We start from the raw sequence: 71,656 nt of genomic DNA on the forward strand, positions 1-71,656 counted from the left end.
AGTCGCGACGGATAAAATGGGCGAAAAGGAAGAATGTTCCAGTAGCTAAATCCCGACCGGGGTGAAATAGGTCGCGGCCGGGATATACTTGTCGCGGCCGAGATGCTGGGCGCGGAGTTTTTGACACTGCCAGCTTCAAATAAGCATAACTACTTCGTTTCTTGTACAAATAAGGCGTGTTACTACTCGTTGGAAAGCTCTTGGAATAAGATTTCATCTCCAACTTGAATTGCATGAAAATTTTAAGTATAAAATAGTTATGATTATTTTAGTTTGAATGTTATGCACAAGTCTTCCAAAACTCTTCCAAATTGCTTTATTTTGCTTCGTTATACCCTTCCATGTTTTGTGTATGGCACATTCAAAGTGCAAACCTACAACATTAAACACAAGGGAGCAGTACCAAATCCTAGAAAAGTGAAAAATTTACTAAAATTTACAAATGAACAACAACTACAACAATTATCCAAAACTAAGCAAAATAAGCTAGAAAATGCACAATGAGGATGGAAAAGGGATAAAAATGGGAAACTACCACTTATCAACATCGTAGCAACAGGTCTTTTAGGGCTCCTCTTTCTCCCGGCCTCCTCTTCCTCCGCAGGAGGGGTAGGGGAGAATGAGGAGGTTCCTAAGGAGCCACTTTGGGAGGGTCCCATGGAGTTCAATGGGCAGGACCTCCACTGTGATTTAGAGCACGACGTCGTATCCCATTTCAGGGCCGGTGTGGCTGATTTTGACGACTATTTCCAATTCTACGGGGGTTTGACATTCTCTTGCGCGCTCAACTCTTTGGACTGCGATACCCTGGGAGAGGTGATGCCCAACTCCTTGTATCCCGTAGTACTTACCATGCGGGAGGTGATGCGTCTGAACGTATCACGACAGTTTCTGCGCAGTATTCTAGAGTGGTAATGGGACAACACTGACACTTTATATTTTCCCTGGGGCGAGATGACGACCATCCCAGAAGACTTCACTACCTTGATCGTTACTCCCTCCGTCCCGGAATACTCGACCCGGTTTGACCGGCACAGAGTTTAAGGGACTTGAATTGACTTATTTAATTTAATAGGTAGTAGTTGATAGTGGGGTATTATTTTAATGTAGTTAGTGGGAAATGTGTAAAGGGGTGGGGTTGGGGAGAGTAGGGGTTGAATTTTTAATTATTTTTTGTATGGAGTAGGGGGTATGTGGGTTAATAGGGGTGGAGTGAGAAATAATATAATATTGTTAGAATATTTCCATTTTTAGAAATAGGTCAAGTATTAAGGGACGACCCGATAAGGAAAACAGGTCAAGTATTCCGGGACAGAGGGAGTATTTCTTTTTCCTAAACTCGGGTCTCTCTTCCTAGAGATGGTTCGACGCCTTCGGTGGAGATGGTGGCGAGTCTTGTTGGCCCGTGGCTGGGTAGACGATGTTGGGTATAGGAGATCCCCTACTCTACTTTTTCCTATGTTTTGTCATTGGACATCGATTCTGAGGATCCTCAGTCGGCGGCCAGGCGTGCCCGCATCTTCTACTTGCATTTCTTGGTTTATAAACTTTTGTCGAACCGATCTGAGAGGTTCGATCCATGGTTGATCACCTTATTCACCAATGTGCCCCCTCTAGGTTAGTACTGCTAGGGTGAGCCAGCCTACACGAACCTAATCGGGCATTTGAGCCGAGCCTTGAGGGTGACGGATGACCCGAGTAGGAGGAGGATGATTCCTATCTTGATGAGCGGCGTGCCGCGACTTATTGAGGTATGTGCCTCTTCATTTTTTTTGAGAGTGCTGATTTTATAAGCTTTAATTTTTTTTCCTTGATTGACTATGTGTATATTAATAATTGTGGGCTTTTGAGCATCTGCACTTCCTTTCCCTTGTTGTTGGGAGGCAGAACTTGGGCTACCCCGTGGGTAATTGCAGGGGTGAAACAAGAGATTTAAGCGGGCGTCCGCGGTGCGGGACCTCATTAGGATGGCGATCCCCACTTCGCTAAGTAGTGCTTGCTTACTTGGTTCATCTCGTTATGCGAGAGTTTTGACCGTATGTTTTGTGTGTAAACATGTGATTTGGTCTCCTTGGGACCTTTCCAGAGAGACCATTGACGAGCTACATGTGACCCATTCGAGAAGCTGCATGTGGATCCTGTTTTGCGGTCTAAGGGATCCAACGTGGTATCTCGCAGATCGAGTGACCATGCAGACTCTGGGGATTTTCTTGGTGCCGATGGAGCCTACGGCGACTACTCTGCGTACGCGAAGTATTGCTAGTTGGGGGGAGGAGGCACGTTGCGGTATATATATTGAGGCTTTGGTGTTGGTTGGTGTCAATTATAGGGAGTTCATGAGCCGCCACATATGGCTGCTGTCGGTGCCCGAGGTATGCGTTCTATTTTTATTTCAGATGCGCATTTTATGTATTGGTTGTTTTTGCTGATGTGTTTTTTTGTGTAGCCTGAGCCGACTTATCCCGGCGGTTGGGTGACACCTGATGACATGATTTCATATATAGGCGAGAATGGCTCGAGGATGTTTGAGGTCGTGCCCGATGTGCCGAAGGGGGAGGAGATCCATGTCCTGTATCCGGCGGATGCTCACCTAGTATGTTGCTTATCCCTTTTAGTAGTCATATGTTATATATAATTGTTTATTATGCGACTGACATTGTCTATCTGTTTTGTAGCCCCCAGTCAGCCTGGTTAACAGGTTAATCAAGGTAGTTAACCGGGTGAAGGCAGCACTAGTGAGGACACGGACGACTCTCTCGTGCCCTAACCCGGCCATGGTTCAGGTAACGTTAATGGACTTAGTTCTAGTTTCAGTTTTATTCATTGTGTGCTAATTTGTTTAATTCATATTTTGCAGACTGGGGCTAGGCTACCTCAGCCTCAGGAGCTCACTCGGACTACCCTGAGGGATCGCACAAATTTTGAGGAGGACGTTAATTGGTGGTATGGAGCCCCTTTAGCGTTGTCGGTCAGACGCTGAGACGAGCTGGAGATCCCCACAGCGGCGGATTTCGGCTAGACAGAGCCATGCAGATCGGTTGGCGGTTGGTGGGGGGCTCAGACAAGCGTCTCTCATCGGCAGCTCTTCGGCGAGGGATGGGCGCAGTCGCCGCTACATCCATAGCCTGGCAATCTGGCATGCTTCAGGGACGACCCCATAGATTTTCTCAGTTTGCAGGGCTCGGGGCATCGGATGGCTCTCAGGATCAGCGACACCTTGGCTCGGGTGACGATGGTTCGGTGCTCGATGGTGGCTTGGATTGGAGCATGTATATTCGGCCCCGCATGCCTTAGTTACACCCAGGGGGTGCAGTCTGTATATGCAGGACATTGTTTTTTCGTTTTTCGCGTTTATTCACTATACATGTACGTATGTAGTAGCTTACTTTACTTTTTCGTACTTTTATTGTAGTGTCCACAACTTTTACGAAAACTTTAGGCCTTTTATGTGGACCTTGAGTTGCCTTAGTTACATGGAGGCAATCCGACTTACTAGAAAAAGAAATGACTATAGAAAATAACAAGCACACATTTAAATTTTAAAGTCAACGATAATTTTATTAATTTAGGAAAGTGGTCGAAACACATTTCAAGAAACTAAAAAGGAGTCTGGATTCGGATATTGCATACAATCTGAATCTGTCCTAATTAGTTGCATTATATAAGGTTGAAATTCCTATGAATATTGTTGCTGTGAATTTCAGATTTATGCTTGGTAAAATTCTGGTGCTGGTGATGCGCAGAAATATCTTTGCATTATGATTTTGGCGCAGGAACTTTCTTACGCCTAGATTGGATCGCAAGGACTTTCTTGCGCAGCAATATTCTTGCGTTGGGATTCTGGTGCAACAATTTTCTTGCGTTGGGACTCTGGTGCAACAATTTTCTTGCGTTAGGATTCTAGAGCAATAATTATCTTGCGTTGGGACTCTGGCGCAGGGAATTCCTTGCGTCAGGTTCGGCTGTATAAGATATATCCCGCTATCTTTTCATTCTGATTGTTCCTTCCGATTTTGATAGTGTGTTGGAGGCTATGCGTGCCTTCCGAGTACTGGTGATGCTCCTATCTTAGTTCGTATATCCGTTTTGGTCTAGACGTCTTGGGTTGCAAGTTGCCCTTTGAGTAACGTCTGTGCTCATTTTTTACAATTGAATATACACACACACACACACACACACACACACACACATATATATATATATATATATATATATATATATATATATATATATATATATATATATATATATATATATATATATATATATATATATATATATATATATATATATATATATATATATATATATATATATATAATTATTTGCAAATTATTTGGACCGGACCCTGTTTTGGATTGCCTATGTACCAGCCTTAAGTAAACTTAATTTGGAATCAGGTCGTGCGTAGTTCTAGTTAAGAGAAAATATTTATGGGTGTGTCAAGTTTGAAGGAATAAGTTTAAATGAAACATTATTGTAAAAAGTTGGTTTAGCAAGCACAAAATATTTTGAATTAGCGTTTTTACCCCCCAAGTGAGGGGATTTTTCATGTGATGGTGCAACAGAAATTCTTAACACTTTGGTTTAATGCTTGATGATAGATATTGTGTGCTGCGCATTATTTGTTTTTGTGCTTTTAATTTGCAAAAGATGACTTAAAATCGTAATTTCTGAATAGTATTTAGAATGCTTTGCTTTGAATTTGATTTTATGGTGGATTAATTTTAAGTTCCTTAACTCCAGAATATGGTTAAATATAGTATTTCTTTAATTGATCCAAATTGCTGAGGTTTGTGAATTCTGTCCCATCAATATCAGCTAATTTGGTTGGTCCTATTGGGATGATGGTTTTTACAAGGTACGGTCGTGCCTAATTGGGCTGGAATTTTCCTCATGGGTCTGTGGTGGGTAGGGGTGTTCATGAGAGGTTAACCGTCCCGAAACTTGATTCGGTTCGGTAACCGAAAGTTTCGGTTTTGTATTTTCATGAACTGTAACCGTACCGTTTAAACCGGTTACCGTTTAAGCGGTTAACCGCGGTTTCAGTACGGTTATCTGGTTAACCGATTAACCAAAATCTAAAGTATCTTTTGTAAGGTGCTTAATCAAGTATGCAATTTTAAATGAGAATTCAGGAAGAATCCATGAAGGAGAGCACTGTCGGTTAGAAAAATAAGCATTGTCAATTTCGGTTTTGCCTTTTTGGTGGAATGCTCGAGTGCTCTCGACAACAAGTCAACAACAACAACAATTAAAGCCCCTAGATAAGATCATAAGATGGAAACATTCGAGTTTGGGTGGGCGAACTGACTAACAGGATAAGTAGTAAATAAAGGCCTACTGGGATGCCTAAAAACTAAGAAGTAAGTAAATTGATTGGGTTATGCCTGCTAACAATGTGGTAGACCGGTAGTAGCAGACTAGCAATGTAGCACATAATCAAAAAATAGTTTTATTTAATTGAAATTCTTTAGCTGCCAGTGTTAGGTATAATTTTGTTCTTTTTTTTTTAACTTCCAACTAAATTACATTAAATTATATATAAATTTTTTTTTAAAAATCGGTGTTTTTCGGTTAATCGTTTTATAAAACGTTGAAACCGTAACCTTGCACCCGAGGCTCTTAGTCTTCGCTCGCTAATAATGTGAGCTCATCGTATCTTGCGTGTACCCAATCAGCCTCGGGTAGTTTGCTTTCCAGAACGATGCAAAAGGAAGGGATTTCCAATTCAATGGGTTGTACTTCTTCCATTCCGTATACTAGGGAGTATGGGGTGACTCCAATAGAGGAGCAGATGGAGGTTCGATACCCCCATAAGGCTAAATAAATCTCATTGGGCTAATCTTTGTAATTTTCATCCATCTTTTCAGTTATGACCTTGAGCTTTTTATTGGCTGCCTCTACTGCACCCGTCATTTGCGGTCTGTATGGAGAGGAGCGATGGTGTTTGACATGGTATTTTTCGAGAAGATCGTGGACTTCGGCCCTGAAGTGGGAACTTTGGTCACTTATAATTTCATTTGGAACTCCGTATCTGCAGAAGATGTTCTTTTCGAGGAATTGAGCTACATGTTTGGATGTGAGTTTGGAGTATGAAAATGCCTCTACCCATTTAGTGAAGTAGTCAATTGCAACCAAAATATATTCATGTCCTCCTATGCCGGCGGGTGTAACCTTAGAAATGATGTTGAAGCCCCGTGTGGAGAAAGGCCATGGAGAAGTAAAGGTATACAATTCTAAAGGAGGTAGATGGTTGAGGTTCCTGAATATTTGACACTTTGGGCATGTTTTGACAAACTGGTTACAATCACTTTCCATTGTTGTCCAATAGTACCCTGTGAGGGGGTCGAAAAAGCACGAGGCTAATGCATGACCTCGTCCCTCGTGGGCGTGACGTCGTCAGATCAAGTGTAATTAGATTTCCTGTGAGTTTACACCCAATCGACTAGTAATATAGGAGTCGCAATTCAGTTTTTATAGACAATGAGAAAAACTGACAAAACCCGGTTATCGTGACATAAAGGGAGTGCAATTATGTTCTACCACGACGGCCATAGGTTCCCTTGTGATCCCTGGTGTGGGGATTGCTCAACGTACACCCGCAGGGCAGAGATTGAGAGTTCGGGGGACTGTAACTACCGAGAGGAGTGCTCATCGATAACTCCAGAGGTAGGTTATCCTTACTAGCTCAGCATAAATAATTGAAGGGACATGCGTTTAAACTATTAAACTATTCTGAATTGATTTTAGCAATATGCAACACATAATACTAAGTCGATCGTGATTATCTTATTTAGATTGATTTAAGGTACCTAGCATGATAATTCAATTGTCCAAGGTATTATCTTATTAGGCGTGATGGATCAATCAAGTTAATAGTTTGACAATTTTATAAAAGGGTGATGAAAGCGATTAAATCATATGAGGGACACATTACAACGCACCCTTGAGAGGTGCGTTACGGTTCTCAGAAAACTAGCCACTTGGCTTTGCTATTTCTCCTTTTATTTAACGAATCTCGGTTTTCTAAGCAATGTTCCAGTATTTGGGCTTAATTCATCAGCTACAAGGGACATGATGCGTTCTGTTCGACTTTTGGGTCGATTGCGACAGAACGCCAGATCAATTTCGCAGCGTGAGGCTGGGCTTAAGGCTAGAGTCAATACTCAGGTTATGAAATTGTGTGTTCTGTTGTGTTTTTCACGTCGGCTTTAGGGGTCTATTTATAGGAAAAATTGGCGTAGAAAGATAGATTTTCAGGAATATGAATACGAAACGGATTAGGAAAGAATCTGTCCCAGGTATTTTCGGCGCCCAACACTGGGCGTCAAAGATTTCGGCGCCCAGGGCTGGGCGTTGATAATAGGATCTGGGTAGAATTCTTTGTCAGATTGGACTCTAGAGTACGGAGTCCATTAAGAGACTTAATCCGAGTTATTTAGTGCATATCGATTTACGACGGAATGCGTCTGGGCCCTTTACGAACTCTAGGTTCGTTATGAGTTTAATTAATACGTTAACTCTTTTATCGAATCGCGATAGGAATAGAATTCCTTTTACAATTTCTATCTCTTTTAGGATTTATGTTGGAGTGCAACACCTAATTCTGACAGGTTTCTATCTTTTTATTCTTACTACTTTTAGCAATTACCTTTTACGGCAGCTACTATTTTTAGCAGGTTTCTATAAATGGAAGCTTTGGCTGAAATGAAAGGGTGATTTGAGATTCGTTATTTTATAGGAGATGCGTTGCCAAGTGGAAATTTATGTTCTCATCATCGAACCTTCCCTTTCGGGAATAGGGACAAAAGTAGGTATCTACAGTTAGCCCCCACTTTGACTGAGTCTTGGAGTAAGACGATGGTCAAAGTATTAGACGGAGTGCGTCATACAAGCCATGGTGTATGTGACCTGTTTTGCGAGGGTCTCACGAGCCCCCGAGTGATAACATTTGACTTAAGGGTCATCACTTGAAGTATAAACACATTCCTCACGTGTCATTGGAATTTGTTAAGTATAGAAACTCCCTCACTTTGTCATTGGAAGTACCTACAGATGTATAGAAACTCCCTCACTTTGTCATTGGAAGTATCTACAGATGTTTTCGAAATTAAAGCAATAAAATGTAATCAGGCCTGGCCAAGCCCAATCACGAGGTAAAAATGTTTTTAAAGATTCTCATTTTCAGGGTTAGCTAAACGAGAAAACCCCCTTGTTTTTATAGGACGTAAAAAGAAGGAAAATCCAGCACATCACTCTTTTTTGGAAAAGCGGAAAACCAACTTTTGATTTTTGAAAAGAGAAACGGTCCTTTGATTTTTGGAAAAGGGAAACCATCCTTTGATTTTTGGAAAAGGGAAACCATCCTTTGATTTTTGGAAAAGGGAAACCATCTTTTGATTTTTGGAAAAAGATAAACCATCCTTTGATTTTTGGAAAAAGATAAACCATCCTTTGATTTTTGGAAAAGGGAAACCATCTTTTGATTTTTGGAAAAAGATAAACCATCTTTTGATTATTGGAAAAAGATAAACCATCTTTTGATTTTTGGAAAAAGATAAACCAGGAAAAGTCATCACTGCAGCAACTAAGGACCTGCGTGGTTAGTGACGCAGACCCCGCCCGCTGAAGGGGGCAAGCCTGTTCGCTGAGGGTGGACGCCCCGTCCGATAGAAGTGGACGAATCTGTTTTGATGTTTTGAAAATAAGGACCTACGCGGTTTGTGACGTAGACCCCGCCGGCTAAAGATGGCGAGCCTGTTTTGTGTTTTTGAAGATTTCATTTTCGAAAACTGAGGACCTGCGCGGTTAGTGACGCAGACCCCGCCGGCTGAAGATGGCGAGCCTGTTTTTGTTTTTGAAGAATTTTATTTTCTTTCGAGGGATGCTCGAATTTAGTTGCAACCTGAATGTGGGTTGACAACGTGCTTAGACGGACCATTGTCTCGTGGTCATCATCTTTCATGGTTTTTAGCTAGTCTTTACGGCTCAATTTTGCCACTACCTGGGTCCTTGATTAGGGGACTATGTGTAAGTATCAACGGCGACCTTTGTCTTTGAGGTCGTAATCCGGTTTGATCTTTTGAGATTATCCAAACACGGGACTTCGTACAGCGTAGTCTGGGAATATTGTTTTAACTTTGCATACTCTCTTTTGAAATATATATTTTCTTTCGAGCCCCCAAGCATTCGTGCTTGACGGTCATTTCTTGTCAAAGAGGTTCCTTGGGGATACGCATTTTGTAATGTCCTTGATCGTGTTTGGGGATCGTGCTCGTAAGTGCGAGCGATCTTTGTAGTGGTATGCTACATTGATGAAGTCGTGGAGTGCGACTTTCAGTAAAGAAACCGGCAATTTTCGAGTCGAATGGATACGGCAGGACTCTATAAAAGTCAGTGCTTCTTTTGGGCCTGGGTTCATTTTCGGCGCCCAGGCCTGGGCGTTAGAAATAATTCACGCCCAGGTGGGGCGTTGAAAATATTGTTTGGGCTGGTCTTTTGATGACACATTTGGCCTCTTGTTCGTTCGTTTATTTTACTTGGAAATTCTACGTATTCTTTTCTCTTTTGTTTTTCTTTATTTTTGAAACGTAGAATAATGAGCTGAGCTGATTTTCAGCGCCTAGAGCTGGGCGTCGGAATATCTGGCGCCTGGTCCTGGGCGTTGAAAGTGCGTCCCAGGCAGGACTTTCTCGTGATAATTTCTCAAAAAGCCGTAGCCGATTGGTGGACTACGGTGTTTGTCGCTTTGGGGCGATTATTTAAAGGAACTGTTGCTCTTAAGGCGTACAGTTATTGCAATAGTCGGGCGAGTCCATATGGCCCGGGGAACATACTTTGAGGCGTAAGACTTTGATCGCTCTTGTTGTTATTTTGAACGTATATATTTTTTTTCTTTTGAACGTGTTCGTGAATGTTCGCTACTTAGAATGTACGTGCGAACGAGCGTTCATAGAATGGCCGTTGCGTGCGGTCATGGCTTGGTGCTATAATGCTTGGCACACGTTTTTATGCATTCATGGTGACATGGATCATGAATAGTTTGAACCAGACTCGTTTAGTGCGAGGTACGTTCGAGTAGTGATTTGCTACTTCTCTTGTAAATTTCGTATTGTGCGACATTGCCATGGTCAAGGTAGTCGCATGTTGAAGTGTGCCTTGACCAAAAGCTAGGTGCCTTTCTTTACCCATAATCATATTTAGAAATCTTTTTGACTCACTTGCAACATCGAGATAAACGCATACTTAGCTTAAACCAACGACACTTTATTATGTTCGAAGAAGTCTTTGAAAATTATTTGAAATCCGAGTCCTACTGTGTACAATCTGAGGTGTCCTAAGTAAGTTGACTTATAGAAGGGTTCGTACAGGATTACATGAGTGAATCAAAATACTGTTACGATTTTTGGGATGCTGTCTAAGGATTTGCTGGAAGCCAGGGTGCAGGCGTCAAGATATTACTTGTGCCCGTGTGGCACGTGCTTTAGGTTTTTAGGGTCCTCTTTTCCAGAATCGTGGGAGTATAAACCGTTTTCAAATTGACTTATATTTACTTGGTGTATGTCTGCACAAAAGGTCAAGGTATACTTAGTTCTTTCCCTAGCTCTTTCATTTCAATTTTTAGCCCCCAGTTGCTATCATGTCTTCTCATTGATGATGCTTTCAGATTTCGATTTTAGATGCCTGTGTCATATGTCTGAGTAGGGTGAGCCTTGGTTAAGTGTCAAGTCCTATTGACAATGTCTGATTTTTTTCAAAGGGATTTGCAAGCATTTGAATTACCATGAACGGGTGCCCTGAGTTCGAAGGAACGATGGGGCGATGCCGTAGAATCCTCTTTATTGCAAGCTTACGGCATTTACTACTTGTTGGCGATTATGACTGTGTCTAGTGGTGAAAGAAGGTCTTAAGTGAGTTACTTTGCTTTAGGGAGGGTCAAGTCGAGTACTTTAGAGGTCGTGGACGCTCGCGCTAGCCCCCTTTCAATTGAGGCAAAGCGATCTTTTGAGTATTGGCTAAGTGCTTAGGAGTGTGAGTGCTCCTTCTGGCAAGGGTACGTGCCTTTATTATTTTTCGATGTGTGCTCATTTTGGCATCTTGATGGCTTGGATTCTTCTTTTGACTTAAATTTTTCTTTCGATTTGGATTGCAAATAATTAAATTTCAATAAGGGACTCTATTTTTTATTCTTGTTATTCTATAGGCTTTTATGTTTTTGCAAATTGGTTTGACCGAATCATGGACTGCCTACGTATCCGCCTTAAATAGATTTAATTTGGAATCAGGTCTTGCGTAGTTCTTAGCAAGAAAATGGTTTCTTAGAATGCCGATTTTAAACAAGTACGTTCGAGTGGAATCGTAATGTTTGAAATAGGGTGAAATAAGTGTACGAAAATTTTGGAGCGCGCATATTTTGCGTGTTTTATATGATCTTCTACCCCCCAAGTGTTCGTTATTCTTCCGCATATATATAGGAAGATATACGAACACTTTTAGGAATTGGGAGTTGAAAAGTGATAAGCAAGAACGGCGCCCAGGGCTGTGCGTTAGTATTTTCGGCGCCCAGGCCTGGGCGTTGAAAACATGTTCTGGGCTGCCTTTTTGCGCTGCTCCTTTTCGTTTTGTGTCAAATATTTGTGAATCTTTTTTGTGCGCTAAATGCTTCTTTTTCTTTTTTAGACGAACCTTAAAGGCGCTTTGCAAAGTTTCTTTTTTGTTATTATTATTATTTTTATTTATTTTTTTATTCGTGACTCAAGACGGCTTGAAAGATGGGTTGAATGAGATAGGATAATTTGTATAGATATTAGTCAAGCATGAGGATTGGGTAGGGTAGAAGATCGTATAACTTTATGTAGTTTTTGTGGTATGATTTGGATTGGTTGACTCAACTCTTTTCCTTCGTTTACTTGGGTAAATTTCGCACTTTGGGAGGTACGGGCTAAGTATTTCACGGCTCGCTCTTTTAGGTTTCCCTTTTCTCTTTCTCTTTTTTCTTTTTTTTGCTTGGGATTTCCCCCCCTTTTTATTTGGGCTAAAAGGTAGATGGTTGTGGTCTTTGAGTCACGAGGCGAGACTGAGTGAGCCTCGTTTGGTAGGCCTATAGTGGACCTTTAATTTTAGTAGGCCTAGGGTGTGAAGGAAATAATGCCCTTGGTCCAAGTATGCATTCTATGTTAAGTCTAATAAATGCGGTTCAGTATTAATTAACAAGTTAATAATTCAGTGAGATCAAGTGAGCTGAATGCCTAGCTAGAGGCCGCTTCAGTTCAAGTGGAATTAATGATATTAATCCACAACTTACTCTTGACTGAACCCGTAGGGTCACACAAATAGTACGTAAACGGATCAAGTATTTAATGGCATTAAATACTCCATCTATGAATATTCGGAACCGACGGATCTTTGTTTCAGTGGGAGCTAAGATCGTCACAGGCAAGAAATGAATACTCCGGAAACGATGATATTGCCGGAAACGGAAATATGGATCGTATCGGAAATATGAATATTATCCAAGTCGTAGATGTTGCCGGAAACGGAAACATGGTACGTATCGGAAAATATTATTGGAAATGGAAATATTACCAGAATCGGAAATATCGCCGGAAACGGAAATATTGTCAGAATCGGAAATATTGCCGGAATCGGAAAATAATTCCGGAAACGGAAATATTAAATATTTGTTCGAAACGGAAATTAATTCCGGAATCGGAAATATTAAATATTGTTCGTATCGGAAATAGATTCCGGAAATGGAAATTTAATCGGAAGCGTATCGTACGAATTAGCATCGGACGAGGCTTGCCGGACGAAGGCCCAGCACGAAGCCGGGGCCATCGCCCAGCAAGCATGCGCGCCACAAGCCCAGCCAAGGCAGCGCCCAGGCCTACCGCAAGGCAGGCCCAGCGCGCGCCAAGGGCCACGGATGCGTGGGCCGTGCTGCGCGGGCTGCTGCTCGCACGCGCATGGGCAGCCCTTGTGGCTGCCGTGTGTGTGTGAGTTTGTGCTCATGCGTGATTCCTGAATCTACAAGAGTCAGTGTATGATTAAGTTTCTATTCCTAATTGGATAAATTAATTAAATAGAATTCATGTAGGATTCTAATTTCAATTAATTCGTATCCTACTAGGATTACGATTCCTTTTCCATAACTCTATAAATAAAGGCCTAGGGGTCATAATTTATACACAAGTTTCAAAGTATTCAAAAGTGAGTTTTTTGAGAAAAATTAAAACACATCTTGCTCAAAAAGTGCCGAAATTTTCTAGTGCCTTAAGGGCGATTCTAGTTGGTCAATCTTAAGGCGGATCCGGACGTGCTGTAGACTATCTACGGAGGGACGACACTTGGAGTCCTAAAAGACTTGTTCTTGTTCGGTTCGGGCGCAGCTAGGGAGGGCACGCAACAAAGAGTATGCATCTAAATTATGCTATATGATTATGTGTAAATAATATGTTGTCCTGGGTTAATGGTTGTTTCCGCATGATCCATGTAATGTCATATGTATCATAACCTAACAGGGTGGACCTTTAAATTGTCTTACTTTGCAAGCGTATTTAGTCGTTTCTCAAAATGTGAAAACAGCGTAGGTTCAAAATGTTGATTTTACTTTTTTGAATTTTAATGAAAGAATTACATCGAAAATAATTTTTTGCTTCTTTTCAGACTCCAGTTTCCGGGATTTAATTGGAAGTTATGATTTAGACTCGAACTTTCATTAATTTTTCTGATTATAACCCGTGTACACTATTACAAAAATGGGCTAAGGAACCACTAATAAGACACCATATATGTCACTTAATTGGTATCTTAGATAAACAAACCATAATACTCGGAAATATGGTTTCTTAGGGAATCAATTAAAGACCACACGACAAAGAAATCTAGTCTCTTACATATTAACTTACTCGAACTAAAACAAAGGAACCATATATTTATTAGAATTGGTTTCTTATATTTTCAAAAAAATGAAATTAAATGCCTTGTAAAATTTTAAATGAATTTCATTCTTTCACCCACTCTCCCCTCTAACCAATATCTAACCGCCACTTACCCCACTACTCCTACTTTTATCTTTTTTTCAATTTTATTTTTCATATGCATCTTCTTTTAATGGAGTATCTCATTTATATCATCCTGTATGGTTTCTTAGGGAATCAATTAAAGACCACACGACAAAGAAATCTAGTCTCTTACATATTAACTTACTCGAACTAAAACAAAGGAACCATATATTTATTAGAATTGGTTTCTTATATTTTCAAAAAAATAAAATTAAATGCCTTGTAAAATTTTAAATGAATTTCATTCTTTCACCCACTCTCCCCTCTAACCTATATCTAACCGCCACTTACCCCACTACTCCTACTTTTATCTTTTTTTCAATTTTATTTTTCATATGCATCTTCTTTTAATGGAGTATCTCATTTATATCATCCTGTCAAATAATCTCCGCAACTTAATGACCCCAATTATACTCCCTTATATATATCGCCAAACCAGCAAAGCCACCAACCTAATCAGCCGCCACACCCTCTTCTTTGTATCTGCCATCTACAAAACCAGTAAGACCACTACCACCATCAAACCACCATATTCAACTCATCAACCAACACCATTCAATTACAGCTATACCAAAAATATACAGTCTTCCAAAAATCACCATGAGAAAACAAATCAAAGAGAGGAAAAGAAAAGGGCTTAAAAATATAGTTTCAAAAAACAATTTGATATAGCTTTAAATGGTGTGCATTCTACATATCTAAAGCTCGTTTATATTAATTGTGACATTTGAGTAGTGACGAAATTTCATTTAAAGTTAGTAATATGAAAGCGTTGCATTGCGGCGGTGAAGTAGTGCAGGACGATTCTCTTTGGTCGGATGTCAAGGTTGGATAAGGTTTGATGTGTTTTAGATTATGAATGGTATATGCTTCAGTTGAGGAAGATGGTATTCAGTGTCCTACAGTGGCAGAGTCGGAGGGGATATGTTGTAGAAGACAAATAAATTGGCAAATTAACTTTTCGAAGAGACCATATTTGGTTAGGTGGTAGTGGAAGGTCATAGCGACGTACGGTGGTGGGGGAGGCGGTCGTGGTGGAGCCGGAGGTAACAACTACTCTTGTGGTGGTGATGGTCACTTTTCCATGGATTGTCCCGCTGCTTGTTGATCAATGCAATGTTGCTGATCTTTTATGTAAAGTATGCTTATTATTATAAATTGTGTCTGTTAGTTTTTGTTTGTTAGGGTTTATCATTGGAGATCCGGGTATGGGGTATGGGTTTGGGTAATGATAGAGAAAATGTTTTTAGGGGTGGGTTGATATTTTCTCTCTAGTAGTTGTCGCCTTGTCGGCTATGATGATTGATATTAGGGTATGATCGGGAGGGTAGTAGGAATCTTTTTTTCATTTTATTTATTTTGAAGAATCAAGGATGAAGAAATTATCGATATTTTAGATGAGATTGTGTAATATGTTTTCATAGTTAGAATCTCTGTTTAAAAATGTCTATATTAATGAATACACTTCCTTCCCTTAATGTTTGTTAGTTTATTATTTTAATTTTTTAAAATAAACACCTTTTTTGTATTTATTGGCTGTAAAAAAACTGTTATTTAAAAATATAAACGGTCAAAGAGACCATATTTGTTACAGGTAAGGTCTCCATTTTTCTATCAAAGAAACCTCATTTCTTATGAAAAATGGTCTTTTAATTTTTCCCTCTTAATTTGGGGACAAAATCGATATCTAAGACACCACATTTATGACAAGTATGATTTCTTTGCTAAACCTAACTAACCACACCAAAAATATGGTTTCTTATAATAAGAGACCACTGAGATATATACCACACCTTTTTTGGTCTCTTATATCAATTTGGTATGGTTTCTTAGCCACTTTTTCTAGTAGTGGTATGAATACAAGGAGGTGGCCTAGACTCAAAATGTGACGTGGCGTAAGCCTATAATACTTGACCAAGCGATTCTCAGACTTAGGCTAATTGGACCATAACTTTCGTTGGTTGACACTTTAGATTTTAACCCTTGGGTGTTCATTTGTCATGCGCCATTTTGCTTAATGTTGACAAGGTAGTTAGTTGGGGAGATCGAATTTTCATTTTTGCAAGATTAGAATCATTAGTGCGGCTTCCCTCTTAGTGTGTATTGCTTTACCCCGATGGTAGCCTTATGGCATGACGATTTGGGTATTTTCATGGTTCGTCATGTTGCATTCATGGAAAATCTTTTAGTCCGTACTTAGGAGTATTTCAAGGAGCGAGTGGCTCGAGGGGACTATGATAGTCGTGACCCAACGTGATCATAAGCCTTGAGGCCATTAATAATTCTTTTTTGCCAATGGTATTGAACACCTTAGGCTCACTTTGGGGGTTGTGCGACTATGGGGGAATGATTTTCAGAATGTGACTGTTTCCATTTTGCAAATACTATAATATATTATTTTTATTGGTGAGAGAGAGTATTGAGGCCGTAGATTCTTAGCAAGGGATGACAATTACATATGGGTGCTTATTGATTTAAATGTTAGGAAGGGAGACTCAATATGTTTTAACCTTTTAAATTGCAGAACGACACCAAGCATTAGGACCGATTCTATGTATAAGACAACTAAGACTTAGGATTTAGATTGTACTTTGGCATAGCCTAGTCTAGACTCGGATTTATTTATTTTTTTATTCGAACATTATTTTTTTCTTGAAAACTTTATTTGAACATCATTTTTTGAATACTTTGCCATGTGACATTCAAGGTCATTTAATCAGCGTGCTCGGTTTTGGTGCCGAACATTATCGTCATAGGAGGCCTAATGACGACGCAAGGAGTTATTTATTTTATAAGTCGTTCTTAGAATTGAGTGTCTTTTCCATACGTCCTCGTAGAAAATTTGTTACGAATTTTTTATTGCTACGTATACTTTGTGCGCGGGCACCAAGGCTGTTGTGCCTGACCAAAAGGGCCAGGCAGCAACTGCGGCACCCAGGCTGGGCGTGGAAATGATTGGCGCCCAGCCAGGGGCGCTGAAAATGCATCCCTAACTGGTACTCGTATTATGTTCGTCTATCCTTTTTCGTACGTACGACTTAATTTTGCGTGCTTGCCCAATAACGTCCTTTACGCATTATGCAGCGTTGTGGGATCCGTTACAGGTTGTCCTGGGCGTCGCTTATTTTTGTGGTGATCGCCCGGGGCTACGGAACACGTATTTTGGTATAACTCTTTGGCCAATTGGTGTTTATGAATGTTTGGGCAATTTTTAGGGTCGTTGGTTTTCTAGTATTATTTGTCACGTACAATCACATAATTCCCTACACGTAACTAACATTACAACATGAAGCAAAATAATATGTCACGTAGTTTATCATAGGCTTCTATGGGTAATATTTGCGCCGGCTTGGTAACGCTTCTATCGTAGATCCAACACATGCCCCGGTCGAGTTAGTGCATTCAACAGACGAATTTCGTCCCAAGAGGCCAATCACGATGTAAGCCAAGGGGGCATGCACCAATGAGAGGGACCTTAGTGGGCGAGCGATTGGGTTTGGGACGGGTGTACTACTAGCGAAAAATGCCGAGTGGACAAAATTCAAAGCGTATGCACCCCCCGGTTGGCGATGGGTATCCTTAGTCCCAACTCCCGAGATGAAGCATGCCAAGGGAGCCGAGATTCGTTATGCGGTTCTGTCCGTCCACATTAATATGCTGATTTTCAGGTCGTCCCAACTTGATAAGGAAATAAACGCGGAGTAGGATCGTTTCACCCTTCGGCTATTTTGATTACCTACGAGCACGAGTATTTCATTAACGTCCCCAGTGGAGTCGCCACTGTGAGGGGGTCGAAAAAGCACGAGGCTAATGCATGACCTCGTCCCTCGTGGGCGTGACGTCGTCAGATCAAGTGTAGTTAGATTTCCTGTGAGTTTACACTCAATCGACTAGTAATATAGGAGTCGTCATTCAGTTTTTAACGACAATGAGAAAAACTGACAAAACCAGGTTATCGTGACATAAAGGGAGTGCAATTATGTTCGACCACGAAGGCCATAGGTTCCCTTGTGATCCCTGGTGTGGGGATCGCTCAACGTACACCCGCAGGGCAGAGATTGAGAGTTTGGGGGACTGTAACTACTGAGAGGAGTGCTCATCGATAACTCCAGAGGCAGGTTATCCTTACTAGCTCAGCATAAATAATTGAAGGGACATGCGTTTAAACTATTAAACTATTCTGAATTGATTTTAGCAATATGCAACACATAATACTAAGTCGATCGTGATTATCTTATTTAGATTGATTTAAGGTACCTAGCATGATAATTCAATTGTCCAAGGTATTATCTTATTAGGCGTGATAGATCAATCAAGTCAATAGTTTCACAATTTTATAAAAGGGTGATGGAAGAGATTAAATCATATGAGGGACACATTACAACGCACCCTTGAGAGGTGCGTCACGGTTCTCAGAAAACTAACCACTTGGCTTTGCTATTTCTCCTTTTATTTAACGAATCTCGGTTTTCTAAGCAATGTTCCAGTATTTGGGATTAATTCATCAGATACAAGGGACAGGATGCGTTCTGTTCGACTTTTGGGTCGATTGCGACAGAACGCCAGATCAATTTCGCAGCGTGAGGCTGGGCTTAAGGCTAGAGTCAATACTCAGGTTATGAAATTGTGTGTTCTGTTTTGTTTTTCACGTCGGCTTTAGGGGTCTATTTATAGGAAAAAGTGGCGTAGAAAGATAGATTTTCAGGAATATGAATACGAAACGGATTAGGGAAAGAATCCGTCCCAGGTATTTTCGGCGCCCAGCACTGGGCGTCAAAGATTTTGGCGCCCAGGGCTGGGCGTTGAAAATAGGATCTGGGTAGAATTCTTTGTCAGATTGGACTCTAGAGTACGGAGTCCATTAAGAGACTTAATCCGAGTTATTTGGTGCGTATCGATTTACGACGGAATGCGTCTGGGCCCTTTACGAACTCTAGGTTCGTTATGAGTTTAATTAATACGTTAACTCTTTTATCGAATTGCGATAGGAATAGAATTCCTTTTACAATTTCTATCTCTTTTAGGATTTATGTTGGAGTGCAACACCTAATTCTGACAGGTTTCTATCTTTTTATTCTTACTACTTTTAGCAATTACCTTTTACGGCAGCTACTATTTTTAGCAGGTTTCTATAAATGGAAGCTTTGGCTGAAATGAAAGGGTGATTTGAGATTCGTTATTTTATAGGAGATGCGTTGCCAAGTGGAGATTTATGTTCTCCTCATCGAACCTTCCCTTTCGGGAATGGGGACAAAATTAGGTGTCTATGGTTACAATCACTTTCCATTGTTGTCCAATAGTACCCTGAGCGTGATATTTTCCTGGCTAGCATTTTCCCGTTCATATGGGGTCCCAAACACCGTTATGGTAATCTTCCATTAGTCTTTTAGCTCGGTTTTGGTGAACGCAAAGCAATTTGACTTTAATCGGTGCGTATTTGTACAACTTTCCAAGGTCGAGATCATACTGCGACGCGAGGACACGTAGAGCCCTCTGGGCTCGCGGCGAAATGTTCGGCGGGTATTCTTCACTTGTTTTGTAGCGAAGGATATATGTATACCACGATTATTCTTCCGTTGTTTAAAGAATTTAGTTTGTTCGATATTTGTTAACGAACATGCTTTTTGCATTTCGAGTTTGATAAAATAAACGAGCCATAAGTTGCCTTAAAAAAGTATATATCATCAAATTCATGGATAACCATTGAATATGATGGCCAAATGCATAATAATTATTTATCGAAGATAGAATAAGTAGATATTGAGGTTTTGTTTATGAGTATATATTACCTTGAGTTGGTTAGACAGTGTCCCACATGGAAAGAAGAAAGTACAGACTACTATGTAAAACATATAAAACCAATTTTATTGATTTGAACAACTCATACCTTTCTCGGCATTTTGGCTAAGATCAAGTGTAGTATCTGTTCTTATCAGTTTATTATCTGATACGTGGTCCAATGGCCCACAACGATATTAAATTTATTTTTTAAGGGGAAAGACCCATCACAATAGCTTGCTATTGGGGTCTTTGCCTGTCGCCCATGCGTTGCACTGCTGCACGGGCCTAGCGTACCCCACTATTTCTCAAACCAATATTATGTATTCGCCAATGAAACAATCATAAATTGGTGTGTTCCAACTAGGGCTAGGGCTGCAAATGAGTTGAGTCGAATCGAGCTTTAAACTGTTTGGGTTTAGATTTATAAAGATTATTAGTGTTCGAGCTAAATCAAGCTTGAGGAAGCTTTTAAAAACTCTTGTTGTAAGAATTTGGTTTGTTCGATATTTGTTAACGAACAAACTTGTTTGCATTTCGAGTTTGACCTTGAGTTTGATAAAATAAACGAGTCCTAAGTCGCCTTGAAAAAAAATCATCAAATGCAAGGATAATCATTGAATATGGTGACCAAATGCATTAGAATTATTTATCGAAGATAGGATAAGAAGCTATTGAGGTTTTGTTTATGAGTATATATTACCTTGAGTTTGTTGGATAGTGTCCCACATGGAAAGAATAAAGTACAAGCTACTATGTAAAACATATAAAACTAATTTTATTGATTTGAACAACTCATACCTTTCTCGGCCTTTTGGCTATGATCAAGTGTAGTATCTGTTCTTATCAGTTTATTATCTGATACGTGGTCCAATGGCCCACAGCGATATTAAATTTATTTTTTAAGGGAAAAGACCCATCACAATAGCTTGCTATTGTGGTCTTTACACGTCGCCCATGCGTTGCACTGCTGCACGGGCCTAGCGTACCCCACTATTTCTCAAACCAAAATTATGTATTTGCCGATGAAACAATCATAAATTTGTGTGTTCCAACTAGGGCTAGGGTTGCAAATGAGTTGAGTCGAATCGAGCTTTAAACTGTTTGGGTTTAGATTTATAAAGATTATTAGTGTTCGAGCTAAATCAAGCTTGAGGAAGCTTTTAAAAACTCTTGTTGTAAGAATTTGGTTTGTTCGATATTTGTTAACGAACAAACTTGTTTGCATTTCGAGTTTGACCTTGAGTTTGATAAAATAAACGAGTCCTAAGTCGCCTTAAAAAAAAATCATCAAATGCAAGGATAATCATTGAATATGGTGACCAAATGCATTAGAATTATTTATCGAAGATAGGATAAGAAGCTATTGAGGTTTTGTTTATGAGTATATATTACCTTGAGTTTGTTAGATAGTGTCCCACATGGAAAGAATAAAGTACAAGCTACTATGTAAAACATATAAAACTAATTTTATTGATTTGAACAACTCATACCTTTCTCGGCCTTTTGGCTAAGATCAAGTGTAGTATCTGTTCTTATCAGTTTATTATCTGATACGTGGTCCAACGGCCCACAGCGATATTAAATTTATTTTTTAAGGGAAAAGACCCATCACAATAGCTTGCTATTGTGGCCTTTACACGTCGCCCATGTGTTGCACTGCTGCACGGGCCTGGCATACCCCACTATTTCTCAAACCAATATTATGTATTTGCCGATGAAACAATCATAAATTGGTGTGTTCCAACTAGGGCTAGGGCTGCAAATGAGTTGAGTCGAATTGAGCTTTAAACTGTTTGGGTTTAGATTTATAAAGATTATTAGTGTTCGAGCTAAATCAAGCTTGAGGAAGCTTTTAAAAACTCTTGTTGTAAGAATTTGGTTTGTTAGATATTTGTTAACGAACAAGCTTGTTTGCATTTCGAGTTTGACCTCGAGTTTGATAAAATAAACGAGCCCTAAGTTGCCTTAAAAAAATATCATCAGATGCAAGGATAATCATTGAATATGGTGACCAAATGCATTAGAAGTATTTATCGAAGATAGGATAAGAAGCTATTGAGGTTTTGTTTATGAGTATATATTACCTCGAATGGGAGAGTGATGGATAGCTCAGTTGGTTAGAGCTCTCATCCCGGTTCCAGGAGATCCTGGGATCGATTATCATCCCCGCCCTTGTGGCTCATTTGCACCCAAAAAAATATATTACCTTGATTTGGTTAGACAGTGTCCCACATGGAAAGAAGAAAGTACAGACTACTATGTAAAACATATAAAACCAATTTTATTGATTTGACCAACTCATACCTTTCTCGGCCTTTTGGCTAAGATCAAGTGTAGTATCTGTTCTTATCAGTTTAATATCTGATACGTGGGCCAATGGCCCACAGCGATATTAAATTTATTTTTTAAGGGAAAAGACCCATCACAATAGCTGGCTATTGGGGTCTTTACACGTCGCCCATGTGTTGCACTGCTGCACGGGCCTGGCGTACCCCACTATTTCTCAAACCAATATTATGTATTTGCCGATGAAACAATCATAAATTGATGTGTTCCAACTAGGGCTAGGGATGCAAATGAGTTGATTCGAATCGAGCTTTAAACTGTTTGGGTTTAGATTTATAAAGATTATTAGTGTTCGAGCTAAATCAAGCTTGAGGAAGCTTTTAAAAACTCTTGTTGTAAGAATTTGGTTTGTTCGATATTTGTCAACGAACAAGCTTGTTTGCATTTCGAGTTTGACCTCGAGTTTGATAAAATAAACGAGCCCTAAGTTGCCTTAAAAAAATATCAGCAGATGCAAGGATAATCATTGAATATGGTGACCAAATGCATTAGAAGTATTTATCGAAGATAGGATAAGAAGCTATTGAGGTTTTGTTTATGAGTATATATTACCTTGAGTGGGGGAGTGATGGATAGCTCAGTTGGTTAGAGCTCTCATCCCGGTTCTAGGAGATCCTGGGATCGATTATCATCCCCGCCCTTGTGGCTCATTTGCACCAAAAAAAATATATTACCTTGATTTTGTTAGACAGTGTCCCACATGGAAAGAAGAAAGTACAGACTACTATGTAAAACATATAAAACCAATTTTATTGATTTGACCAACTCATACCTTTCTCGGCCTTTTGGCTAAGATCAAGTGTAGTATCTGTTCTTATCAGTTTAATATCTGATACGTGGGCCAATGGCCCACAGCGATATTAAATTTATTTTTTAAGGGAAAAGACCCATCACAATAGCTTGCTATTGGGGTCTTTACACGTCGCCCATGTGTTGCACTGCTGCACGGGCCTGGCGTACCCCACTATTTCTCAATTCAATATTATGTATTCGCCGATGAAACAATCATAAATTGGTGTGTTCCAACTAGGGCTAGGGCTGCTAATGAGTTGAGTCGAATCGAGCTTTAAACTGTTTGGGTTTAGATTTATAAAGATTATTAGTGTTCGAGCTAAATCAAGCTTGAGGAAGCTTTTAAAAACTCTTGTTGTAAGAATTTGGTTTGTTCGATATTTGTTAACGAACAAGATTGTTTGCATTTCGAGTTTGACCTCGAGTTTGATAAAATAAACGAGCCCTAAGTTGCCTTAAAAAAATATCATCAGATGCAAGGATAATCATTGAATATGGTGACCAAATGCTTTAGAAGTATTTATCGAAGATAGGATAAGAAGCTATTGAGGTTTTGTTTATGAGTAGATATTAACTTGAGTGGGAGAGTGATTGATAGCTCAGTTGGTTAGAGCTCCCATCCCGGTTCCAAGAGATCCTGGGATCGATACTCATCCCCGCCCTTGTGGCTCATTTGCACCAAAAAAAAAATATATTACCTTGAGTTGGTTAGACAGTGTCCCACATGGAAAGAAGAAAGTACAGACTGCTATATAAAACATATAAAACCAATTTTATTGATTTGAACAACTCATACCTTTCTCGGCCTTTTGGCTAAGATCAAGTGTAGTATCTGTTCTTATCAGTTTAATATCTGATACGTGGGCCAATGGCCCACAACGATATTAAATTTATTTTTTAAGGGGAAAGACCCATCACAATAGCTTGCTTTTGGGGTCTTTGCATGTCGCCCATGCGTTGCACTGCTGCACGGGCCTAACGTACCCCACTATTTCTCAAACCAATATTATGTATTCGCCGATGAAACAATTATAAATTGGTGTGTTCCAACTAGGGCTAGGGCTGCAAATGAGTTGTGTCGAATCGAGCTTTAAACTGTTTGGGTTTAGATTTATAGAGATTATTAGTGTTCGAGCTAAATCAAGCTTGAGGAAGCTTTTAAAAACTCTTGTTGTTAGAATTTGGTTTGTTCGATATTTGTTAACGAACAAACTTATTTGCATTTCGAGTTTGACCTTGAGTTTGATAAAATAAACGAGTCCTAAGTGGCCTTGAAAAAAAATCATCAAATGCAAGGATAATCATTGAATATGGTGACCAAATGCATTAGAACTATTTATCGAAGATAGGATAAGAAGCTATTGAGGTTTTGTTTATGAGTATATATTACCTTGAGTTTGTTAGATAGTGTCCCACATGGAAAAAATAAAGTACAAGCTACTATGTAAAACATATAAAACTAATTTTATTGATTTGAACAACTCATACCTTTCTCGGCCTTTTGGCTAAGATCAAGTGTAGTATCTGTTCTTATCAGTTTATTATCTGATACGTGGTCCAATGGCCCACAGCGATATTAAATTTATTTTTTAAGGGAAAATACCCATCACAATAGCTTGCTATTGGGGTCTTTACACGTCGCCCATGTGTTGCACTGCTGCATGGGCCTGGCATACCCCACTATTTCTCAAACCAATATTATGTATTTGTCGTTGAAACAATCATAAATTGGTGTGTTCCAACTAGGGCTAGGGCTGCAAATGAGTTACGTCGAATCGAGCTTTAAACTGTTTGGGTTTAGATTTATAAAGATTATTAGTGTTCGAGCTAAATCAAGCTTGAGGAAGCTTTTAAAAAAAAACTCTTGTTGTAAGAATTTGGTTTTTTCGATATTTGTCAACGAACAAGCTTGTTTGCATTTCGAGTTTGACCTCGAGTTTGATAAAATAAACGAGCCCTAAGTTGCCTTAAAAAAATATCATCAGATGCAAGGATAATCATTGAATATGGTGACCAAATGCATTAGAAGTATTTATCGAAGATAGGATAGGAAGCTATTGAGGTTTTGTTTATGGGTATATATTACCTTGAGTGGGAGAGTGATGGATAGCTCAGTTGGTTAGAGCTCTCATCCCGGTTCCAGGAGATCCTGGATCGATTATCATCCCCGCCCTTGTGGCTCATTTGCACCAAAAAAATTATATTACCTTGATTTGGTTAGACAGTGTCCCACATGGAAAGAAGAAAGTACAGACTACTATGTAAAACATATAAAACCAATTTTATTGATTTGACCAACTCATACCTTTCTCGGCCTTTTGGCTAAGATCAAGTGTAGTATCTGTTCTTATCAGTTTAATATCTGATACGTGGGCCAATGGCCCACAGCGATATTAAATTTATTTTTTAAGGGAAAAGACCCATCACAATAGCTTGCTATTGGGGTCTTTACACGTCGCCCATGTGTTGCACTGCTGCACGGGCCTGGCGTACCCCACTATTTCTCAAACCAATATGATGTATTTGCCGATGAAACAATCATCAATTGGTGTGTTCCAACTAGGGCTAGGGCTTTAAATGAGTTGATTCGAATCGAGCTTTAAACTGTTTGGGTTTAGATTTATAAAGATTATTAGTGTTCGAGCTAAATCAAGCTTGAGGAAGCTTTTAAAAACTCTTGTTGTAAGAATTTGGTTTGTTCGATATTTGTCAACGAACAAGCTTGTTTGCATTTCGAGTTTGACCTCGAGTTTGATAAAATAAACGAGCCCTAAGTTGCCTTAAAAAAATATCATCAGATGCAAGGATAATCATTGAATATGGTGACCAAATGCATTAGAAGTATTTATCGAAGATAGGATAGGAAGCTATTGAGGTTTTGTTTATGGGTATATATTACCTTGAGTGGGAGAGTGATGGATAGCTCAGTTGGTTAGAGCTCTCATCCCGGTTCCAGGAGATCCTGGATCGATTATCATCCCCGCCCTTATGGCTCATTTGCACCAAAAAAATTATATTACCTTGATTTGGTTAGACAGTGTCCCACATGGAAAGAAGAAAGTACAGACTACTATGTAAAACATATAAAACCAATTTTATTGATTTGACCAACTCATACCTTTCTCGGCCTTTTGGCTAAGATCAAGTGTAGTATCTGTTCTTATCAGTTTAATATCTGATACGTGGGCCAATGGCCCACAGCGATATTAAATTTATTTTTTAAGGGAAAAGACCCATCACAATAGCTTGCTATTGGGGTCTTTACACGTCGCCCATGTGTCGCACTGCTGCACGGGCCTGGCGTACCCCACTATTTCTCAAACCAATATGATGTATTTGCCGATGAAACAATCATCAATTGGTGTGTTCCAACTAGGGCTAGGGCTGCTAATGAGTTGAGTCGAATCGAGCTTTAAACTGTTTGGGTTTAGATTTATAAAGATTATTAGTGTTCGAGCTAAATCAAGCTTGAGGAAGCTTTTAAAAACTCTTGTTGTAAGAATTTGGTTTGTTCGATATTTTTTAACGAACAAGCTTGTTTGCATTTCGAGTTTGACCTCGAGTTTGATAAAATAAACGAGCCCTAAGTTGCCTTAAAAAAATATCATCAGATGCAAGGATAATCATTGAATATGGTGACCAAATGCATTAGAAGTATTTATCGAAGATAGGATAAGAAGCTATTGAGGTTTTGTTTATGAGTAGATATTCCCTTGAGTGGGAGAGTGATTGATAGCTCAGTTGGTTAGAGCTCCCATCCCGGTTCCAGGAGATCCTGGGATCGATACTCATCCCCGCCCTTGTGGCTCATTTGCACCAAAAAAAAAAATATTACCTTGAGTTGGTTAGACAGTGTCCCACATGGAAAGAAGAAAGTACAGACTGCTATGTAAAACATATAAAACCAATTTTATTGATTTGACCAACTCATACCTTTCTCGGCCTTTTGGCTAAGATCAAGTGTAGTATCTGTTCTTATCAGTTTAATATCTGATACGTGGGCCAACGGCCCACAGCGATATTAAATTTATTTTTTAAGGGAAAAGACCCATCACAATAGCTTGCTATTGGGGTCTTTGCACGTTGCCCATGTGTTGCACTGCTGCACGGGCCTGGCGTACCCCACTATTTCTCAAACCAATATTATGTATTTGCCGATGAAACAATCATAAATTGGTGTGTTCCAACTAGGGCTAGGGCTGCAAATGAGTTGAGTCGAATCGAGCTTTAAACTGTTTGGGTTTAGATTTATAGAGATTATTAGTGTTTGAGCTAAATCAAGCTTGAGGAAGCTTTTAAAAACTCTTGTTGTAAGAATTTGGTTTGTTCGGTATTTGTTAACAAACAAACTTGTTTGCATTTCGAGTTTGACCTTGAGTTTGATAAAATAAACGAGTCCTAAGTCGCCTTGAAAAAAAATCATCAAATGCAAGGATAATCATTGAATATGGTGACCAAATGCATTAGAATTATTTATCGAAGATAGGATAAGAAGCTATTGAGGTTTTGTTTATGAGTATATATTACCTTGAGTTTGTTAGATAGTGTCCCACATGGAAAGAATAAAGTACAAGCTACTATGTAAAACATATAAATCTAATTTTATTGATTTGAACAACTCATACCTTTCTCGGCCTTTTGGCTAAGATCAAGTGTAGTATCTGTTCTTATCAGTTTAATATCTTGTACGTGGGTCAATGGTTAACAACTGTAACAGCCCACACTTTTGACCTGCTAATTAGAATTTTTTATTTCTTACTAATTATGCTTATAATTCAATTTACAAAACAAAACCTGAATTAACCTTTATAATCAACTATAAATACACAAGAGATCTTAACCTATCATAATCTTTGATGGCCTCATAACATTTCAGCGAAATTATTCCTTATTCAATCACATTTGTAATCCACATCCGAGCCTACGCAATACCTGCAAAATCACTAAAAAGGATTCTGCCCCCCCCCCCCCCCTCCCACCAGGACAGGTTCAAAGAACAAAGTCAGGGAAATTGAGTATACATTGCCCAACCTGAAATTCATTTTAGTGGCTTAAAACATAATTTCGTGAGTTATTTATTTCAAAGATAAAACCGATTCAATACGAATAAAATCATATTCAAATTAAGCCTCAGTAATCAAATTGCAATAATTTAAAGCACATGAAACATTGAACATAACTTTGATGTTCATATTGATAAATAAATCAAGCAAGGCTTTGGACTCAATCACCAGGTGTTTCCCAAAGATCGTAAGATTTATATTTTTAGAAGTATTCAAACCCCATCTTTCAACGTAACTAATCTCATATGCTTTGAAACTGAATCCATCACATATTCTCAACTCTTATCTTAGAGTCTACCTGAGCTCAAACAACTAACACAACTTAACTAAGACTAATTCTCCGCTTCTCGATATAACATGAAGAAAATATTGATGTTGAAGCTCACATCCAAATCACACATATACTTTCCTTTTGGAAACAATAAACGCAAATACGATATTCTCTTGATAATTTATTTTGGAAATAATATCAAATAGTAATATCAAAAATGTATTTCTTAGAAATCCTTGATAATCCAAAGCTTGCACAAAAGCACATATCTACGAGATATTTGCTTTTTCTAGCAAATCATTTACATTTCAAATCACACACATTGACAAGTTTCACAATATTTTCTACTTTTAGCATAATCAAACACATTTTATCTTTTAAACATATATATAAACCGAGGAAGAGAACACGAATAGAGACAGGTTGAAGAACCGCTGCCTCCAAGCTTTTAGGGGTCGTCACCCACCTTTTCACACATGCTTGTAAGACTTATATGACATGTCCCCACACAGATGTACAGATGTACATTTACACAGATGCACATATGTGTATTTACACAGATCACACACAAATACACAAATGTTGTTCATGGTTGTTGTTAACGGCTTCTTCCCCATAAAAACACATTTGAAAACTTACTAATAAATTTTGAAAATATACATAATCACACTTAATTAAAGTCTTGTATCACAACAAAACCTCATCTGAAATCTTAAACACAATTGAAAATCTTGGCACAAACCATACTTATACAAATTTCAAAATATTCGCTTGAAGATCAAAATGAAGTACTCATTACTTTTCACAAATTTCGTATATGTGATGCTTTGAAAAACAGTTTTAAACCTAGTATTATATAAATTTCTATTCTCTTAACCGCACCCGAGTACGGATTAAACTCCAGGGCAATTCAAATTTCTTAAGCTTATCACAAATCATACTCTTCAGCTCAAATGTCCAAACTCACTATAAATCCATAGAAGCCCTTAATTTGAAGTACACAATTGCTCAATCAATTTGGTTTATAACACAAAGATCACACCTCTAAACCATTAGCTTATAATCGCAATAACATAATAAGCTCATGTCCTTTTACTGCGTAATCTTCATAAAGTCTGATCACTTATAAGTAGTACTAAATGAATCTGGCTTTTCAATAAAATACTATACCCAAACAAGCTTAATAGCTCAATCCGTACTAGTCAAACTCAATCTCATGCTCAATCACACATGGTTACGTACAAAACTCTATCACATAGATCTTATAACTAATTCTCATTTGGGATAAAGTATAAAACATATATATAATTCCACAATTTAATCGTATTAAAATATCTATCATTTATATTATTTCAATTTAGTCAAGAACAATCTTAAACTTTTAAATTCAACATACTCTTTACAAAAACCATGTAAAGATCTCAAATGAAATAATTTAATAAACATTGAGCTTCACAACTCGATAAAGGATAACTTGGTAAATATAGGCCATAAATCAAAATTCGGAAAATTAAAATACATTATATATTGAGTAGCTTAAAACTGGATTTTTAGAAGATCAATTAGTTTATTTTTATGGTTACCCAATTCATAAAACTTATTTCAAAAAGCCATTTACGTTGTAACCAATCCTTATCGTCATATTCGAGTTAAAATTATACACTAACTAATATGTTGGTAAAACTACTGTTTAGTGATAACTCTAACTATAACATAAAGAAAATAATTATCTTATAGATCTTATTATAAAATTATATCGCTCAATTAATAGTTCAAGAAAAACAAAGGAATACAAAGGAATATACCTATCGCTTATGATTCAACCGATAGTCCCTGCTAAACCTTAATAATCCCAACATAGGTGAATATTTATGAGTCACACTCATAGTTCCCTAGTCATGTACTCCGTATCTTATCTCAAAATTTGTCATATCTATAGCTTGATTACCCATAATGATATTCAACTATATTTTCCGAAATGCACTAAATATAATGAAGCTAACATAAGCCGACTTAGAGTATGGAATTTCGATTACATTACAACCCATATCATTCTTAACAAATATATGTATCTTTATAAATCTCACATGGGTCACGTCCTCCAAATATGTAACCAAACCTTAATATATATCGCTACCAAATCTTCACAAATCTCACAATCGAATTAGCACAAGTCTCATGTTCAAATCTATCAAAATGTCTCACAATCAAAATTCCAAGTCTCAAAAATTGAGCTTTCACAATCCTCATGTTTAAATCATTTGAGATATATAAATTAAAAACACAAATATTAAAATCATTGAAATTCTATAAATGTTCATATTCACATCTTATTTAGGCTTTCCAAATCACAATAGTATAAGTAAAACTTAAATAGAAATTCATATTGTTAAACGTAAATCACATTCTTAAAATAAAGATAACACAAGCCATAAATTTTCATCAAGGTGGATGGCCAATGTGTACCTTTAATCGTCACACCTAACCTTCAAGAATCTCATTTCTCGATCACCATCGATCGCTTTAATCCGAATTCAATCTTCCAGGACACATCCCATACTTTAATCTCCAATGCTAACTCATAATCTTGACTATCAATTTTATCTTGACTTTTTCCTTTAGAAGCCAACAACACAACTGAGAAGTTGGGGAAGTGAGAAGTAACAAGGAAGAGGGGCAACAACAACAACACGTTGGCAGAAACAACTGTCAGATTCGGAAGATCGTATCTCCTAGCTTAGGGTTCCATTTTTAGTAATTCTTGAGCCTAAGTTCATTAGGTCGAAGAGATATACAATTCTTATTCAGAGAATAGAATCTAAAAATGATCAGAAGATTATTGAAATAAGAGAAACAAAAATCTGGTGCTGACATCACAACAACAACAGCAACACTTAGTTTCGGGAGGGATTATCTCCTAGAATACCGCTCCGAATTGAACTATTCTCGAGGCTAAACTGATTAACATTTCATGGGCTACAAATTTCATGAAAGAACTATTGACAAAACCTGAACGCATGTGGTAGGAATTGCACGAAACAGATCGAAGCAACATCAGAGAAGCCCTATGTTGGTGGCAATTCCCAAAAAAAAAATAGGAGGCGAAAGTGTTCCTATTTGTGGTTTGGCTTTATCAAAACAAATAAGGAATCAAAACATTCAAGCTTTGCAATGAAATATTCATATTATAGCTTTTCTTAATGTGGATTTTGATGAGAGCAACCATTCCCTTTTAATCAAAAGAATGGAAAACCGAAGGAAAATTTGGTATTATTAATCCAATCTTTGGCCGGTTTTTTTTTATTAATCCCGCCTACGACATATTTTTTTAATAATCCTTCCTTTACTACCCAACGACTTTTATTGAGCTTAAGTGACAGATAACCGGTGAAAAAATCATCGAGATGGTGATGAATTGATGATGATGACTGAATATATCGAGAGAGAGTACTTCCACGTAGGGACATATTACCGCCTACAATAGGTTTATGACGTGTTGGGCCCAATAAAAGTCGTTGGGTGGTAAATGTGAGATTATTAAAAAATATGTCGTAGGTGGGCTTAATAAACGAAAATCGGCCAAAGGTTGGATTAATATTACCAAATTTTCCAAAACCGAACAAGACTCGGAGAACCAAAGATACTTGACAACACTAAATGGTGCTGGCAGGTTCTACAAGTGTCACGAAGCAAAGATGAAGATGACTAATCCTTAATTATATAATAAGGGTAAAATTGTCTTACCACCTCATTTTGTAAACAAAAAAAATCAGATTATTGATAAGCTTAAAAAGAAATAATCAGTACTCGTCTTTTATTAAAAAAGTAATCAAGTTAATAAAATAACATTAGTTTGTAATTAAAAGCAACTTAAAAACTTGGCTATTACAACAACGATATTAAATTTATTTTTTAAGGGGAAAGACCCATCACAATAGCTTGCTATTGGGGTCTTTGCACGTCGCCCAAGCGTTGCACTGCTGCACGGGCCTGTCGTACCCTACTATTTCTCAAACCAATATTATGTATTCGCTGATGAAACAATCATAAATTGGTGTGTTCCAACTGGGGCTAGGGTTGCAAACGAGTTGATTCGAGCCGAGCTTTAGACTGTTTGGGTTGAGATTTATAAAGATTATTAGTGTTTGAGCTAAATCGAGCTTGAGGAAGCTTTTAAAAACTCTTGTTGTAAAAATTCGGTTTGTTCGATATTTGTTAACGAACAAGCTTGTTTTCATTTCGAGTTTGACCTCGAGTTTGATAAAATAAACGAGCCCTAAGTTGCCTTAAAAAAAATATCATCAGATGCAAGGATAATCATTGAATATGGTGACCAAATGCATTAGAAGTATTTATCGAATATAGGATAAGAAGCTATTGAGGTTTTGTTTATGAGTATATATTACCTTGAGTTGGTTAGACAGTGTCCCACAAGGAAAGAAGAAAGTACAGACTACTATGTAAAACATATAAAACCAATTTTATTGATTTGAACAACTCATACCTTTCTCGGCCTTTTGGCTAAGATCAAGTGTAGTATCTGTTCTTATCAGTTTAATATCTGATACGTGGGCCAATGGCCCACAACGATATTAAATTTATTTTTTAAGGGGAAAGACCCACCACAATAGCTTGCTATTGGGGTCTTTTCACGTCGCCCATGCGTTGCACTGTTGCACGGGCCTGGCGTACCCCACTATTTCTCAAACCAATATTATGGCCCTGTTTGGTTAGGAGCTGTTAGCGGTTAGTTGTTTGCATTAGCTGATCTGGCTATCTGGTTGCATTAGCTGTTTGTGTAAAAGTGTTTGGTAAATTAGCTGATAGTTGTCAGCGGTTTAATATGTAAAATGACCATTAAGGACATTGACATACTTTGTTTCTTATTAATATTAGACAAATAGTTTATTGTGTTAAATTTTTACTCTTTATATTTTTCTAATAAACATTGACTAAATAAAATAAATATATTTTTTTAAAAAAAATTTATTCTTAATTTAAATTTATCAATTATATATATTTTTCAATTAGAGAGATATTACTAGTGATATTTTAAGCATGATTGCAATATACTTCAATTGCTTAAAAGTACTAATATAAAATTTATTACAACAAAAAACGAATCTAGTAAATGGGGTGAAATGAAAAAGAATGTGTGAGTAATGTTTTTAGGAGAAAAATATGTAGGGTACCAAGTTGATAGTGGTTGTAATTATATGCAATAGTAGGACAAAATAGTCATTTTCATCCACTTTCTCAAACCTCTAATTGCAAAAAGCTTCTATATTGAACTTTTTCTAAATTAGCTTTTTCACCCCAAAACTCTCTTCCAATCCTCTCCTAACCAAACACTCCCAATTAGCTTTTTCTAAAGGTCAAACCTCTAATTCACCCCAAAAAGATCTTTTTCCCTCAAACCTCTCCTAACCAAACACCCCCTACGTATTCGCCGATGAAACAATCATAAATTGGTGTGTTCCAACTAGGGCTAGGGCTGCAAACGAGTTGAGTCGAACCGGGCTTTAGACTGTTTGGGTTGAGATTTATAAACACTATTAGTGTTCGAGCTAAATCGAGCTTGAGGAAGCTTTTAAAAACTCTTGTTGTAAGAATTTGGTTTGTTCGATATTTGTTAACGAACAAGATTTTTGCATTTCGAGTTTGACCTCGAGTTTGATAAAATAAACGAGCCCTAAGTTGCCTTTGAAAAAAAAATATAATCAAATGCATGGATAATCATTGAATATGGTGACCAAATGCATTAGAAGTATTTATCGAAGATAGGATAAGAATCTGCTGAGGTTTTGTTTATGAGTATATATTACCTTGAGTTGGTTATACAGTGTTCCACATGGAAAGAAGAAAGTACAGGCTACTATGTAGAACATATAAACCAATTTTATTGTTTTGAACAACTCATACCTTTCTCGACCTTTTGGCTAAGATAAAGTGCAGTATTTGTTCTTATCAGTTTAATATCTAATATGTGGGCCAATGGCCCACAACGATATTAAATTTATTTTTTAAGGTGAAAGACCCATCACAATAGCTTGTTATTGGGGTGTTGTCACGTCGCCCATGCGTTGCATTGTTGCACAAGCCTGGCGTACCCCACTAATTCCCAAATCAATCCTATATAGTGTACGATGAATCAATCTTAAATTGGCGCTCTTTTGTTCTATTTATGCTCAGGCTGCAAATGAGTTGGGTCGATCCGGATTTTTTACTGTTCGAGTTAAGCTTGATAAGGATTACTAGTATGTTCGAGCTAACTCGAGGTAACAAGCTTTTAAAAATTTCTTGTTCTAAGAATTTGGTTTGTTCGATATTTGTTAACCAACAAGTTTGTTTGCATTTCGAGTTTGACCTCGAGCTTGATAAATAAACTATACCTAAACCTTTAAAACAATTTACTCCCTTCGTCCCAGGTTAGTTATTACACTTTCTTTTTTCGTTCGTCCCAGATTAGTTGTTACATATTTAAATTATGAATGACCCCACAATTATTTATTGTCTCTTTCTTCCCACTAATTTCTTTTGTCCTCATACCCTCTCTCATTCAATTAAAAAAATACCCCACTAACTCCTATCATATCTAGTTTTTTAATATAATAATAATTGATAACCAAACAACCACTTATCACTTAAAACTTGGTGCAAAGGTAAGTGTAACGACTAAATTGGGACGGAGAGAGTATTTTATGTGATAGATTTTTTTAACTTTTTTCAAATCTTTCTACAATAAAAATGTCATAAGATATGATAAATAATTTATGACCAAATTTTATAGGTAACATAAATTTTGATTTCATTAAAAATAGATATACAATGTCATAATTTTTTTGAGATAGAACGAGCTTTAACGAGTTATACTCGAACATAATCACGTTTACAAAAGAACTTAAACGAGTTGTTCACTAACATTGACGGTCGAACATGAAGTTGTTCTAGCTTGACGCGTTTATTTAACGAGCTTCATTTTTTTTGTTAAAGTTTTTTTATTAACTTATCAAACGTGTTTTGACCGACCTTATTCGCGAGTAGTATAAAACAAAGCAATAATGTCATTATTGAGAATCTAACAATGGTATTTATGTCTTTATAATCAGAAGATCCATTTCTATATTTAATCTCACACCACCAGTTTGAATGTTGAAATCCTCACCTATTTGATGTATCATATTACCAATAGGATCACATGTTAACAACGGTGAATCCCTATTGTTCACGTGATTAATCAGTGTAAAGACGAGCTTGGTCGGTTTAGCCTTTGTTTGGTGGATCGTCTGGTTCACTATAAACAAACCTATATTTTGTAATGTAGCTTCTACAGTAGAGAAAGTTGTGATTCTTGTTAGAAATGCCTATCAAGATTGGTTAGTGACGCGATATGAATCCAGGGTGTTAATTTTAAGATTTTTGAGGTGAGTTATTGGTTTCAAGAGGTGATTAAGGACACGCACTTGTGCGTAACAAAGGTCACTCATGTTCGTCACTCACTTAGAGGTTTTGAAATTTTCGATACTGGTTTATTGTTAATCGGATGAGTTATGTTTATATTAGGAGTTAACATGTCTTCTTCCTTTATACTCCGTATAAAAAAAGTACGATTGTTGGGGGCTTGGAATGCATATGAATAGTAACTTCAATTCCCATAGTTGACTTTTTAATACAATCATCCCACATTGAAAAAGCATAATGTTTACGAAATGAAACTAGTATAAATCAGAAGAGTGAATAATGTAAAACTTACTTACCTGGACGAGGTCTATGGGCGATCAACAAGGCTCATGGCCTAGGCTGATGGCTTCCATTGCACTTAGGAAGGGCATCAGCCTAAGATCTCCCCAAGTGGGAGAGTCTACGTCATGATTTGTGATAGTGAGGGCCTGCGTTCGCGCGGCCCTTGTCTAATTCAATTCTTAAAGATTCTGTTAGTTTGGAAAAATTCAATTAAGATTCTGTTAGCGGTGAAAATGTCAAAACATATTATTGGAAACATTTCAAAATACGACTTTAGGAGAGGATTTATCTTTTTATATCGGTACAGTTTTGTATATATTGATGCGGTTCTTCATATTCAACTAGCTATATTTATGCATTGGTTGTAGTAAGAACATCTATGGTGGTTTCAGCTTCTATATATAACTGGTGCTTTTTTATGGATGAGGTTCTTCAGATTCGCGCGGCTCCTGTCCATTCCCTTTCCCTATATTTATGGCATTGGTTGGGCGACTGCATTTGCGTAGGTCCTTCCAACTTAATTCCCTATATTTTCAGAAGAGATCTAAGGACTAGCTAGCCTAATACATGGTACAAAACAAAATTCTCTGCTTCGGTTATCTTATACGGAATACTAATGTATGGTACAAAACAAAATTCTCTGCTTCGGTTATCTTATACGGAGTACTTTGATGGTATTTTATTGCGTTGTTTCCCGAAGATGCATCTTTTAGACAGAAACGTATTGGATACACATATACTCATCAGAAAGTTCAACAGTGCACAGCTACGGCCCAATCAACATTTCTGCTCAGCTCCACTTCAAAATCTTTTGTAAAGTCTTCTAGCTGGTAAACTATAAGCTTCTGTAATGTTTTCTTTCTTCCCGGCCTTGTTAGCTATAAGAAGATATGGTAAACACCATGTGTTTACTTTCCAGTTTATACAGCGAAGATCAAAAGATATATTAGTAAGCCGATCATGTCTTATACTCCCTTGATCAACCACTTCTTACATTTATCACAATACTTGCACTAAAAAATTATCAAAGTTCGATCGCAACTCTATCAAATTAGAAAATTCCAAAACCTAAAATTTCCTTTTGCACAAATACAAACAAAATTAAGAACATTGTTTTCCAGTTAAATGGTAGCTGTTAATTCATTCCACGGTTACTTGACAAGTGATACTGTATTAATGGAAGCTCCTAATGGAACTCCCTCCAAAAATAAACGTATGCCACTAAATGCAGCGAGCACACGGTATTCTTTAGTAAAAGGCGAAAGAATAGTTCGCTTTGGGCTTACTGCGTGGCTGCGTGAGTTTAACAAAAATTACGGGCACTTATTTATACCGCTATTCTAATCTTGTATCTTCTTCTTTTCCTATGTGGGAGCAATATGCTTATTTTTCTGAAGCCTAAAACTTTGTACAATATTTTAGCTCTGAAACAACGACAGATGAGCAGTTGTGTACAACCTAAATGGAAAAAATGTCAAATCTTTTGATTTCTAATTTATCTAATTTAAAACTGTATGCGCCTATATAATTTTCAGTAACGGTATTCCATAAATTTTAAGAATTTAAGGCTCGTTGATGGAGTCAAGAAAATTGAATGCAAAGAATCAATCATAGGCAGTGTTCCGGTATGAATTGGGAACGGTTGGAGAGGTCTTGCTGATCGTGTAGTGTTGTTATTCTGATGATATCCTGCGCAGATAACAAAGATGAACTAGCCTCGAGGGTGATTCGAGGATCCCCCCTCCGATGCTAAAGTCAGGTATGGTAAGTAATAAGTATTTTAGGTTTGGTGAAAATGATTGTAATTGCGTACCTTTTGTAATAAATGAAGCTCATATATATAGGCGCGGGTCGGGCGTACGGACAAATGGGTCCTACCCGATTGATAGCGACCCGTTGACTTCTTGATTGATCACGTGCCGCCTCCCTACCGGCTTTTAGGAGATGCTGGTAAGGAATAATAGCTGTCGTTAAGGATTATAGGCTATTATCCTTAACTGGTAGGGGATGCTACCAGCCAGCTGGTAGCACACCCGTACAACTAGCCCCCTCAGAGTGAGCATATCTGTCTTGGCTGATGTGCTTGCTCTGAAAATAGTGCTCTCTCTACAACTAGCCCACATGACTGCGCGTTTTTCGCGAAATGTGTTGGTGCGTTGATTATGTTTCAGATGCTGACTTGGCCCCCTGCATTTTTCGCGAAAAAATAAGCAGATCAATTAAAGAAAGAACCAGGTCCACCTTACCGATATGATCCTTAGGGTACTATCCCCTTTGGACTTTGGATGCTGACTAGCCCCCTTGGGATTTTGGATGCTGACTAGCCCCCTTGGGACTTTGGATGCCGACTAGCCCCCTTGGGACTTTGGATGCTGACTAGCCCCCTTGGGACTTTGGATGCCGATTAGCCCCCTTGGGACTTTGGATCTTTAGAATTTGGAAGGTTTTTTGAATTTGTACCGCTTAAATTTGTTCCACGTGTAATGCATCTGCATGCCATGCGACGCGTGTCGCTTTAATGTTTATTTCGACGGCTGCGATTTGACCTGTCTTTTCAACTTCTTTTAACCGTCAAATCGCCCATTTTTCGTCTTTTGACTATTTAACTTTTGCTTCCTAAATTGCCAAACTTTTTCATTCTTCCCTTAAAACTTTTCTCTCTCCTCTTCAAATTCTCTCCTTTGTTTTTGCGAGTTTTTCTCTGCTGCTGCTCTGCTTGCTGACTGTGGTATTTGTGGGAGTGCTTTTTCTCGGTTCTTTGGCTGCTAGATTCATGTTGTGCTAGAAGGTATAGTCTTTTTTCTTTTGTATTTCCCCCTTGCGCATAAATTTGTGTCTAGGTATAATGTCGAGTGAGCGAGATAGTGAGAATGAGTTGAGTGGGGCTGGGTATGATGATGCTGACCTTGCGTCCATTTCTGAGGACGTAAATTTTGAGGATGATGATAAACCGTCTACTTCTGACTACTTTGAACCGTCTTACGCGGATGCTGCCAAGGAATTACAGGCTCAAATGCTGCAGGGTCTGACAACTCTGCTGGTAGTGATGGGGAAGAAAATGAGGACATAGGGGATTCGATTTTGGAGTCTGACGATGATATTGGTAAGCTGTGGGATGATGGTGAAGATGTGACATCTCTCTGTGAGCAGGTTGTGAGGGAAGGAGATTTGGATGTGGAGCCAGACTCCGACACGGAGGAGATGAGATTTAGGGTTGAGTGTCCTCCTCCCACTGGTAGTGTCGTTGGCAAGGAAAAGATAGTCAAAACTTTTCGTGATAGGGCTATCAAAGACAACCATCCGCGTTGGGCCAAAGAATACTTGAAGCTGCCCAAAGGCTACCGTCTTGTGATTCCCGCTGAGGGGAGTGTGATTTTGGATTGTCCTTTTGGTCATATCGGCGTGTATGCCCACCATTTCGATTTTGGCCTCCGATTTCCCCTGCATCCCTTTATAGAGAAGGTATTTCGGGCTTGGAATGTGTGCTTGACGCAGGTAACGCCTCAGGTTGTGAGGAATGTGGTTGCTTTTACCTGGTTGCTGTCTTTCAAGCAATGGCCTCAAACTGTCAATTTATTCCGGAGGCTGATTGGGCTTAAGAAATACAAAAAGAAATCTGGCTAGTGGTCTTTTTACATCAAGGGAAGTAAGATGAATGTCAACCCCAAACTGTCTAGCTGCAAAGATTGGGAGAAGAAGTTCTATTGGTTAAGAGTGCCGTCTGACTTTCCGATCCGGACCCGTTTTCACTTGCCCCGTCCTCATATGAATCACTATCCTGGTCGGGAGCTGGGTTTTAGAGAAAAGAGGGCGTATCAGTTTGTGTCCTGTTTGCATGATGACACCGGTTTACAGAATCTGTGACCGTTCCTAGATATTGGTTGCCTCCTGCCAAGTATATTTTGGCAAATGGGCCGTTGTCTGCAGTCGGCTTGTGCCACACCCATACTCTTGGTATGGTCGTGGGGCTGATAGCTTATCCCCCTTCTATTTTGTTCAAGTATGCTTTCGTTGTTTTGTATGTACTTCTGCTGTCTGTGTTTGAATATTTACGTGTTTTTCTTACCAGGTCTGCATACTCTTGATTTTGGTATTCTGGGTTTGGGAAAAGACGGTCGTCCTACCACCAATAATCCTCCAAATCTGAAGGGCGTGTTTTCCACCTTATCAACCTACGCAACCAGGGCCAACAAGAAACGAGGTTTATCGCGGGAGGAACCTGTTAGTGAATCTCCTGCCAAGAAAACAAAGAAGCTGAGTTCCTTGCCAGCCCCCAAGCCCCTTACTATTCGTGATCCGTCTGCTCGTTCTATCGGCGGTTGGGCTGTTACTTTTATGGTATGCTTTGGTCTTTTTTTCTTTGTATCTTTGTTGTTTTTAAAGAATTATCTTTCATAGGCGTGCAACTCTGCAGTGGAGCTTGTGAAGCTGTATCTCTGCTACCAGGAGCAGAATGAGGCCCTCCAGAAGAGGCAGGCTGATTTGAACTGACAGGTGGGTGATACTAAACGTGATCTGGATCAGAAATCCTCTGAGTTGGAGAGGTTAAAACGGCGCAACAAAGAGCTGGAGAATGTTGCGAACAAGCTGGCTGCAGAGGAGATAAAAAACAAAGAGCTGTCTGAGAGGCTGCAGGAGGCAGATGAAAAGGCCAAGGTTGCCTACAAAACCGGTGCTCGAGATGGTGCCTTGCGTTTTACCCGCAGCCAGACTTATAGCAAGCGCATTACTGACAGTCATAACGACGGCTGGTTTGCGGCTCATCGCTGTGGTGTGCATGGCATTGGTCTGACAAAGGAGGATTGCCAGGATATTGAGTATGCCTTTCTGGTGGAGCAGAAGCATAAGGATCCTACTGGTTGGGAGACACAAATCGTTCCCGAAGAGATTATTCAGAATGCTGATCCTTTGACTCTCCCTCCAATTGAGCTGAAAGAAGAGGATTACCTGGATCCTGCCCTGCTGTCTTCCAGTACCAACCAGACGGATCATCCACAAGATTGAAGATGCGGGCAGTCATCACCGGTATCGTCTTGTGGTTCATCTGGCGTTGCTGCTTTTAAAGATTAGCTTATTTTTAAACGCACTTTTGGTATTAGCTGTTTGTGGCACTTTTTGCCTTGAAACATTTTACGCTTGTTTTTGTAAACTTTGATTTGGTAAAGGGTACTTTACCTTGTGCCGTTTCTAACAGCTAACGAATGTTTTGGTGTTGGCTGTCGAATTTATTTTATCAGATGGTGTTGCTTTTATGCTTATGTTATTGTGTTGTTTGAATCTGTTTTTTGCTTATACATCACCCCGAGTCAGCAAGCTGGTACTAGTCTTGCTGACTTAATTTAAGGGTTTGATTCGCATCACCCCGAGTCAGCAAGCTGGTACTAGCCTTGCTGACCTACTTTAAGGGTTTGAATCACAATTTTTGATTATACATCACCCCGAGTCAGCAAGCTGGTACTAGCCTTGCTGACCTACTTTAAGGGTTTGATTCGTATCACCCCGAGTCAGCAAGCTGGTAGTAGCCTTGCTGACCTACTTTAAGGGTTTGAATCACAATTTTTGATTATACATCACCCCGAGTCAGCAAGCTGGTACTAGCCTTGCTGACCTACTTTAAGGGTTTGATTCGTATCACCCCGAGTCAGCAAGCTGGTAGTAGCCTTGCTGACCTACTTTAAGGGTTTGAATCACGATTTTTGATTATACATCACCTCGAGTCAGCAAGCTGGTAGTAGCCTTGCTGACCTACTTTAAGGGTTTGAATCACGATTTTTGATTATACATCACCCCGAGTCAGCAAGCTGGTACTAGCCTTGTTGACCTACTTTAAGGGTTCGATTTTGTTTGTTTTGAATTCTTCGACTTCCTTTCATTTCATGGACCATAACAGGCCTGGCTCAACCGGCCTTTTGGGTTACTGATTACACATAAAACTTTCTAAGGACGCTGACGTTCCACGAGTTTTTCAATGCGACTCCCCCCATATCCATCAGCCTAAAAGCTCCTGGTACGATTTCTTCCCATATCTGATAGGGCCCTTCCCAGTTTAGGGTTAATTTTCCTTGAACCTTTGCCTTGCCCGTAGCTGCAGTTCTACGGAGCACCGGGTCTCCTACTTCCAGCTGCCTGTGTTTTACTCTTTTGTTGTAAGTGTTACTTATACGCTGTTTGTATGCTGCTGACCTGATTTCTGCTCTGAGTCTGATCTCTGGGAGGAAATCCAGCTCCTGCCTTAACAATTGGCCGTTCTTGTCTTCTTCATAATGCTGGATCCTGAATGTGGGTAACCCTACTTCTGCTGGTATCACTGCTTCTGATCCGAAACATAGGCGGAATGGGCTCTCTCCCGTTGCTTCCTTAACGGTGGTTCTATTTCCCCAGAGTATTTCAGGAACAATATCGGCCCAACCAGCCTTATAGTCATCCAGCTTCTTTCTCATTGCTGCCAGTATCTGCTTGTTGGCAGCTTCTGCCTGCCCATTGCTTTGAGGATGGCAAACAGAAGAGTAGGCAAATTTTACTTTGTACAGACTCAAGAAACTTTGTACTGGCGAGCAATCAAACTGTACCCCGTGGTCCATAACGATTGCCATTGGTAATCCAAACCTAGTGATTATATTTTTCCATATGAACTTTTTGACCTGATTTGCAGTTATCTTTGCCACTGGTTCTGCTTCTATCCATTTGGTGAAATAATCAACTGCCACTATCAGAAATTTTCTTCCACCAGATGCCGTTGTGAATGGTCCCAGAATGTCCATTCCCCACTGGGCGAACGGTATTGGATTTAGGATTGGCATGAGATCGTTTGCAGGACGATTGATGACTGTCGAGAAAACTTGACATTTTTCACATCTCTTGACGTACTCTTGTGCGTCTGTTAACATTGTCGGCCAGTAGTATCCTTGCCTTTGGCATACCAGTGCAAGGGTTTTTCCTCCCTGATGATTTCCACAAATTCCCTCATGCATTTCTTCTATCAGTCGTGCCGATTCATACGCTGATATGCATCGTAACAAAGGCAAGCTGAAACCCCGTTTATAGAGTTGACCTCTGATGATTATGAACCAGCATGAGTTTCTAATCAACCTTCTTGCCTCCGTTTTTTCTGTAGGCAGTGTTCCATCTCTCTTGTATGTCCACATAGTGTCATACCATTCAGGTTGGCTCGTGATTACCATGACCTCTTTCCCCACTATCTCCGTACTCCTTCGATGCATGACTTCCATCATTACTGATTTGATCATAACACTTGAGCTGGCCAGTTTTGACAGGGAGTCTGCCAACATGTTCTCTGATCGGGGCACTAATTCTATTTCAAAACTTTCCAACTGTGCCACTGACTGTTTAAGCTTTTCGGCATATCGTTTCATGGATTCTTCCTTCGTTTCATACTCTCCTGAGATCTGGTTTGCTACCAACTGTGAGTCGGTTGTGAGTATGAGCCTACGAGCACCAGCCGCCATGCAGATTTGTATGCCAGCAATTGCAGCTTCGTATTCTGCCTCGTTGTTTGATGCCTGGAAAGAGAACTTAATAGCATACTCGAACTGGTCTCCTTCTGGTGAAGTAATTATTACCCCTGCTCCTGCCCCTGACTTGGTAACAGAGCTGTCTACTGCTACTTCCCATTTTCCTTCCTCTATTTCCTCCTCCTGATATGATGCTTCGACTATGAAGTCAGACAGTGCTTGGGCTTTTATAGCTGTTCTAGGCCGATATTCCATGTGAAATTCTGACAGTTCAATCGCCCATTTTAGGAGTCTACCTGATGTGTCCATTTTTTGCATTGCTTTCTCCAGTGGGTAGTTTGTGAGGACTTTAATTCCGTGTGCATCAAAGTAGGGTCTCAGTTTTCTGGCTGCAATCAGCACTGCCAATCCCAACTTTTCTATCAAGGAGTATCTCGTTTCTGCTTCTTGCAAGATGTGGCTGACAAAGTACACCGGTATCTGTGCTTTATCCTTCTCTATGATCAGTACTGCTGCTACTGTGTGCTGAGAAGCGGATATGTATAGCTGCAGCGTGTCTCCCTCCTCTGGTCGGGCTATCGTGGGTAAGGCTTGCAGGTGCCGTTTTACAGCCTCAAAAGCTGCTTGTTCTGTTTCTCCCCACTTGAATTTCTTGTTTTGCTTTAATACGTTGAAGAAGGGCAACGACTTATCTGCTGATTTGCTAATGAATCGGGTCAATGCGGCCATTCTTCCTGTTAACTTTTGCACGTCTTTTATGCAACCGGGCTCTGGTAAGTTCATAATTGCTTCTACCTTATCTGGGTTGGCATCAATTCCCCTTTCGCTTACTAGGAAATCCAAGAACTTTCCTGATCGGACCCCGAATACACATTTCTTGGGGTTTAACTTCATCCTAAACTTCCTCAGTGTTTCGAAGGTTTCTCTCAAATCATCAATGTGGTCGCTGGCCAATCGGCTTTTAACTATTGAATCATCCACATATACTTCTATGTTTCTCCCTTTCTGAGAAGCAAATACCCTATCCACCAGCTTTTGGTAGGTTGCTCCTGCATTCTTCAACCCAAACGGCATAGCCTTGTAACTGTACACCCCTGTTTCTGTGATGAAGGCGACCTTCTTTCTATCGGCCTTACACAAACTGATTTGGTGATACCCTGACACTAGTGGAAAAAGGGTCATTTGCATCGCACTTTTAAGCACATTTGCATCGCACATTGTGCGTGGCAAAAGATCTCGATGCAAATGACTAAAAGTCATTTGCATCGCACAAAATTGCGATGCAAATGACCCTTATTTGCGTCGCACATTAAGCAAATGTGCGTGGCAAATGACTTTTCAGGCACCATGTTGAAAAGTCATTTGCCACGCACATTAGCTTAAAGTGCGTGGCAAATGACTTTCAGGCGCCAAAAAAAAGTCATTTGCCACGCACAATAGCTTAATGTGCGACGCAAATGACAATTTGAGCGCCAAAAAATTAAGTCATTTGCCTCGCACATTAAGCTAACGTGCGTGGCAAATGACTTATTTTTTGCTTTTTTTTAAATTGGTTTTTTAATATTTTATTGGAAATTCCGACATGATCGTCTTTGAAAGTAGACGCTTCCCAATACCGGGAATACATTTATAAATAATACCTGTCACAATAGTTTACAACGTAATTAACGTTCCCAATAAAAGGCAATTAAATTCGTCATAGATCAACCAACATGTTACAACAAACATAAAATTACTACAACAAAGGTATCTAGCTAGAGATCGAGTTCATATTACAAATTAAGCTAAAAGTCGACATTGTTCATGAAGTAATCTGCCCAAAAATCTTTCACCTCATTAATCTCCTCCGGTGAATAAGGCAATGTTCTTGAAAAATCCTGAAAAAGTGTAAATAATTCAATTTATCAACGATCGATCAATATAATAGTTTTGGGTACTTATTACACGTTTAATATGCATATTTACAACTTTCTAAGGCTCTTTACAATCTATTATTTCACATTTAAGGCTAATTGGGTCGTTCTAGGACATTTTTAGGCAAATATGACGTTTTCGAACCCAACTTTGAACTAAAGAACCAAAGAAATGTTTTCAAACTTATTACACGTTTAATATGCATATTTACAACTTTCTAAGGCTCTTTACAATCTATTATTTCACATTTAAGGCTAATTTGGTCGTTCTAAGTCATTTTTAGGCAAAAATGAAGTTTTCGAACCCAACTTTGAACTAAAGAACCTAAGGAATGTTTTCAAACTTATTACACGTTTAATATGCATATTTACAACTTTCTAAGGCTCTTTACAATCTATTATTTCACATTTAAGGCTAATTTGGTCGTTCTAAGTCATTTTTAGGCAAAAATTTAGGGATATCTTACAGGTTTACAGCTATAATAGATGCATAATAATCGAATGAAACAGAAAAGAACAAAAGGATGAGACGATGAGTTCTTACCGGTTGTGGAAAACTGGAGCCCAGAACCAACAGTTCATTGCTAGGACACCATAGATATGCCAAAGGACAGAATACTCATAGTACGTCTTTCGATTATCCGTCAAAGGCAGCTTGTAGTTGACAAGAATGAAGAAAGATATCCAACCATGAAATTGTATAGCAAGATTGAGTGCAGAAAAAGAAACAGAAACAGGTTCCTGGAGAAACAAGTCGAAAATATTTGAACTTGCTAATTGAAGGACAAATAAAGTTAATACTACTGCAAAATAATCTAACATATTGCAACAAACAGGAACACATAAGAACCTGAATTCCATAAACACGACGAAAAGGCCATCTTCCGTGATACTTGACAGGCTTCTCGCCGAGCTTTCTTCTTTCCTCCTCTCTTGCAAGCATACAATAGTAGCGGCAATCACTGTGGCAATCCCATTGTTTCCATTTCAGATAGAGAGGTTCTTGGAGGTACCACCGACCATCAGAAATGTTACCATCAGCGGTGAATATGCAATGCTGAAAGCATTGTTGACTTCCAACACAACCCGTCTCCTGAAAATTCTCCACACAACCCCTGGAGAGATGAAGATATAAACAGTTGAAGATTTCTACCCAGTCAAGCATTATTGGAGATAATGACAAGCAACAGAATGGTTGAAAAGTGCAAATAAAGTTCATCAAAGCAATGGAGTACACAGCATCAAACACGACTAATAATAACGCCAAAACATTCACTGGAATCATTTCTAACACCAGCACTTTACTCCACTGAATTTGCTGATAAGTTACACTTTTAAGATATATGCTAAGCCTAGGAGAACAATCCCTCAAGAACATATGGCAGAAAAAAAAGTCCATCAACGCAAAGAGACATAAATATATAAGCACATGAAAATTCCACATTGCTACAAGTCCAGTAATCCACTCCTATTACCAATTAATTTGCTCTTTCAAATGGGATGTCACTTGGATCGTAACTCGTAAGTGTTAATACTGACCATCATTGTCTGTTAACTCAATTTTCTCAATCTCATTCTGAAATCTTTCTTCTTCCATTACTTTTTCAATACCTCTTCTGCTAAATGGAGACTGATTCTTAATCTAACAGCAATTATCTTTCAAAAACGCTTAGTTCTTTTTTCATTGCTTATCATCCTGGCATGGTTTCACCCACAAATTGAGGAATTCCAATTATCTACGCATATTGCTCTCTTCACTTAAAACAAATCAGTTACATTGTCACACACACACACCTCATTGACCACAAATACCTGAGATCTAGTGAGTCAAGCATGAGTATGGAGGTCGAACAACCAATCACCGAAAGACTCAGGGTACGATGACAGAACACCATCTGAAATCTATAAGAACTAGAATAGAATCAATCAATCAGTGAACTTGATGTAACCATCAAATCTTTAATTTCTATAATCCCGTCATTTTCCGAATTTCAATTATAATGTCCACAATTAAAATTAAAATACACAATTAAAATTCAATAAATATCAAAACTATTCAATACCTAAGAGAGGAGAGACGACAATGAACGAGGGCGGCTGAGTGGGTGGCGGCGTGGGCGGCGGCGTGGGAGGCGACCCTAAAAACGGAGCAGTGAGGGGAAGCAGTGAAGCGCGCAGCAGTGAGGGGAAGCTGAATTGTTCGCGCGCAGCAGTGAGGGGAAGTAGTGAACGCCGGCGCGACAACGATGGAAGGCGGCGAAGCAACGACGGCAGTGCCGCCGGTGAGAACAAAGCAGCTAGTGTTGGTGTTGGTGGTGGTTTCGTTGGGGAGGGCGCTAGTGTTGGTGTTAATTTGTCGAGCAATAACCTAAGTCAGATGAATATTCGTTTTGCAATTAAGGGTGAGCGCGAATTTGAAAAAAAAAATTAGTCATTTGCATCGCAGATTTATAATATTGCGTGGCAAATGACTCTAGGGTGCTCCTAGAGTCATTTGCCACGCAGAATTATAAATCTGCGATGCACTTAATTGAGTAATTTGCGTCGCAGATTTATAATTCTGCGTGGCAAATGACTCTAGGGTGCTCCTAGAGTCATTTGCCACGCAGAATTATAAATCTGCGATGCAAATGACTAAATTTTATGCTAAAATTTGTTATTTGCTTCGCATGTTCAGTATGGCCTGGCAAATGCGGGGATGCAAATAAGCCTTTTTCCACTAGTGTGAGAAGGCATCCAGGAAACTCAACAGAGCATGGCCACTGGTCGAATCTACCAGTCTATCGATTCGTGGCAACGGATAGCAGTCCTTGGGGCATGCCCCATTCAGGTTGGTAAAATCTACGCACATTCGCCAACTGCCATTTGACTTTTTTATTATAACCACATTGGCTAACCATTCGGGGTAGTCGCAAACTTCTATGAACCCTGCTTCCAGCAATTTTTCCACTTCTTCCCTTATTGCAGTATTTTTTTCATTGGAGAAATTTCTCTTCTTTTGCTTCACTGGCCTGACTGACTTGTCCACATTCAGACGATGCACTATAATGTCTGGGCTGATACCGGGCATTTCATCTGCAGAGAAGGAGAACACATCTGCATGTTCTCGCAGTAGGCCGATAAGATTGACCTGCTGATCTGTTTCCATATCGGCACCTATTCGTACCGTTTTCTCCGGAACTCCTTCTATCAACTCAATTTCTCGAGTTTCTCCATCTGCAGCCGGCCTTGGGATGCAAGCAGGCCTTTCATCAAAATTCTCCATACTGAGATCCCCTCTCTTTCTTTTGGCTGGCTTGTTTGCTTCTCGGGCGAGATTGGTTTTCGGCACCATCCTTCCTGGTGCCTTTATCGCTGTCAGATAACACGATCTGGCAGTCTCCTGGCTGCCATGTACTCTTTCCGTTCTTTTCAGATTCGAAAGATATATCATAGTCAAATGATAAGTGGACACCACCGCCTGGGCATCATGGATAAACGGTCGACCAATTATTACGTTATACGCTGCTGGTACCTTTATCACCAAAAAATCGACCATTAAGTCCCTAGCTGATACTCCTCTACCCACTTGAACCGGTAAACGGATACTGCCTTCGGGGTAGACGCTGGCTCCAGAGAATCCGATAACGGGATAGTTTACCCTTGCTAACTCTCCGTGATCTATGTTCAACTGGGTGAAAGCTTCCCAGAATATGATGTTCGCAGAGCTGCCTCCATCAATCAGGCATATCTTGACGGGGAAGTTTGCTATCTCGAGCTCCAGTACCAGCGGGTCATCATGGGGGTATATGATGCCGCGGCAATCCTCCGAGGTGAACGTGATGACCGGTAAGGGGGTTGGTTCCGGCCATTTCCTTGCACTATGGTAACTCACCAGGTGCCGGTGCTCCTCCAGATTCTTTATTGCCCCGCTAACTGTACCTCCATGCACGGGCCCTCCTGAAATCACCCAGATAGTGGGTCTCTTTCCCCTGTCAGCCCCTTCTTTACTCGTTTCCGGTAATGACCGGATTTCTTGTCGGGGTAGTGGTGCTTGTTCAATCCTACCAACGGGCTGTGAATACCCTGGCTGGGTAGGTATGTATGGGGCATGACTATGTGAACTGCCCTGCCTATTATTTCCTCCCAGACCCTCATGCCAGACCCTGTACTGGGACAGGTATCCCTTTCTCACCAGCTCTTCGATGTTATCTTTTAGCTCTTTACAATGCTCCGTGTAATGACCATGATCATTATGAAAAGCACAAAAATTCTTATTGTTACCTGGAGCATCCATCGGTAACGACTTTCTCCACGCTGCTGATTTGTTTACTGCGTAGATAGTGGCTCTAGCGGTGTTAAGTGGAGTGTACATCTGATAAGCCCCTACCGGCTGTCTATTCTGATACCCCCCTCTCTGCTGATGGCCCTCCTTTCTACCGTTATCTTTTCGGTAACTGTGTTGCTGTATGGGAACATGATCTTTCCTGGCCGATTGTACTGCCTGATTTCCCCCCATGGGTGATATTAGCATCAACTCATCACTTCTGATATACTCATTTGCTTTTCTCAAGCTTCCCCCAGCGAGGTAAATGATTTTTTTCTCAGGTATCTTTTGAACTCGCACTCTTGCATTCCTCTCAACAGAGCCAAAACGGCTATTTCTTGCTGTAAATCTAGTATGGTGATGGACTCGTTGTTAAACCGGGTAAGGTACTCTCTCAGCGGTTCTTTCGGCCTTTGTGAGATTGACATCAACTCTCCGGATGTTTTCTTTCGTTCAACTTTGCTAATGAACCGCCTCACAAAGTCCTCTTGTATCTGCCGAAAGCTGAATATCGATCAAGCCGGCAACTTCTTATACCAGTCGGCTGCCACCCCTGACAAGGTGGTTTGGAACACTTTGCACCACATGGCATCCGAGTCAGAATACAGCATCATGTGTTGTTCGAAAGCGGTGGAATGATTTTCGGGGTCTGTGGTTCCATTGTATTTGCACGTCGGCATCTTTACCTTCTCCATAGGCTGTTCCAGAATAGCCCTGCATAGCGGGGAGTCTTTGGGGTGTATGGTTCGTCTCATCGGCTCCTGATGAGGCATATATCCTTCGTATCTATTCCACCCAGGCTGCGGAGATTGCACGATGTACTCCTCGTGGTACGGCGTCGAATCCCTACCAGCAGGAACCGACCCCTCTTGCTCTGATATTGACTCTCGGCGTCTAGTGGACCTTTCTCTGCGCCGAGAACTATGCCTTTTCCTTCTGTCCGGATTTTCACTGCAGATAAGTATTGGTTCAGGTTGTGCTGGCAGTACAACTTCATGCTCTAGGGTTTCATATAGATTTCTAACTGGCATCGCGCCCGGGCGACTACCGGTAACCACTATCTGATTTCCTTCTGTCCTCCCTGAGGACAGTTCAGCCATTGCCTTCATGACGGCCGAAGCCGTCAGAAGCTGTTGTGGTGTGAACCTTTGGGACAACGCCGAGAGGTTGCTCTGTATCTGTGGGGGGGATGGAGAATCTTGTGCCCTTTCTTCCATGGACGTCTCATCCTCTATGAGCACGTCGTTCGGGTTTTCAAAACCTGGGGGGAATGCTTATCTGTGACTTGAGTACTTTCGGGAGAGGATTGGTAAGTGGTGTGACTTGGCTGGTTGAGACAGGTAAGCGAGAAGGTTTGACCATCGTGGATTGTGCTACTGGTGTTGGTGTGACTACTGCTGATTGTGGAAGATTGTTGTTTTTTCTAGATTTTTTGTTGTTGGTATCCATGGTGGCTGATTAGTTTGACAAGATTGGGAAGTCCCCTCATTCTAGCGCCAATTGTTCCGGTATGAATTGGGAACGGTTGGAGAGGTCTTGCTGATCGTGTAGTGCTGTTATCCTGATGATATCCTGCGCAGATAACAAAGATGAACTAGCCTCGAGGGTGATTCGAGGATCCCTCATCCGATGCTAAAGTCAGGTATGGTAAGTAATAAGTATTTTAGGTTTGGTGAAAATGATTGTGATTGCGTACCTTTTGTAATAAATGAAGCTCATATATATAGGCGTGGGTCGGGCGTACGGACAAATGGGTCCTACCCGATTGATAGCGACCCGTTGACTTCTTGATTGATCACGTGCCGCCTCCCTACCGACTTTTAGGAGATGCTGGTAAGGAATAATAGCTGCCGTTAAGGATTATAGGCTATTATCCTTAACTGATAGGGGATGCTACCAGCCAGCTGGTAGCACACCCGTACAGGCAGAGCCCACAATATATTTCCATTATATTATTGTGATCACTCTACAATAAAGCATTGATATATCTGCTTAAGAATTGAATAAAGCATTGATATATCTGCTGGTTGACCAGGATGATGAGAACAGTCATAAAATAAAGAAACTGTATCAATACGAGCTGTACTAGTATGTTTAAGAATGAAATTTTTTATATTTGAATTGTAAAGGCTTTTCCCTCAAGAGAGGGAGCCCTTCCAGAAATTCTCAACGGCCAAGGTCAAGCCAAGGCCGAAGAGGGGGTTTGGAAATAGTTTTCAACCAGCAATTGACGCGCCTCGGTTATTACCTCACTAGCTGCGTCATTGCCCCAAGCGCAAAGATAAGTTTGAAAGAAAGAAGTTTTTCGTTTATATGATGTTCTCATGTGATATTAAAGTCTTCATTTTATGATGTGGGACAACAACTTGAACCTTACAATCCTAGCTAAGGCCGAAGAGGGGGTTTTCTGTATTCTATGCATACTTGCGTAGTTGAGACGGCTATATGGAAGCAAAATCAAAGCATAGCAGTAGCACGCACCTTATTCCCGATCAAACAAATGCATCAATCTACAGTCTAATGTTCCAGCAGGCCAACAATAGCTAGAATATCGCTTCAATCAGGTAAGCACTAACTTAAATTTTAAGCACAACGCTTAGTTTATATAGTGCAACATTTGCTGTTTTAAGAATCAATCCCCCACATGGTGAAATGTAGAACATAGTATTATCCAACTGTTTAAAAGTCAACATAATCCATTAATCCCTTTTGATTATGTATTGTGTATTAGTATTGTGGAACACTTTGGACTATTTAACATAATTAGGTAGCGCAATGTGTATTAGTATTCTTTACAGTGGCTGATCACAACAATTTTCATGGTATCAAGCTAAAGAATAAGTGATTTTACTAAGATCTATCAATTAATCATCGAGTCTGGAAGTTGATTGGAAGTTTGCAGACAAGTTACCGAATAATAAAGGGAAAATGTTGTAAGAATGATCCCAAACAGTCACATTTACATAATTGTCGGTGTATTGAGTTATATTGGTCACTTCAACACCTTCCTAGTTCGTAGTTAGTAGCTGAAGCAATTCAAAGATGATCATGAATGTCATGATCTACAGTACAATGACTAGCCTAATCCAGATAATCGATAATTAATGTCAACGTTACAAATTTTATTAAACAACTTCATCCGAGCCCAGCATCAGAAGGATGCAATCCAAATCTTGCTAATTACTTCATCACCCTTTTTAAGTGAAGCCCTATGATGGTGTGAACAACTTGATGTTTTTGTGCAAAGATCTGAACAATCTGATTGTTTTTTTAGTCCTACTTTCATAACTAAAGGGATTAAATGAAACGATTACTACCTCCATTTCTTTTTGATGTATCCATTTGGAATCTGGTGTGGTTTTTAAGAAAATTGAAATATTGGTTTGTATAGGTATAAGTGTAATGATTGGGTGTAAAATAAATGATTGGGTGCAAGAGATTATAATAAATAAAGGAGTGAGAAAATAATAAAGAAATAAGGTAAGAGAGAGGAGTGATAATGATGGGTGATAAAGGAGGTGAGAGAGTGGCTATATGGGGAAGGGAAAATAATTAAATATTATGGGTGGGGAAAATTAGGTGGGAATATGGGTAGAATCTTTAGGTATTTTGGTAATTAGATAGAAATGTAAGGGTATTTTAGGATAAAATGTATGTCCAAAAATAGAATAGATTCTAAATGGATACAACAATATGAAACGCTTAAAATGGAAACGAATACAACAAAAAGAAACGGAGGGAGTATCTCATAAGCTCATTGGTTAAAACTACCTCCGTTTTAAAATGATTCTTACACTTTCCGTTTTAGTTCGTTTCATAATGGCTTAACATTTTGTTTTATTCTATTTTTGGACATGAAAAATTACTATCTTACCCTTCTTACCCACAATATTTACAATTTTCCACTCACTTTCTCATACTTTATTTATTTTTTCTTACATCCACCAAACTTATTACGAGCGATTTCTGACAATAATGCTTAACAATGTTAAAGTTCCCAAAATATGTCCATTTCTTATACTTTATCTGTCCCAGATTAGTTGTTACACTAACCTTTGCACAAAGTGTAGGTAATAAGTGATTGTTTGGTTATCAAATGTTATTTTATTAAAAAAAGTAGAAGTGATAGAAGTTAGTGGAGTATTTTTTTTAATTGAATAAGAGAGGGTGTGGGGACAAAAAAAATATTTAGTGGGAAGAGAGAGACAATATAATAATTGTGGAGTCATTCCTAATTTAGAAATGTAACAACTTATATGGGACGGACGAAAAAGAAAAGTGTAACAACTAATCTGGGACGGAGGGAGTATAATTCTCAACATACCGTCCACGTCAACAATTAGACCTGCCGATTTTTTCTTTAATGACTCAGCACAAAACCGCTAACTCAGGCCCTGTTCGGCACTATTTTGGTTTTTGAGTTTTTTGTTTTTAAAAAACAAACAACTGATTATATAGGTTTGGTTTTATGCTTTTAAAAAACAAAAATAAAACACGTTTGACAGGATAGCCATAACTAATACCATAAGTTAACAAGACGAACCAGTAACAAGATACGGAGAAAGAAATAATCAATGAAATTGTCTCCTTTATATTTTAATTTATTTATTCTCATCAAAATTAGTATATTTAAATGGTTACAAATAATAGTACATCAATATTCATAAAAAATCAATGGAATTTAATGTTGGCTTCTTCAAACATTATGTGATGGAGTTTTTTTCCGGCGCCGTCAGTAAACACGTTCTTTTTCACCCCTAACTACGGAAAAAATGGACTCGTCAAGTTTATTGTCTAAAATTGGCTTGTGTCGTCAACGAGGATGGAGTTGAAGGTACCAGATCTATGGAGTTGAACGAAATTATTTTTGTGATAGGTAATTGAGATGTTACGGATGCGATCTATGACGAGTTGAAGGAGATTCGAAATAATTGAACAACTGAGGAAAAGACATGGAGGAGAGAGAAAGTATAAGTTATTGGAGAGGAAGAAAGTAAAATGGCAGAAAGAGCTATGAACAAAGAGAGTATGCAGAAGAGCAATGGAGGAGAGAGAGAAAGTAAGAGGGGTTAGAGACTTAGAGGGCAGAGAAAGTGGTTGACAACTGTACTCTACAGTTGTTTTAAAAATCATTTTTCCTAAAACCACTAAAAGTGGTTTACCTTTTTCCGTTTTGTTTTTGTCAAAACTATTAAGAATCCGTTTTTTTAAATGATATTGCCGAACTAGTTTCGTTTTGTTTTTTTAATTAAAAAACGGAAACCGAGCAAACCACAACGGTGCCGAACATCACCTCAATTAGCGGTTTTGTTGTAAGTATCGCTGACTGAGTCCACGATTTTGACTTGAACCCGAAATCAATTAGCGATTTTATTATTACTCCATATTTTTAACTCTTGTTCCCTACTTTCACTAACAATTGGGGGAGTTTAATAAGAAACAAACAGAGCATCTTCCTCTTCATCAAAGGCAACAAGTATGCAATCCCTCGATTGCTTCTCACCTACCTTACTGAAGCCCGTCAACAGCCTGCCTACCACCTCCACCCACAGCCACCGTCTATAGCCGCCCCTCGCCTCCGTTTGACCGTTCCTTAGCTTCGCCTCTGCACCACCCAATGAATAAATTGATCCCCATTTTTGCTCTTTTTAAATTGATGTATGATTATGGTATGAATTGTTGGTTTTGGGGAAAACATGTCGATACAGTAGGAGAGAGATTGAGGGTCTTGATTTCAACAATGAAATTCTTTCATTTTCTACCTTTTCCCCTTATTTTTACCCCATTGAAAACTAAAGATAAAATTGGCTTGAAATCTTGAATAGAAACTTCAAGATATTTAATAGTAGTAGACTTGATCAAACGTCGGGCCGGGCCTAGGCATAAAAAATCAGCCCGGTATGTCGGCCCGGGCCAAGATTCGGGTAAAAAAATTGTGCCCAAAGCCGCTATTTTCGGGCCTAAAATACCTGGCTTTTCGGGCCATTTTCGGACCGGGCCAAATTTATGACTAAAAAAGTGTATTTTTATGTTTCCCAAACCCGTCCAAAAAAATTGAATTTTCGGGCCGGGAAATCTGCCCAAACCCGCAAAAAATTCGGGCGGAGCGGGCTGGGGCGACGGGCCGAGCTCGTCTTGGTCAGGTCTAAGTAGTAGTATGAATTGAACAAGTAGAAGAGTTCTAGTAGTGGCGCGTTGTTGAATTCCTCGTAAATATGTAGGTGTTCTAGAGTAACAAGACGAAGTTAATGTAGCAAACTAGTTATTGGACCCGTTCACAGAACGGGCTTGGTATATGTTGGTTAACCTTAATGTGTTATATTGAAAGTTCATTTATGTTGTTAGTGTGACTTTGTTTAGATGTTCCATTTTCATAAGGGTGGCTTTGGTGTGTTGTTAGGTGGGTGAAAAAATATGTTTTGTGTAGTTGTTTTTGTTTTTGGTGGTGTTGGGTGTTCGTATAATACTTTGTGTTTGCCTTTGTTGGTGTATTTCATTAGCCCATTAGGAAACATAATGTCTACAGATTTTTGACGACAAATTTCTTTTTGAGACTACAATTAAGAAGAGATGTAAATTTATTCGACATAAACCCAGGAGTGAAATCTAAGAGACTAAATTAAAAGGTGCATTCTGACAGTACAATTGGAAGGAGTTGTTAACATTTGACACCACTAACAGAATTAATGACAAACTAATTAAACCTAGCTAAATAATCAACCAACTCACAACAAATACTTTTATGGAAACCGGTAGTTACGTTGTTGGTAATAAATCCTGATTAACCCTTCTTTGTTGGTATTAAAAAAGTGTAGATTTTCAAGGGGAAATGATAAATCCAAGGAATAATTCACTTCTTCCAAGGAAATCATCTTTGAAAAAATATGGATTTCCTTGGAAGAAGTTAAAATTTCCTTGGATTTATCACTTCCCATTTTCAAGTGAGGCAAAACGACTTTTTATTTGTGACAGACATTTTATCTTTGGATCATCATTTATGAGTTTAGTATGTAGTCCGTGAGCTGGATTAGGTCTTGGTTTGCAGTTGGTGTTGTGCTTGTTGTAGGTATCTACTTTGTGATAGTCCTGTTGCATTTTAGTAACATGTTAATATAACATTATATGAACAATACATGTATAGCCTTCTCTTTTTATTTCTTTTAGTACCTCTCTTCCCTTGTCGTTTTGCAGCTATTTTGTCATCTGTTTCAACATGGAAGAACTTAATAACAGTTAGCTCTTGTATGTATCCTTTGTTATTGACTTTGAGCTTGAGTGTACATTTTTTCCCGATGCATTGTTGTAGCTCTTTTGAGTCCTTCTTTGCACATTTTTCCGCTTTTGCAATGTAGTTATTGTATCTTTCACCTCAGTTGGTTAGTTTGTTTGTTTTGGTAAGTTGAGTTGAGTTGAGTTACCTGCTCATAAATCTTCATCATTGATGTTACTGGTTTGACAAAAATAAGAAACAGTTAGACATCTCTTATATGGGAAATATACATTCATTTCACAAGGCAGCTTAGCTTCTTTAAAGTATTACTAACACAGCGTAAATAGTGAGGAACAACTCTCCAAAGTGATTGCTCAACAATATGCAAACCCGCAAGAGAAATTCCACTTTGAGAAAGAACAATCCCGAAATTTATGCTTGCTTTTATCTAAAGGTCAAACAATATTACCTGCTCTAGCTTCATCTACTTTGAGAAAGAACATTCCCCGAAACGTATGCTTATTTTTATCTAAAGGTCAAGCAAGATTACCTGCTCTAACTTCATCTATCGGAGTTGGTTTATGCCTTCTAAGCTCATATGTTTGCAAAACTGGAGTTATTTCTCTTACCTGAAAAAATTAATCTACAAAATCAATTAAGCAGTAGTAAAACTGAAATTGTGCAAGGTTCAACGCAGTACAGTACCAGATCTTCAATCATCATCTCCGTATCTTCATGACTAAGAACAGGTCTATCATTATACTCTAAAAGATGTTGCACAAAATATTTAGGGTTGCAAAACTTGTTAACAACTCAAAGACAACCAACAGCATCAAACTTGCAGCCATGACATCTGTAGACACCTACTTTTGTCCCCATTCCCGAAAGGGAAGGTTCGATAATGAGAACATAAATCTCCACTTGACAACGCATCTCCTATAAAATAACGAATCTCAATCACCCTTTTCATTTCACCCGAAACCTGCTATTTATAGAAATCTGCTATTTATAGAAACCTGCTATTTATGGAAACCTGCTAAAAGTAGTAACTGCCGTAATGGGTAGTTGTTAAAAGTGGCAAGTCATAAAAGATAGAAACCTGTCAGAATTAGGTGTTGCACTCCAACATAAATCCTAAATGAGATAGAAATTGCGAGAGAATCCTATTCCTAATACGATTCGAAAATAAGAGTTACGTATTAATTAAAATCCTAACGAGCCTAGAGTTCGTAACGGGCCCAGACGCATTCCCTCATAAAATTAATACGCACTAAAAGACTCGATTAAGTCTCATACACTCCGGATTCTAAGAGTCTGAATCTGACAAAGAAACGGCCCAGACCCTATTTTCAACGCCTGGCTCTGGGCGCCGAAATCTTCGGCGCCTAGCCCTGGGCGCTGAAATTACCTGGGACGTGTTCTTTCCTAATTCCTCGTGGATTAGAGTTCTACAATTCTATCTTTCCACGAACTCTTTTCTATAAATATGGCCCCAAGTTCGACGTGAAAGGAACACAACACACAATTCATATTCTGAGTATTGACTCTAAACCCCTAAGCCTAAGCCTCACACTGCGAAATTAATCACGCGTTATGTCGCAATCGATCCAGAAATCGAACAGAACGTATCCTGTCCCATAATTTGAGATTCGTTAAATAAAAGGAGAAATAGAAAAGTCAAAGTGGTTAGTTTTCTGAGAACCGTGGCGCACCTCTCAAGGGTGCGTCGTAATGTGTCCCTTTTCCATGGTTTAATTGCTTTCCTCTCCCTTTTTTATGAACTGTTAAACTAATTAAATCTGATTGTTCTATCACGCCTAATAAAGATAACATTTATGGGAAATTGGATTATCATGCTAGGTCCCTTAATACAATCTAAATCAGATAATCGCGCTCGATCTAGTATTATATGTTGCATATTGTTAAAATCAACTCAGATTAGTTTAATAGTTAACGCATGTCCCTTCAATTATTTATGCTGAGCTAGTAAGGATATCCTGCCTCTGGAGTTATCGAAGAGCGAGTACTCCTCTCGGTAGTTACAGTCCCCCGAACCCTCAATCTCTACCTTGCGGGTGTATGTTGAGAGATCCCCACACCAGGGATCACAAGGGAACCTACGGCCGTCGTGGTCAAACATAATTGCACTCCCTTTATGTCACGATAACCGAGTTTTGTCAGTTTTTCTCATTATCGTTAAAAACTGAATGGCGACTCCTATATTACTAGTCAATTGGGTGTAAACTCACAAGAAATCCAATTACACTTTATTTGACAAAAAAGAAGCGTCACACCCACGAGGGACGAGGTCACGCATTAGCCTCGTGCTTTTTTGCCCCCCTCACAGTGGCGACTCCATTGGGGATAGTGAAGGAAATACTCGTGCTTGTAGGTAATCAAAATAGCCGAAGGGTGAAACGATCCTACCCCGCGTTTATTTCCCCATCAAGTTGGGACGACCTGAAAATCAGCATATTAATGTGAACGGGCAGAACCGCATAACGAATCTTGGCTCCCTCAGGGAGTTAGGACTAAGGATACCCATCGCCAACCGGGGGGTGCATACGCTTCGAATGTTGTCCACTCGGCACTTTCGCTAGTAGTACACCCGTCCCAAACCCAATCGCTCGCCCAATAGGTCCCTCTCATTGGTGCATGCCCCCTTGGCTTACATCGTGATTGGCCTCTTGGGCGAAATTCGTCTGTTGAAGGCACTACCTCGACCGGGGCATGTGTTGGATCTGCGATAGAAGCGGTACCAAGCCAGGCGCAAATACTACCCATAGAAGCCTATCATAAACTACATGACATATTATTATTGCCTCATGATGCAATGTTAGTTATGTGTAGCGAAATGTATGATTGTGTGTGACAAACAATGTTAGAAACCAACGACCTTAAAAATTGTCCAAACATTCATAAACAAATTGGCCAAAGAGTTATACCGAAATACGTGTTCCGCAAACCCGAACGATCGCCACAAAAATAAGCGACACTCGGGATGGCCTGTAACGAATCTCACAAACACTGCACAACGCGTAAAGGACGTTATTAGGCAAGCACGCTAAATCAAAGTCGCATAACGAGAACCAGCCAGGGACGCATTTTCAACGCCCCTGGCTGGGCGCCATAATTTCTCACGCCCTATGCTAGGCGCTGAAGTTGCTGCCTGGCCTTTTGGTCAGGCGCAGCAGCCTCGGTGCCCGCGCAAAAAATATGTAGCAAAAAAAAACCATTCGTAAAAATTGCTGCAAGGGCGTATGAAAAGCACTCGATTCTTAAAGCGGCTAAAAAAAATATATAAATAACTCTTTGTGTCGTTATTAGACCTCCTACGACGACAATGCTCGGCACCAAAACCGAACATGCCAATAACTATGAATGTCACAATGGGCAAGTGTTTCGAAAATCCAAAGAATGACCAAAAGAAAGAGCCAAAAAGTGTACCAACAAAAGAAAGAGCGAAAAAACCAATAGAGAGAGTCAAAGTCTAGACTAAGTAATGCTTGAAACTTTGGGGCCTAAACTTTAGCTTATCTGATGCATAGGACTGGTCCTGCCACTTGGTGCCGATCGGGAAATCAAAGGTTAGTGCGTCTCGAAGATACATCGCCAACACCAGGTTTAGTGACTCCAAGCTCCGTCCGTCATCCCTCATTTCAAGGATCTCCGCTTCCCCAACCTTGATTCGCACCCTCAAACATGTCCATCGAAGAATTGCAAGACCAGATGGCCCAAATGACCCAACTCATGGGCCAACTGAAAATGGAAAACGAAGCCTTAGCGGCTGCACAAGCCAAAAATGACCTCGATAACGAGAAGAGGATTGAAAAAATGGTCCTACAGCAAACCATGGGGAGCAAGTACTTCTCCCTCGATCCTGAACCTTTTCCTGGAAAACTACCAGAAAAGTTTAGTTCATCTGACTTACCAAAGTTTAAAGCCACGGACAATCCCCGTGATCATCTATTGAGCTTTAAGAATGCCATGAACTTGAAAGGCGTTGACAAGTCCATGTATTTACCTGCCTTTCCTTTGTCCTTGGAACCTGTGCCGCTCAAATGGTACTACCACCAGGACCCTAAGCTCTTCCCCACTTGGGAAGACTTTGTCAATGTCTTCATCAAGAAATACTCGTCGAACATGGATTTTCAAGTCACCATGCGCGAGCTGAAAGTTCTCTTCCAAAAGAAAAATGAAGGTTTCACAACCTACTTTGCTAGATGGAGGGACCAGGCGGCCCAACTAATCAATAGGCCTCCCGAAACAGAATTGGTCCAAAAATTCATTGACAACCTGGACCCGGCTTACAGACAACACCTTAGGTACCTGAGACTTGACACTTTCAAAAGAGTTTATGATGTGGGAATAAAGATCGAGGACGACCTCGCAAAAACAATACAAAGTAAACCCGCATACAAAAGCAACACCTACAACAGGGGCAACACATCCCAAGCCCAAGAAGTCCATGCCGTAGAGGAGACACCCGCCCGAAGAAGCCCTGGAAGATGGATCCGAGACCGAAAGTTTGCCCCACTCGGGTCGACTCTGGTACAAGCCTTTGAAAGACTAACCAATCAAGGAAAGTTGAGACCTATAGGCCCCACCCGTGACCCTCCTGTCAAGGGAAAATATTGGGTCGAAGGTACTTACTGCAAATTCCATCAAGGAAATGGGCATGACACTGAAAAATGCTGGAATCTAAAACATACGATCCAGGACATGATAGAGGATGAAGTGATACCGCTCCCTAACGTTGGCAAACCAAACAACAACAAAAGCCCACTCGGCTCTTGTCACGTCTCTCTCGACCAACCAGAAATGAGAACTTCGACCCTACGATGTATATTACACCTCAAGGTGCACCACTCGCTGTGGTCCCTATGGATCGACTCGAGAGAGAAGTGTGTGGTGTGTGGGATGATGATGAAGGAAATAATGCCCTTGGTCCAAGTATGCATTCAATGTTAAGTCTAATAAATGCGGTTCAGTATTAATTAACAAGTTAATAATTCAGTGAGATCAAGTGAGCTGAATGCCTAGCTAGAGGCCGCTTCAGTTCAAGTGGAATTAATGATATTAATCCACAGCTTACTCTTAACTGAACCCGTAGGGTCACACAAATAGTACGTAAACGGATCAAGTATTTAAAGGCATTAAATACTCCATCTATGGATATTCGGAATCGACGGATCTTGGTTTCAGTGGGAGCTGAGATCGTCACAGGCAAGAAATGAATACTCCGGAAACGATGATATTGCCGGAAACGGAAATATGGATCGTATCGGAAATATAAATATTATCCAAGTCGTAGATGTTGCCGAAAACGGAAACATGGTACGTATCGGAAAATATTATTGGAAATGGAAATATTGCCGGAATCGGAAATATTGCCGGAAACGGAAATATTGTCAGAATCGGAAATATTATCGGAATTGGAAAATAATTCCGGAAACGGAAATATTAAATATTTGTTCGAAACGGAAATTGATTCCGGAATCGGAAATATTGAATGTTGTTCGTATCGGAAATGAATTCCGGAATCGAGAATTTAATCTGAAGCGTATCGTACGAATTAGCATCGGACGAGGCCTGCCAGACGAAGGCCCAGCACGAAGCCGGGCCATCGCCCAGCAAGCCAAGCGCAACAAACACACGCCAAGAATACGACCAGGCCCAGCGCAAAAGCCAGGCCCAGCCGAAGCTTGGGCGCGCGCGCAGACAAGGCTGCGACAGTGGGCCTTGCACTGTGCGTTCGGCGTGGGCCGCAAGGCCTGCGTGCGGGTGTGCGGTGCTTGTGCGCCACTCGTGTGTGCTACTCGAATCCTAAGGCTACCGGGATTCGTAATATGATTAAATCTAATCCTAATAGATAAAGTTTGTTTAATTAGAGTCCTAGTAGGATTATAATTAAATAAATTAGTATCCTAATAGGATTCCAAATCCTTTTCCATAACTCTATAAATAGGTGCCTAGGGTCACATATTTAAATTGAGCATTCAAGTATTCAAAGTGAGTTTTTGAGAGAAAAATTCAGTCACACATTTGCCTATAAAGTGCCGAAAATAATAGTACCTTAAGGGCGATTCTAGTTGGTCAAGCTTAAGGCGGATCCAGACGTGCTGTGGACTATCTACGGAGGGACGACACTTGGAGTCCTAAAGACTTGTTCTTGTTCGGTTCGGGCGCAGCTAGGGAAGGCACGCAACAAAGAGTATGCATCTAAACTATGCTAAATGATTATGTGTAAATAATATGTTTTCCTGGCTTTATGGTTTTTCCGCATGATTTATGAATTGTCATATGTATCATAACCTAACAGTGGTATCACGAGCCTCTTATTATTTTCCTAATCTAAATTGCATGAACATGGTTAAATATTACAAATTTGCAAGAATTAAAAGGGGTGATTAATTTTCGTAATTGTTAATTAATTGCAAATTGCGTTTATTTAATTATACGTACGCAGTTTTTCGGCAGTTTCTTCGTTACTCATCCAAATCGAGTGATTTTTGTGTCAATTCCGCATGTAAAAGGCATTCTAAAATTTTGACAAAACTAGTTTTTTTCTGCCGAAGCCAGAATTCTCAAATTCGAATCCTAACTATGACTTTTCGGAGGTTTTAGTTTTTCGAATGCAAAATTTCGTAAATTTAAGATGTTAAATTAAATATTTGCGATTCTTGTTGATAAATCTTGAATTTTTTATTGACCTACTGTATATGTTTAACAAGTTTGAATGCCTAGCCTTGTTAATTATGCAATCTAATTTGTAATTATGATTAATTTGTTGAAAATTAGAATAATTTAGAATTAATTTGATTTTCATAATTAATTATAATTTAATTAGAGACCTATGATTAAAAACCACCATAAAAATTGTAAATTTATGATAAATTTTAAATTTTTATGACCTAGACTTGAATCCATGTTAATCGGAAATCAATTGAATAATAAATTTTCGATTTTTCGCCCTAAAATTATGAAATTAATATTATTTATTAAATTGTCATTAATTTTAAATATAAATTTTTTAAATTTTATGCGATTTGTTCATATAACTTGCACGCACAAAGCAATGGACGCTACGTGTTACCCTTAAGGGGTGTTGTATAGTGCGGGCATGTGACGACGAGCAAGGGAGCTCGTCGCCCATGCGGCACGAATGCAATGAGCAAGGCCATGGTGCACGAGCACAAGGCAGCAGCCCTGCCTTGTGTCGTGGGTCGTGACCAATGGACGAATGGGCGAGGGCGAAAGAAGGCACAACAGTCGCGTGTGGGCAGCAAGCGAGCTGCGCCACAACGCGCACTGCCTCGCGCAAGCGCGCGGAGCCTCGCGCGCAGCGAGCGCAAGCTCGCGTGCCACGAGTGCTCCGCCCAGCGTCGATGCCTCGCGCAGCGAGCGATGGCTCGCAGGATCGAGCGCGCGCAGCGGGCGCTGGCTCGCACAAAGCGAGTGCTGGCAAGAGCGCGCAGCGAGCGCTGGCCCGCATAAAGCGAGCGCTGGCAAGAGCGCGCAGCGAGCGCTGGCTCGCATGCAGCGAGCGATGGCTCGCGTGCATCGAGCGCTGGCGCGCGCGCAGCGAGCACCAGCTCGCGTGATGCATTGCGAAGGACAGCAGCAGCAGCTATGCGACGCAGCGCATGGGCTGCGCGCACATGGCCAGCGATGGCTGTGTGCGTGTGGCCCATGGGCGTACGTTGCGTGGGGTTGTTGCGTTACGATTAGATCGTTTTGAAATTTTAATTTGAAATTTTCAGTTTACGTAATTTTAATTAATTTTAAAATTAATAATTTAAATTATTTTCTTGGATTTTAATTTTGAATATTGTAATTATAATAAATTTTATTTATTCTAATTATTTTACTAAAATTAAAATCATGAATTAATTTAAATACGACTGAAATTAAATTAAACTTTTTGGATTCAATTATAAATTTATATGAGCTTTAAATTTTAATTAAATTTGTATGTTTCCGGTTAGACTAGAAATACATTTTTATGTTTAAAATTAGTAAAGCATATGAATTTATTGGTTTAAGTGGGAGCGCTTTTAGTCATAAACTCTTGATTAGGTCTACAAATCCTTAAGGTTAAAACAACTTGATTAGAATTAATAAGGACTGAATAATTGGTAGATTATTGGTGCGCTTGATTAATTGCTGCAAATGTTTACGTGATGCATAATGTGTTTTACTAACCAGCTATGTGGGCCATTCATGATAATGAATGGGTGAATGGTATATATTGTATATGTACTGTTTTGCAGGTTATGAAGTGACTAGTATGGCCCAAATAGGATAGAAAATATGGTCTGCGTACCATTAATTTGAATGTAATTGGTCTAAAGTACCAAAATTGTTTTTCAATTCAAATATGGTCTGCGAGCCATCAAATAGTTGTAATTAGTTTTAATTATAGCTTATCCTATTTGAAGAAAATGGTGTCTCCCACGGAGATTTTCAAGACGGACTTTGAAGTTAAAGCTTCAAGATGAAGTCGGGCCATACTAGATCACATTTATCTTATGCATGCTTTAAGTTATTTATTGCTTTAAATATGTCTTAATTATGCATGAGATTGTGGCTTGATTATGTTGCATGATTAAGGATTTTAGTTCACTTAAAATCTAACCAACATAGTAAGAGCCTTAAGTTCCAAACTTAAAAATTGAGTTAAAAGGTGCCATGCCAAAATATACACTTGCTTGGATATCCTTTACATCAATCTAGTAATAGTTTTCGCTCAGCGAGGTGTTACTTATTGGTCCTAAAGGGGCAAGGTACACAAATAATTGTGAGTACATGTTAGTTTTGGTGAAACTCAACGATATAAGTAAGGAGTCCTTTTATGTCGTGGAAAAATCGATAGGTTTACCTAATAAGTTCTTAGACGTACCTATCAACCAAGAATAGTTTCTAGACTATTAGCAAAAGGCTTTTGCTTACCTAAGATGTTTTAGGATTAAGTCGACAAACTGTGCTTAGTTCTTCAATGATTTTAGGATCTTGGAATCATTTTATTCACACCTGCCGGAACAATAAATTCGAATAAAATGCTAATAACTTGTTGAAATTGCATGATTGCTTTCAAGTTATTACTCATGATAAATGTTTAGACTTTGCATGCTTCAATGTATGTTTTAATTATTGTTTATAATTAAATATCTTGCACTGCAGTAAATCCTTTTAGAAAGGTAACAGTAAATTTCCTCGATTGGTAGTGAATCCAAGAACGATTCACGGAAATGAGAGAAAGTGAGCAATTTAAAATGTACGTTTCTTATAGCGACTTTTATGGTTGTTTTCGAACATCAAAGTCGAATGGCAAACCAATTGGTGCTTGTGAATTCAAAATACAATGTAGTTTTGAGATCATAAAGCATTGAGTTTAAACACTCAGCTTTACCAATGGTTAACAACCTAATATCTTTGTCCATTTAATTCTCGAATGAGTCTAGTCCCTAGACATTCGAATAGATCGATGCTTAGAGAACTTTAGAAGCTTCTGGTAAGATCATCTAGTTGAAACTTAATATTCAACATAAATGGTAAGAACCTTGTTGGGGTGACATTGGACATGTCTAACAAAGTATAAAAGTCAACACTAAAGAATTCAATTCTTAAGACTATAAGAAAGGGTACAAGAAATAGGAAAACGAGGAACAAATGAAAGGAATTTACGATTCCGTTTCTACCTATAAGTTTATGTTTAAAGAGAAGTAACCTAGCAATCAAACTTCCTTGGTATCATATACCGCTTGAGGTTCTTACTTCGGTAATAACTCAAATAATGGAAGCTAGGCTACACTAATGGCCTACAAGTGAAAAATGAAGCATGGCAATGCTACATTAGTTGTAGGGTCATCTAGTTTGTTTTAAGTCCTTCAAGGCTGGAACTTAATGGCTATTTTGTTCCATAATCAGCATACCTAAATTTCTGTTTCAAACACAGAAAGACTCACATTCAAGAAAACAAAAACAATGTTTGTTTGTTTATTTGAATGAAATGGTCAATTACGGGTTGAGTCAATATGCTTGATTAAAACAAACAACTCTTTAACAATAAAACTTTACTAGGTTCAAATCAAACCCTTGATTGGAGTTCCACTAATCTTTGGCATTGTTGCTTAGACCATATCAACAAGTTAACATTCAAAAGCTCTATTTTGATGGACTTTTGAAAGTTGATTGATTTCTAGATCATTTTAAGACAACAAGTCTTACTTGTTGAAAGTAACAAAAGATATGAACTATTGTTAGAACGCCTAGACAATAGACTTCAAAGCTAAAGAAAGATTTTATGACTTTATTATTTCACATGGATTTGAGTGAATATAGGTTTATTAACTCAAATGTGATATAAGTTGAATCTGTTTGAGTAGTTCCAAGATTCAGAAGTATAAAATCCACTTGGCAAGAAATCATAAAGATCTAGGTTAGATCATGTTGATGATTACTTGAGACCAAATATGATCATCAATGATTGTGTGTTGTAATTTCACAATCTAGCTCCATAAGATATGGCATATCTACGTTGGAATGATCGAAGTCAATTAGTACTTGATTCGATCAAAGATGAATCATAAAGACTTTTCCTATAATTTCTAAAACAAAATGCTCAACTACCACCAAACTAAACCAAATTCGTCAAAGCTATTGAAAAGTAATTTCAGAATAACTTTTCATAAAATCTAGAGAGTTGCAAAACTCAGTGGGAGCTTAGTGTTTGTCATTCGACAAACTAAGGCCCAAGTATAGATATATGTTTCATTGTGATTTATTCAAATGAGACACAAGGGTATTGTTTCTACCACGGATTTTTGAGAACATAATGTTTGTTTGCTCGAAATAATGTCCTTTTGGAGATTCGTTTCCAAAATGACAAGTGGGAGAAAATAGACCTCGAAAGTCTTCGAGGCGAACAACAAACATAAACGGACATTCCGGAGGCTTTTCGAAGTTCTTTAGAAAATCCGAACACGTATTCTTTAAGGACTTTAGAAGTGGCTTTAAAGAATAGACATCTCTTAGAAGACTTTACAAGTGCTTCAAGGAGAACAGAATATTCAAAGGACTTTTAAGTGGCTATTGATATTCTGTTGTTTGATGTTCTATACCCTTGTAGGCATAGAGTTCAAGTCACTGAAACTATGAGATTCTTCTATTAGATAGTGAAGAAACATGGAGTTCAGGCCACTGAAACTGTGCAATTCTTCTATTAGATAGTGAAGAAACCTACAACTTGCAGTCAAACTATTATCATGTAGATTAATGAGTTTGTGACTTGTAAGAAAGCTATGACGAAACCCAGATTCCCTAAAATGGTTAGAGGCCATATATAGACTCAAATGTTTTAAATGGTTAGAGGCCATAAAACATACTCTATGTTTTGATGACAAAATTGAAATTTTGTTGATTTGCAAGAATAGTTTCACACCTATTGGTTGCAAAGTTTGTTTTAAGGATAAAAACCATAAAACATGAAATTGTGTTCACACACAAAGCTAGATTAGTTGCTAAAGGTTACAAGCAAATTCACGACGTGGATTGTGTTGAAACCTCATGCAAAATCGTAATGCTTAAGTCTATAATTCAAGCAATGATTGCATATTGGTACATATGGAAATTGGATGACAAAACATCTTCCTCAGTCAAATGTTGGAAGAAACTATGTACATGGTATGTCATAGGATTTGTGGATCCAAATATATGCTTGAAAAGAAAAGCTAGTTTATAAAATCTAAGTACAGATTTAAGCAAGCAATTGGGAATTAGAAATGTATTTTAGTGAAGCTAATAAGCATTTTAATTTCATAAAATGTACATGATTCTTATAGATATATAAGAAGTTTAGTGAGAGTACATAAAACTTAATTGGTCCTATGTGTATCACACACATATCTCTCTATTGTGAAATAACATTCAAATGCTAAATACTTAGATTTGAGATTATTCATCAATGATGGACCAAGGCGAAACTTAGTACATACTGGGTATTAAGATCTATTTACAAAGATCTTATAATATTGTTTTGGATTAAGTAATGGCATTTACTAAATCAAACACGAAAGACTCCATTGGAGATATTCGACCCATATGAATAAATCTGAGTAAAGAATGTTTGAACTATGTATAAGCATTTACTAAGTTAAAACATCAAAGTGAGATTCTTAACCTATATTATATATCAAAGAATTTAGCTGGATTCAGTATCTACTGAAATTGAATGAGCTAAAGTTACATGAATAGAATTCAATTGAGAATTATTCTGCAAAAGAATTTATCATGTATGATATAATATGAGGATCGCCAAAAATGTATCGTATGACTTTAGGCATGACGAACATATACCAATCTCTATTGATCTAAGTGAAGATCAACTAGATTGAGATCAAGAATACTTATGGTACTTAAAAAGGTACATAGGAATAGTTCTTGATTCAAGGAAATAAAGATGTGCTAAATATTGATGCTACACGCATAAACACTGGCAAAGGATCGAGCAAGACCCTTTGGAGTTAACCATTGACAAGGACGAGCTAAAGAGCATCGTGTTTTGAAATGGCAACATGGATTGAAGACCATGAGTTGTTGCGTGGGAAATTAAAATAATAATTTCTATGTTCTAAGATATAGTTGGAGAGTCTTCCACATATCTGTGAACTGCTTGGATAAGTAGATCCAAACAAAGCATCACTAGCAACCTATACAGTTGAAGTAAAAGTAATTATTGCCTAAGAAGCAATAAAATAGAGTTGTTTATATGAGTTCTTCATTGAACTTGGGAAGATCACATGTCTGTTGACTTAATGGTTCTTCATTACAAAATGCGTAGAACCACTAATGTAGCAAGAAAGACTAGATCACAAAATAAACATACTCAACAGTTCTTATCATCATATCTCGAAGAACATTCGACGAAAAGGATGTTAAGATTGGCAAAGCGTGATAACTAAACCTATGCAACAAGTGAGAAGCAACACTCACGTTGTAGCACTGGAAATCAAGCATAGCTTTGAATTCCATGAACTGTTTTAAAGATGGGTTTGAGGCCCATGGTTGTAAAACATTGGGGTTGAACATTTATCATATATGAAATGCATTTTCATATTCCATTTAATCTTGGTTTAGTATTAAATGATGAGTCCCTTCAAATTTGACGAAATATTCAAGATAGACTGTCAGGACCAGTCCTGTGACTAAGAAATGTCTATCAAGTGAACTTGAATGTCAAAGGTTGAAAATGGTCCCTAGTCGGAGTTTTCTATAAAATTGGACGCATAGAAAACGTTAGACGACTAGAATGCAAGATGACTAGTAGCTCTGTTTCTTGAACTATGTGGACATGGCAATGTCATAATCATTTGCATAGATACTTACTTTGGGAAGACTAGTATCGGACAAGACCTATGAAACTTTACTGTAAGAGATGAAAATCTGTCATAAGTAAATTTCATTAAAATTATTAGACACTAAATCCTCAATACCTGAGTGATTTGAGATTACTTGTTTGAGAACTGGTTGCTTTGACGTTGACCAACCGTCGCACCGTAAAAGGAGGCTATAAAGGCAACGCTCAGGTAATCACCTATCAAACTAAGTCTAATCTCAAGATCGCAAGATTGGGATTGTCCTCCCATAAATCGGGATGAGATGCTTAAAAGTTGTACAAGGCCACTCAGAGAGCTAGAAACTGTGAAATGCATGGCCGTGCTCGGATGAATCATAGGCTATGATTATCTGTTTATTTGATCAGTTGAACTCTGAAACCGAGAAACACCTCTGGACATAATAAGGATGACAACTCTTACCTTATGTTCAAGAGCAAGCATCGAGCGACAAAGGAATTAGGAAATGCACACTTGTCCCTAAGGACAAGTGGGAGACTGAAGGAAATAATGCCCTTGGTCCAAGTATGCATTCAATGTTAAGTCTAATAAATGCGGTTCAGTATTAATTAACAAGTTAATAATCCAGTGAGATCAAGTGAGCTGAATGCCTAGCTAGAGGCCGCTTCAGTTCAAGTGGAATTAATGATATTAATCCACAGCTTACTCTTGACTGAACCCGTAGGGTCACACAAATAGTACGTAAACGGATCAAGTATTTAAAGGCATTAAATACTCCATCTATGGATATTCGGAATCGACGGATCTTGGTTTCAGTGGGAGCTGAGATCGTCACAGGCAAGAAATGAATACTCCGGAAACGATGATATTGCCGGAAACGGAAATATGGATCGTATCGGAAATATAAATATTATCCAAGTCGTAGATGTTGCCGGAAACGGAAACATGGTACGTATCGGAAAATATTATTGGAAATGCAAATATTGCTGGAATCGGAAATATTGCCGGAAACGGAAATATTGTCAGAATCGGAAATATTATCGGAATCGGAAAATAATTCCGGAAACGGAAATATTAAATATTTGTTCGAAACGGAAATTGATTCCGGAATCGGAAATATTGAATATTGTTCGTATCGGAAATGAATTCCGGAATCGAGAATTTAATCGGAAGCGTATCGTACGAATTAGCATCGGACGAGGCCTGCCAGACGAAGGCCCAGCACGAAGCCGGGCCATCGCCCAGCAAGCCAAGCGCAACAAACACACGCCAAGCATACGACCAGGCCCAGCGCAAAAGCCAGGCCCAGCCGAAGCTTGGGCGCGCGCGCAGACAAGG

General features: G+C 39.0%; 1 protein-coding gene, 1 long non-coding RNA gene, 15 other non-coding genes and 2 pseudogenes across 17 annotated transcripts; 15 read left to right on the forward strand and 4 right to left on the reverse strand.

The window, feature by feature from the left end:
* The first annotated feature begins 19,949 nt into the window (after positions 1-19,949).
* LOC130466359 (U2 spliceosomal RNA) lies at positions 19,950-20,146 on the forward strand. The gene has a single exon (XR_008926597.1). It is a non-coding gene; the product is annotated as a U2 spliceosomal RNA (small nuclear RNA).
* Positions 20,147-20,641: 495 nt separating this feature from the next.
* LOC130466356 (U2 spliceosomal RNA) lies at positions 20,642-20,838 on the forward strand. Its single transcript, XR_008926595.1, has one exon. It is a non-coding gene; the product is annotated as a U2 spliceosomal RNA (small nuclear RNA).
* A 495-nt stretch (positions 20,839-21,333) lies between these two features.
* Positions 21,334-21,530, forward strand: LOC130466358 (U2 spliceosomal RNA). The gene has a single exon (XR_008926596.1). It is a non-coding gene; the product is annotated as a U2 spliceosomal RNA (small nuclear RNA).
* A 617-nt stretch (positions 21,531-22,147) lies between these two features.
* On the forward strand, positions 22,148-22,344 carry LOC130466699 (U2 spliceosomal RNA). Its single transcript, XR_008926867.1, has one exon. It is a non-coding gene; the product is annotated as a U2 spliceosomal RNA (small nuclear RNA).
* Positions 22,345-22,961: 617 nt separating this feature from the next.
* On the forward strand, positions 22,962-23,158 carry LOC130466619 (U2 spliceosomal RNA). The gene has a single exon (XR_008926794.1). It is a non-coding gene; the product is annotated as a U2 spliceosomal RNA (small nuclear RNA).
* Positions 23,159-23,777: 619 nt separating this feature from the next.
* On the forward strand, positions 23,778-23,974 carry LOC130466706 (U2 spliceosomal RNA). Its single transcript, XR_008926874.1, has one exon. It is a non-coding gene; the product is annotated as a U2 spliceosomal RNA (small nuclear RNA).
* A 495-nt stretch (positions 23,975-24,469) lies between these two features.
* On the forward strand, positions 24,470-24,666 carry LOC130466355 (U2 spliceosomal RNA). The gene has a single exon (XR_008926594.1). It is a non-coding gene; the product is annotated as a U2 spliceosomal RNA (small nuclear RNA).
* Positions 24,667-25,286: 620 nt separating this feature from the next.
* LOC130466630 (U2 spliceosomal RNA) lies at positions 25,287-25,483 on the forward strand. The gene has a single exon (XR_008926802.1). It is a non-coding gene; the product is annotated as a U2 spliceosomal RNA (small nuclear RNA).
* A 616-nt stretch (positions 25,484-26,099) lies between these two features.
* On the forward strand, positions 26,100-26,296 carry LOC130466686 (U2 spliceosomal RNA). The gene has a single exon (XR_008926855.1). It is a non-coding gene; the product is annotated as a U2 spliceosomal RNA (small nuclear RNA).
* Positions 26,297-26,914: 618 nt separating this feature from the next.
* On the forward strand, positions 26,915-27,111 carry LOC130466696 (U2 spliceosomal RNA). Its single transcript, XR_008926864.1, has one exon. It is a non-coding gene; the product is annotated as a U2 spliceosomal RNA (small nuclear RNA).
* A 495-nt stretch (positions 27,112-27,606) lies between these two features.
* LOC130466361 (uncharacterized) lies at positions 27,607-27,793 on the forward strand (annotated as a pseudogene).
* Positions 27,794-32,161: 4,368 nt separating this feature from the next.
* LOC130466368 (uncharacterized) lies at positions 32,162-32,323 on the forward strand (annotated as a pseudogene).
* Positions 32,324-32,819: 496 nt separating this feature from the next.
* LOC130466608 (U2 spliceosomal RNA) lies at positions 32,820-33,016 on the forward strand. The gene has a single exon (XR_008926788.1). It is a non-coding gene; the product is annotated as a U2 spliceosomal RNA (small nuclear RNA).
* A 1,221-nt stretch (positions 33,017-34,237) lies between these two features.
* On the forward strand, positions 34,238-34,434 carry LOC130466360 (U2 spliceosomal RNA). The gene has a single exon (XR_008926598.1). It is a non-coding gene; the product is annotated as a U2 spliceosomal RNA (small nuclear RNA).
* A 1,634-nt stretch (positions 34,435-36,068) lies between these two features.
* Positions 36,069-36,228, forward strand: LOC130466365 (U1 spliceosomal RNA). The gene has a single exon (XR_008926601.1). It is a non-coding gene; the product is annotated as a U1 spliceosomal RNA (small nuclear RNA).
* Positions 36,229-37,242: 1,014 nt separating this feature from the next.
* LOC130466405 (U5 spliceosomal RNA) lies at positions 37,243-37,357 on the reverse strand. Its single transcript, XR_008926639.1, has one exon. It is a non-coding gene; the product is annotated as a U5 spliceosomal RNA (small nuclear RNA).
* Positions 37,358-41,983: 4,626 nt separating this feature from the next.
* Positions 41,984-44,716, reverse strand: LOC130462861 (uncharacterized). Its single transcript, XM_056831824.1, has one exon. The coding sequence runs from the start codon at positions 44,714-44,716 to the stop codon at positions 41,984-41,986; it is 2,733 nt and encodes a 910-aa protein (XP_056687802.1).
* A 7,165-nt stretch (positions 44,717-51,881) lies between these two features.
* LOC130466372 (U4 spliceosomal RNA) lies at positions 51,882-52,036 on the reverse strand. Its single transcript, XR_008926605.1, has one exon. It is a non-coding gene; the product is annotated as a U4 spliceosomal RNA (small nuclear RNA).
* Positions 52,037-52,383: 347 nt separating this feature from the next.
* Positions 52,384-60,118, reverse strand: LOC130466273 (uncharacterized). Its single transcript, XR_008926309.1, has 3 exons — positions 57,433-60,118; positions 56,921-57,200; positions 52,384-56,839 (listed from the first exon to the last, which is right to left on the reverse strand). It is a non-coding gene; the product is annotated as an uncharacterized lncRNA (long non-coding RNA).
* Positions 60,119-71,656: the final 11,538 nt, after the last annotated feature.

Source organism: Spinacia oleracea, chromosome 1 (assembly GCF_020520425.1).
Source record: "Spinacia oleracea cultivar Varoflay chromosome 1, BTI_SOV_V1, whole genome shotgun sequence".
Lineage (NCBI taxonomy): Eukaryota > Viridiplantae > Streptophyta > Magnoliopsida > Caryophyllales > Amaranthaceae > Spinacia > Spinacia oleracea.

Excerpts from the sequence above, each read along its gene's own strand:
- LOC130462861 (XM_056831824.1), bottom strand. The coding sequence starts at position 44,716 with ATGACCCTTTTTCCACTAGTGTCAGGGTATCACCAAATCAGTTTGTGT.